Below are 72,089 nucleotides of genomic sequence, written 5' to 3'. Positions count from 1 at the left end.
AGCACATTGTTATCAGGTTAAGCATATCGAGGTTATCAGTATAAGGAAGGCAATAAGAGTTTAAGTGGAGGATAGAGTTGCTTGTATGCAAAAGAAAAGAAAAAAGGTAGTAACTCTTGGGTTTATGTTGCAATGTAAATGCAGTTTGTCTGTTTCCTTCTAAATTGGTCTGGCAGTCCAATGAAGAAGCAGCATCATCCAGGGAATAACTTTGCTTCAAAGTCATGTCACTTTTTCTATAAAATGTCAGGAATATTTTCTTTCCTTTGGCCAGTTATCTAATTTTCCTTGCTGCCCGTTTCAGGTAATATCTGTTGGAGGAGCAAATCAGTGAGCCCTGATTGGGTCTATACCGAGCTAAACTCCAAATAATCATAGCTGGGCTTTTCTTTCCCACCTTCTGTGTGGATGGGGCAGCTAGTTATCTACTGTATGACTGTGCAAACCTCAGAAAAGTTTTTGTTGACAGAAAGAGTTGATACATGGAGAAAATAAGATCAGAATGTACATTTTAAATATTTCTGAAAGCCTTGAGCATCTCAGAAACAGGAAGTCTTCGTTGCTTTCTTCAGAAATTTGTTCTGGGCTAAGTGAGCAAAGCACTTTTTAATGTCAGATATTTTAAATAACTTGGAGAAGGCATTTCTATGATACTACAAAAGTCCTTTATGTAAACTGGATTTCTAATAGTGTGCTTAATAATGCTCGTTTGAAATATTATTTCTGATCACTATTACCTTCACAACTTGTATTTGTTTTAGCAGAATATTATCTTTTGCATAACTTCACAATATATTCAATTCTTATTTACTATATAGTAGAACCTCATCATTGCTCTTTGAATAGTAATAATTGTAATATATTTGTATATGTGTGATTTATGTAGTTCCTAGACAGTCAAAACCATCTGTTTTCCTTCCTTGTCGCTGCTTGGAAAACCTTTGAAGAGTTTCTGATGCACATTTAAAAGTATTATCTCAGATGAAAGAGAATTCATTATGTCAGACCTACCTCAAAAGTTTTAAGTTTTTTCTTAAGTCACTTTCAGAGAAATGAACAATCCAGGAATAAATCTTTTAATTTACTCTACCTATTGTGGTTACTAGAACAAGGCACCTTTTTGATAACGAAACAGGAATCCTTTCATTCCTGGAATTTCCTGTTGGGAGTGTAGAGTTTTCTCAGCAATATGTAATGTTGGTTAGTTAAGCAATATGTTGTATTTTACTGCACGTTTTGTTTAAAAAGGGTGTGAGAGGCTTTGATCAACAGGAATGTGAAGTCAAAGTTAAGTATGGCATCATCTTACCACCTGTCACATGAATAAACCTGGATTCATAAGCAAAAAAAAAAAAAAGAAAAGAAAAAAAAAGAAAAACTAGCAAAGACCTAACATCTGATAAGTATGCAAAACAATGGTCGTGAACTTAAAGGACAAACACACAGGCACACCACCACCACCACAAGCCTCATCACCACATCAACAAAACTAAGATTTTAAAAAACTGAGAATAGAACATGTCTTATAGTTTATATTTTCCCATCAAATTTTCATTAAGTCTGATTATGAATTCCCAGTGAATAACTGATTTCATGCACATTTAAATATTCTTTTTACAAGAATTGGGGATTAGAAAATTGCTCACACTGGCAAAAAAAGATGTCGCAATGCCAAGCCAAAAGTCACAAAATCCTAGAAATTCTGGCTAATGTTCGACCATGAGTTTCTTACTAGCCACTTGGGATTTTAAAGCATGACTTCCTCTGGAGGGTAAATTGACCAAATTGCTTTAACAAAATATTTTATTTTGAATCATTTCAGTTTCCAAAGCATTCAGTATTAGTAAATCAGACTGGGAGTCATTTCATTTGGAACATAATGTCCCTTGGAAAGAGTTCTGTGGTTTTTCTCTAATTTAAATTTGAGGCCAGACTGATGAATGCTATGACCAGGGATTATGTCATAGAACAGAGAAATACAGTAATGGCTCACATATTAGAAATAGACCACAAGCTAGTATCTGTCACAGTGTTGCTATGTACTAGATAGTTCTTTGTAATAATTGAAAGTTGTGAAAGTTTCATATCGAACTATATCTAGTCTGCTTTCTGCGATGGTTTGAAATTAAAATAATTACTTTAATTGAGGCAATACTCAGAAAAAAATGGTTCCTTCAGCCACCCATGAATACTTCTCTTATCCAAATTTAAGTCATTCTTCTGCCACAAACTTTCTGTATGATCTCAATTTACTATTTATTTAAATGAAAATACTAATATCAGCTTTCTTCTCCATAAAACTATTCAGAAGAACAAAAAGGATAGCTGTGAAAACTTTTAAAAATGTTTTTTCTTCTTTTATGTTTTACATTGATGTAAAATTTTCACAGTGAGATGTACCTATCTTAAGTGTACAGTTCAATGAGTTTTGAAAATGTAAATAGCTAATCAAGAGAACATTTTCATTTTTTTTTCAGAAAATCCATGCTTTTTCCATTCATTCTCTTCTCCAGAGGAAATTGCTGTTCTGATTTTTAGTTTTGCCTACTCTTGAACTTTTTAAAAACGGAATCATCCAATGTGTACTCTTTTATGCCTGGCTTTTTTTTGCTCAACTTAATGTCTGTGAGATTCACACATGTTATTGTGAATATTAGTAGTATACTTTGTATTCAATTAAATATTCATTGAATAATTCAAATTAAGCATTCAATTGTAGAAATATATGCAGGTTTATTTATTCATTCATCTGTTGTTGGACAGTTGGGTCATTTTCAATAGTTTGACTATTATGAAGTGGCTGTAAACATTATTATATAAGTCTTTTTGCACATCATAGGAAAAGATTGCCATAAAATTATTGTCACTCTTCCTATTGAGATGTGGCACCTATGTTTCATACCCGTGAATCTGAACTGGCCCTGTGGCTGGTTTTGATCAATATAATTTGGCAGAACTGATGCTGTGTAACTTGTGCAAGGATATCTACAGCTTCCACCTTGGTCTTTTGGAATGATTCTTCTTGGAACCCAACCCCTGTGCTTTGAGAAGCCTGAGCTATGTGTAGAGGCCGTATGGAAGAGAACCAAGGCACTCCAGCTGATGGGCCTCACTGGGCTCCCAGCTGAGAGCCAGCACCAACCTGCAACCGTGTAAGCAATCGTCTTGTACTTTCCAACCTAGTCAAATTTCAGATGTCTGCAACTCCAGCCACATGGAGCAAAAGATTCACAGAGATGAGTCCAGTCCCCTATCAACCCAGATAATCCTGAGACAATAAATAGCTATTGTTTTAACCCACTAAGTTTTGAGATAATTTTTTACACAGAAACAATCAAATTATTTATTTTCACTTCTTCAGGATAAGTATTAGGAATAGAACTGCTGGACCATATAATATGTGTGTATTAATCTTTATAGAAAATTACCAAATTATTACCAGAGGTAGTTTTACCTTTTCATACTCCCACTAGCAAAGTAAGAGTGCCCTGGTTTCTCCATATCCTCGTCATAACTGTTTTTAAATTTTTAGCGACTGGCAGTTATTCATGCTATCCCATTGGGTTTTTAATTTTTATTTCATGATTACTAATAATGTTGAAAACTTTTCCTTGTGTTTAATTATCATTTGTAAATTTTCCTTTGTGAAATCTATTTACAAATCTTTTGTCTATTTTGTTGTAAATTGAGTTTTTGCCATTTTATATTTGTCGGAGTTAATTGTATATTGTAGATACAAGTTCTTTGATTGATAGATAAATGTATTGTCCTTTTTTTTTTTTTTTTTGAGACGGAGTCTAGCTCTGTCGCCCAGGCTGGAGTGCAGTGGCGCAATCTAGGCTCACTTCAAGCTCCGCCTCCCGGGTTCACACCATTCTCCTGCCTCAGCCTCCTGATTAGCTGGGACTACAGGCCTCCGCCACCACGCCTGGCTAATTTTTTGTATTTTTAGTAGAGACAGGGTTTCACCGTGTTAGCCAGGATGGTCTTGATCTCCTGACCTCGTGATCCGCCCGCCTCAGCCGCCCAAAGTGCTGGGATTACAGGCGTGAGCCACCGCCCCCAGCCCTTGTGATTTTTTAGTCTATAGCTTGACTTTTTATTTTCTTAAGAATGTCTTTGAGGAGGAGAAAGTTTGAATTCTGATAAAGTCAAACTTACCAATTTTTTAAATGATTAATCCTATTTTATGTTTGTCCTCTCTGAGAAATTATTGTCTACCTCCATGGTTGAAAGATATTCTTTTGTAAGTTTTCAAAAGTTTTCGTTTACCTTTTATATTCATATATATAAGCCATATTGAATTAATTTTTATGAATGATCCAAAATAGTAATTGAGATGCATTGTTTCACTTTTTAATATAACTGTCAAATTATTATAACAAGATTTTTGAAAACTTTTCTCATTAAATTTACTCAGAACCATTACCAGAATTCAATGATGGCATACATGTGCATCTATTTCTAGACTTTATTTGATTTCTATGATGTCTATGTGTCTCTTCTTACACCAAATGTCCTTATAAATCTAGCTTTATAGTAAGCCATGAAATCAGATAGTGCATCAGCTAAAGGCTGTAGCTTTGGTCAATTTGAATGCTTCCTTTCTATCTTTAGCTTTTAAAATGGCTTCCTTCCTTTAGCATCATATCATATTGAATGGAGCATCTAGGATCTCCATTTTGAAGCATATGTCTGTAGGCAGCCATAGCCCCTCCAACAAATCTTAAAGAAAAAAGCAAGCATCAAAGCCAAGCCAATCACAGCATTATAGCATTATTACAGGCATTGCAAGTATAACAGGTTAGCATATATGTGCTTGTAGAAATGAAGTGTTACCATTCTTGTAGTTTAAAATGGTCAGGGAGAACTCCAGTTAGTTTCTATTTAGTACCACCAAGTACATGTTCGGCATTTCTTTTTATAATTACTATTGTCCCCATAAGACTATACTTTTTATTTTGAGGAAATTGTACAGGCAAACCTTCTTTATTGTGCTTAGCTTTATTGCACTTCACAGGCGTTGCATTTTGTACATGTTGAAGGTCTGTGGCAACCCTGCATTGAGCAAGTTTATTGAGAACATTTTTCCAACAGCATTTGCTCACTTTGTCTCTGTGTCACATTTTGGTAAATCTTGCAGTATTTCAAAATTTTTTATTGCAATTATTTCTGTTGTGGTTCTCTGTGACCAGTGGTCATTGTTGTTACATTGTAAATGTTTTGAGATGCCACAAACTGTGTTCATAAACAAGGGTGAACTTAATCGATGAATGTGTGTGTGTGTTTTGAATGCTCCACTGACTGGTCATTCTTTTATCTGCCTCCTTCTCTTTGGGCCTCCCTATTCTCTGAGATATAATAATATTGAAATTAGGCCAATTAATAACCCTACAATGGCCTCAAAGTGTTCAAATGAGAGGAAGGGTCACATGTCTCTTATGCTAAATCTAAAGTTTGAGGCTGAGAGAGGTCAGAAGCTATGTCTCTTGCACCAAACAGTTAACCAAGTTGTGAATGCAAAAATAAAATAAAATAAAAAAAGTTCTGGAAGCAACCAGAAGCGCTATTCCAGTGAATACACAAGTGATAAGAAGGTAAAACAGGCTTATGGCTGGTACCGAGAAAGTTTTAGTGGTCTGGATAGATCAACTCAGTCACAGTATTGTCTTACCAAAGCCTAATCCAGAACCAGACTCTAATTCTCTTTGAAGAGTTGATTCAGTGAATGCTGAGATGCAGCTAAAGAAGAAAAGTTGGAAGAGAGTAGAGGGTGTTTTATGAGGTTTAGGGAAAGAAGCCTTCTCCATAACATAAAAGTCCAAGATGAAACAGCAAGTGCTGATGTAGAAGCTGCAATAAGTTATCAAGAAAATCTAAAATAATTGATAAAAATGGTTACACTAAACAACACATTTCAATATAGACAAAAAAGCCTTCTGTTGAAAGAAGATGTCATCTAGGACTTTCATAGCTAAAGAGAATCTATGCCTGGCTTCAAAGGTTCAAAACTAGGCTAATTCTTTTATTAGGGCTAATGCAGCTGGTGACTCTAAGCTAAAGCCAATGCTCACCATTTAAGAAAATCCTAAGGACCTTAAAAAGAATCCTAAATCTACTCTGCTTGTGTTTTATAAATGGAATAATGAAGTCTGGGCAACAGCATATCTGTTTATAGCATAGATTACTGAATATTTTCAGCCCACTATTGAGATCTACTGCCAGAAAAAGCATGTTTTCTTTCAAAATATTATTGCTAAGTGGCAATGCAAATAGTCACTGAAGAGTTTTGATGGAGATATACAAGAAGATTAATATTGTTTTCATGCCTGCCAACACCATATTCATTCTGAAGTCCATGGTTTAAGTAGTAATTTCAACTTTCAAGTCTTACATAAAAAATACATATTGCAAGGCTATAGCTGCCATGGTGATCCTCTGATAGATGTGAATAAAGTAAGTTAAAATCCTTCTGGAGAAGATTCACAATCTAGATGCCACAGAGCATTTGTGATTCATGGGAAGAGGTCAAAATCAACATTAACAGGAATAGTATGAAGGAAGTTGATTCCATCCCTCATGGATGACTTTGAAAGGTTCAAGATTTCACCAGAGGAAGTAACTGCAGATGTGGTAGAAACAGCAAGAGAACTAGAATTAGAAGTGGAACCTGAATATGGGACTTAATCCTGAAATCTCATGATAAAAGTTGAATGAATTAGGAGTTGCTTCTCACAGGCGAGTAAAGAAAGTGGTTCCTTGAGTGGAATCTACCCCTAGTGGAGATGCTGTGAAAGTTGATAAAATGACAACAAATGATTTAGAGTATTACATAACTGAGTTGATAAAGCAGTGGCAGGGTTTGAGAGGGTTGACTCCAATTTTGAAAGAAGCTCCACTGTAAGTAAAATGCTATCAAACAGTATGACGTGCTAAAGAAAAAATTTTTATGTAAAGAAGTCAATCAATATGGCACTTCATTATCTTATTTCAAGAAATTGCCGCAGCCACCTTAACCACCTCCCTGCTCAATCAGCAACCATCAACATCCAGGTAAGACTCCCTACCAGCAAAAAGATTGTGATTCTGGAATCTCAGATGATCCTTTACATTTTTTTTTTTTTAGCAATAAAGTATTTTTAAATTAAGATATGTGTTTGGCATGGTAGCACATTCCTATAGTCCCAGCTACTCAGTAGGCTGAGGAAGGAAGATCACTTGAGTCCAGGAGTTCTGGGCTGTAGTGCACTATGCCAGTTGGGCATCCACACTAAGTTTGGCATCAATATGGTCACCTCCTGGGAGTGTGGGACCACCAGGTTGCCTAAGGAGGGGTGAACTGACCCAGGTCAGAAACAGAGCAGGTTGAAACTCCCATGCTGATTAGTAGTGAGATCATGCCTGTGAATAGCCACTGCACTCCATCTTGGAAAACATAGTGAGACCTGGTCTTTCTTAAAAAAATAAATAAAGATATGTACATTGTTTTCCATAGAATGCTACTACACACTTATGAGACTACAGCATAGTGTGAATATAACATTTATATGCACTCAGAAACCCAAACATTTGGATGACAGCCTTTATTGCAATAATCATTTTACTGCAGTTGTCTGGAACTGAACCTGCAATGTCTTTGTGGTATACCTGCATATACATGGGGATTTGAAAAAGATGTTGCCCACAGGTTATACTTTGGAAGGAAGCTGACAAAATTTAGATGAATATGCAGTCACAATTACTTCTCAATACTCAATGGGTAAAATGCTGAATGCTGCTCAGCATTATTGGTGGCAATAAGAAGAAAGCATATAATTTCTCAGCAAAGGTGACACATAGTGCTCATTTAAGTCAATAGAGATGATTAATAGGTTTTAGGTTAGGCACCATGTGGCACTGTAGGAGTGACAAGTTGAGTAGAATATGCTGACTCTGCTGCTGTGGATACCGAGGAGGAAAACACATTAGTTAGTATTTCAAAATATTATCCTGTTACATTCCTGTTACATAAGTCTGCCCCCAAATTACAATAGCTGATTCTAATCATCCATCAACTTTGATTCCGGTGTTGACAACACATTTTACAAGATGTGATTATTTTCCTTTTGTATTCAATGGGCAATCTAACATCCGCATTTGCTGTCTTCTGCTCTTTGGGGTCTATCAATGAATCAACCAATCAAACTTGGGCCCATACTAGTTTTAAATTCCCTTCCTGGATTATAAATTTGTTACATCAATATTAACTAATGTATTATTCATTGTGCTTAGGTAAATACAAATCAAAATTACAATGAAATATATACCTACAAGGATGGCTATAATCAAAAGGCCAGATGATATGAAGTGTTTCAAGGATGTGGAGAAATTGGAACCCTCATACATTGCCGATGAAAATATAAATAATGCAACAGTTTTGGAAAACAGTTAACAGTCCTTTAAAATGTTAAACATAGAGTTTCTATATGATCCCACAATCTCACTCTTTGATATATAACCAAGAGAATTGCAAATATATGTCCACACAAAAACTTGTTTACAAATGCTCTTAGTAGCATTATTTGTAATAACCCCAAAGTAGAAACAGCCTAAATGTTCATCAACTGATGAATGGGTAAACAAGCTGGGTTATATTCATGTAATGAATATTATCTAGCATAAAAAGTACTGATTTGTGCTACAATATAGATGAACCTATACTAATTTTATTATGCATAGGGAAAAATTATGCTAAGTAAAAGAAACTAGACATTATGCTAAGTAAAAAAAATTATGTCTTGAATGATTTCCTTTATGTGAAGTGTTCAGAATAGGCAAGCAATGGGACTGAAAAATTAGTTGTTTCCAGGACCTTGGCAAGGGGAGAATAGGGAGTGACTGCTAATAGGTGTGAGTTTGGGGAATGATTAAAATGGCTTTCTATTGAAAATAAATAAGACATAAATGCTTCATGTTGGCCCAGAAATTTCTGTATGACCTGGTCCCTACCAACCTCTCTGACCTCACTCATGCCATGTTCCCCTTTTCTAAGATCCAGCCATCAGCAGCTACTCTTAGTTATGAAAACACAGCACACTCTTTCCTGCTTCTGACTTTTACCCTCCTGTGCGTTCTGCCTGGAACCCACCTCTCTAGGCTCTTTCAGGCTTGTGTCGTTTTTATCCTTCCAGTGTCAGCTTACAATGTCACCTTCTCAGTGACCATTGTTCTAAGATAAGCATTCCCAGCCAAGTTCCGTTTTGATCAAGTCATGAAGTTACTCTGCTTCTTTCTTAGAATCTACCACAGTCTCCACCAAAGTGGCAGGGGAGAAAGATACATTATATCTTTGCTTGTTTTATTTTTACCTCTCTCACTAAAATATGAGGAGACTTCCAGGAGGAGAAGTTCTTGTACTGCTCTGTTCGTCATGTATCTTGATCAGTTAGCACAATGAAGGTTTTCAGTAAATAGAAATTGAGTATTTGAATGAATAAAATGAAAATAGAGAAAGCCAGGTGCAAATGAAGAGTCTGAAGACAGCAAAACATGAATTGAGAAAGTTTCTACCAGAGAGTGAGAAAGAGAGAGGAAAAAGGAGATAGAGAAGGAGAGGGAGAGAGATGGGAAGAGGCAATACCTGAAGAGATCAGATTAGGAAAGGTTCAAGTTATTGCTGGAGGGAACAAAAGAAAGAGCTAACCAAGACCAAATAAAAAGCTTTACACAGCAGTGAATGACCTAGTAAGATCTTGTCAACAGATTTTCATCAATCTCCTTTTCTTTCAACCTTTCTGCTCCACTTCTCCAGGATGATTTATCCTCCTCCCAGAAGGGTGTAGTCCTTCAATGACAGCTTAGTTTTTGATACATCAAGGATTTTATCATGAACATTGAGACCTATCCAATCACCAGTTCCACAGCTACAGGCCAACCTTCAGAGAAGTCTTCCTGGAATGCTAAGAAAAGGCTAGAGTTTTTTAGATAAAAGTTCCTCTTTTTGGTTTGTTTTTAAAATTGGTGACAATAGGTGCTGTCTTACAGATTAATTCCAAGGTATCGTCCTCCTTTGCCACCTTGGACAGTTCCCACAAAACGTTCCAGGCCTTACGCTCTTTCAAAAATTATGCATTCATCTGAGTGCTCTGTGCAGGAAGAAAGGTGATGTAACAGTTGTCCCATATCTGTAAGAGGTATTGTCAAGGCCAGCTGATACAGGAGGGACCAATATGGACCCTTTAGTCTTCTTAGTTTGTAAAACCCCTTAGTTCACATTTGACAGTCATGGGAAGGATTGCCACCACTGATTCTATCTGGGAATAGTGATGTCTGAGATGGAGATATGTTTGGCTCTTCTCTCCTCCTCTGTGCCTAAAATATCATATGAGCCCAAAATACACAAAATCTTAAACCTAGCACATTTTAAAGACTGTAAGAAGCTAGGTGGACATTTGGTATGTGAGATGTTATTAAGTTAAAAAGTCAGTTATTTCCTAGAAATGACACATGAATTTATATTCTCATTGTTTTCTAATGCCTTAGTTTCCAGGTGGTTGAAACCAAGTTCCCCCAGTTATGTCTGATTCATCGGAACCCAGGACTGCACCACCTGGAGATCACCTGCTGCAGTAGTGTGTTTCGTCCTTGCCTCCATCCTGCCCTTTCATCACCATTCCTTGCCTCAGTGTCTAGGTCAACACTCCCTTGTGTTTAGGATTAAACAGCCCCAGAGGCTTGTCCTCCTCATTTATTCTCAAAGAAACCTCATTCATTTCATTCTTTCTCCTCTTTTTATCACCAAAAGGCCTATCCGGGGAGTGAATCCTCTCAGCTGCAAGTCTGGGGCGGGACCTCATCCTACTAGAGCCCTAGCTGATTGCTTGATAGTTCTTTGGTTTACACCACAGTTGACATCCATAACAGGAAGTGGGGTTAGGCCTTTTTCTCTGTGGATGTACATACTTAGAGGGAGCCTTTCCAAGGTGTTCACTCCACCCTTCTTTTCTCTTTCTGAGCAAAATCTTTCCCTAGAGTCCCATATCAGATATGATGTAAACCTTGAATTTTACAGTGAAATGTTTGCTTCAAATTTAACCATGATACTGATCTGCTTCAGTGTCTGACTTAAAGATTCATTTGTTACTGGTCAATGCATCTAACATTGAGTCTTACGGAAAACCCCTGATACTTAATGACAGAGGTAAGAATGAGCTGCCTGTTGATTTGCAGTATGAGGTGTTAGAGTGCCAAATATGAGATCTCCAGTAAAAACAATATTAATGCCCAATTATGCATTTCCATGACTGAGATCAGCCATTTCTCAGAGAAGTTTTACTAATCTGGCTACTTTAGCTCTGTTGATACCTGTGATACAAATCATAGTGTTTAACATTTTGGTAAATACTGAAATTGTGAATTCGCTCCAAATCCATTCAGGCATGTTTATGAATCATAGAAGCTCTCTAAACAGTATGATTGGATGTGAGCTAATATTTAGGAGATTTACCGACCTATTAAAAGTATGTAAGTATATTGGAGAAGTGGGGAAAAATAGAAACGAGAGAAAATGCATTACAATTTGTTCTAACAGAATTTTTGATCTCTTCACTCCAAGTATTGTGAGTGAATGTAAAAATATAATTCAATATCTACAAAATGCTATAATTCATCTGTTGTGTCTCCAAATGCCAGGGTTGTAAACAGATTTCTCACTTGTGCCTTTCTTTGTCATTTGATAGCCATGTTGACTGAAGTGAGTTGCTTCCCTCTGGCAATCATTGCTGATGTTGAATAAACTTGTTCTTAACCTTTGTTATGCTGCTGGGACACACAACACTGGATAATGGCATAAAAGACTAACAGGATGTGGTATAACTTGACGCACTAAATCCTCTGCTAAATCACACTTTTTGTTTTACTCAACTGTCTTCCTCTTTTCATTTGGCATTTCATCTGATTAATCTTACCTCTGTTCATGAAATATAAAGGTCTAGCTAGGTCAACACTAGAAAGATTATAATTGTTGGTATTGTACTTGCCCTTTACTCTAAATAAGTATTTTAACAGACAAGAAAGCTCTTCCTTATCTAAACATTTGTGGCAGAATAAGCTCAATGTCTTGAGTTTTCTAAACCTTTTTTTTCTTTTTCTCTCATAATTCCACACTAGCCCACTGCACCTTATCATATATAATAACAACTAATATTTCATGACAACTACTTTGTTCCAAGTGTGTTTTATGAATTGTCTTTACCTAATCCTCCCAACAGCTATTTTTGCCCATTTTTCTGGTTAAGATTATAGAGTTTAAGAGAGGTTGAGTGACTTGGCTGAAGTCACGCAGGAAATTGATGGAGCTGGAATTCAAAACCAGGCCATCTGACAGCAGAGCCCATACAGGTAACCACTGCCTGCTATTCTTCATTGCTTCTCCTAAGGTTGGCTTTGCATGTCCACAGCTTCACCTACCAAGAAGAGGGATGGGAATTTGATCTTTTTCCAATGACAAGCAGACATGTCAGAGAAGCCACTGTGCACTTTCCAGCATCCTGCCACCCATCTGGTTCTCTGTGCCAAGCTCGTCCGCCATCTCCTTTCTCTGTATACCATTCAATCATTCCTCAAAACTTTTTTTGAGTTTCTACTAATACCAAGCAATGCTAAAGACACTGAAGATATAGCTATAAGCCAAAGATTTTCTCTTGATGAGTAATTATTTTATTAGAGCTGACAATTGACAAATAAGAAAAAAAAGATTGTGTGTGTGGATGTATATAGGTTTACATATGTATTTTATATAGAGTGATCTGAGAAAGACTCTAACACAATGATATTTGAGCAAAACCCTTAAAGAAGTAAAGGAAAAATTATGCAGCTCTGGAAAAAAAATATTCCAGGCATAGAGAAAAACAGGTTCAAATATTCCAAGGCAGGAGTTTGCTTGGTATATTTAAGTAGCAATGTGGCTGAGCGGTATTAACAAGTAGTCAGGGACTGTAATATTGGAGGGTTGTGCCTTACAGGGTGTGATGAGAACTTTCGGTTTTCTTTAAGTGACATAAAATGCCATTTGGGGGATTTTTAACGAAAGAGTAAAATGATTTTTCTTTCTCTTTGAAAGTTTTTCATATGCTGTGTGAAAAAATAGAAAAAAGGAAAGCAGAGAAAGATAAAGAGAGGACAGAGTAGCCCGAGTGTAGTGGTGCACACCTGTAATTCCATCACTTTTGGAGACTGAGGCGGGCTGATCGCCTGAGGTCAGGAGTTTGAGACCAGCCTAGCAACATGGTGAAACCCCACATCTACTAAAAATACAAAAATTAGCTGGATGTGGTGGCGCATGCCTGTAGTCCCAGCTACTCAGGAGGCTGAGGCATGAGAATCACTTGAACCTGGGTGGCGAAGGTTGCAGTGGGCTGAGATCGCATCACTGCACTCCAGCCTGGGTGACAGAGAGAGACTCTGTCTCAAAAAGAAAAAAAAAAAAAGAGAGAGAGAGAGCAGAGAACTGTTAAAACAATTCAATTGCAAGATGATGTTGCCTCAGTCTAGAATGAAACCATAGGGCTGGTGAGAAGTTTTACAGTTGGGGGTGTCTTTGAATGGTATAGCTGACAGGACTTACTGGTGAATTGGGTGTGAAGCACAACATACATGCTTTGGTAAGGATGACTCTGAGATTAGCCTCAGTGGAAGCATGAATTTGCCATCACTGAGATAGGGAAACTCAAGGGAAAGAAGCTTAGATGAGAAATGGCTGGGAATTTAAATTTTATTTTGGACATGTTAATGTTAGACATTTCTATTAGATTACCCAATTAAAGATATAAACAGTTGGATATAGGAATGTGTAATTCAGCAGAGAAGTTTGGGCTTACATTATATAAACATGAGAGTCACTGTCACATGGATAGTATTTAGAAAGAATTGGGTTAGGTCACTAGGGGAAATGAATATAGTAAAAAGGAAGGAGATCATCCTCCTAATAGTTTCCTATTCCTTTTGCATATCAGAATCCCCATGGAGCTTTAAAATACATACATATACCAGAGCTCCACCACAGACCCATTGTATCAAACTCTTCAAGATCAGGGCCCAGGAATCAATTTCAATCAGCTTCCTTAGTTGATTGATTATGCACAGACTGACATGTATTAGGTAATTGGTATTATAAGTCATTCTATTGGGTTATAATAGGAATTAATTTGTAATGTTGAGAATACAGTTCTTTTCATAACCACAGCCATATACCGAAACCCAGGGTATAGTTTTCCCTTTCCTGGATTAATTCAGTAGCCTTCTAACTTTTCTGGCTGCAACTATTTTTACACCTATTTTTTTGCACAATTAACACACATAATCTTCAATGTTATCTCATTGTTTTCAGACAACTATTCTTAACATGTCTTGCCAGACCCTGCCTGGCTTTGGCCATCCTGTCTCTCATTCTCATCAGGTACCAGGCTCCTCCTAGCTGTCGGCACTGCTGCCACAAACTGGCCTTTCTTCAGTCTCAGGTACACATCTACTTCCTTCTGTGCCCAAGTTTTGCACTTGCTGTATCCTCTGTTTAGCTGTTCCTTCTTTCATCTAATTAACTCTTAGCCATTTTTTACCTCAACTCAATCATCGCTTCCTTAGAGAAGTATTCTCTGACTTTTCTGAGTGAGTCAAATACCACTATGGAAGTAGGTTATGAAATAGATTTAGAGAGTTATGAGCAGAACTTTTTAAAAAGGGAAATAGAATGGAATAGAAAATGTGAGTGGGTTACAGCTAATAAGGATAAGTATTATCTCGTAAACTTTTGTTTCTCTGTGTGCTAGTAGGACAACATACCCAACTTGTAACACTTTTACAGTGTAATATATATATATATATATATATATATATATATATATATAGAGAGAGAGAGAGAGAGAGAGAGAGAGAAAGAGAGAGAGAGAGAGAGAGAGAGAGGGATTATTAGTTATTGTCTGACTCTCTCATTAGACTGGAAGCCCCATGAGGGCAGAGGAGTGTGTCTGCTTGCTTTTCGTTTTATTCATAGTTTCTGATTAAATTGCTGGCTGTCATTTAAGCACTCAAAGCATTTTTTTGAGGAAAGGAGGAAAGAAAGAAGACAGGTACGGGAATTGACATTTGGAACAAGGTAATTTTATAATGTCACATTTTGTAGCATGACCACACCTAACTTTGCCCATGAAAATTCTGTAGGGTTGCTAACATTATATTTGAACACAGTGATGTTTTCCATGATGCTTATTCACTTTTAATAATTCTGTTAAATAAACAAATGCTTTTATTTATAAGTTTTAAGTGAAGTGCTAAGCTCAGGAAATCTGATATTATTCTAAATTGGATTATTTCTTGACAAGAGCTTTAGAAGTCCAAGCCTTCCTGAGAACAATGGTAGAAAGAGCCTTATTTTTTTTTTCTTCTGAAAATGTATGGGAAATTTAGAAATTATGTCAGAACTAACAAATTGGCATCTTATCTCTGATTGAGGATACTTTTTTCCCCTATGAAGCTCTTTTAATCACAGTTTCCAGGCTTTTTTACTCCATCAATCATTAGTTTTCTGTTTCAAGTGTCAGAACCCTAACATAATACTAGTCTCATGAGAAAAGGTAATTAATTAGCTATTTAATTGACTATTGCAGCTTTACAGTTTGTCTCATATGAAGCTGAACAAATTATAAAACCGTAATAGTCAGTTAAATAGCTAATTAGCTTATTAGCTATTTAACTAGGAACCAAGCATTGTCAGTCACCAAACCCTGTTTTCTTGGCTTTACCTCTAGTGCTGGCTCCATTCTCAGGTTCCATGTAGCTGCAGGATGTGACTTCAGTCCCCATATTGTGTTGAATTCACTCTAGTGAATTTACCGGTAAAATGCTTCTTTTTTCCAATAAGCTCCCAATATATCCCTGAGTCAATCACTGTGATCAGGGGAATGTGATAGTCTGATTGGCTAGACCCAAGTCATGTGCCTGGAGCAAATTCAACTTTTCAGAAAGCACGTAGACTGAGAGTGGAAGAAAATGTTGTTCCTTAGAGGGAAAACAAGGTATGGCCACCAGAAGGAAAGTGCATCAAAGACAATAGTAACAGTAACTTCTCATGTGCTATGCCTTTCTTAAATTATGTTTCTGCATCCATTTAGGATATTGGTGTAGCTGTGTAAATCCTGCTTCCCACACTATGTTTTTATTATCTGATTTTACTAAAAGTTTTGTGCATAGCCTCCCACTCCAAGTATACTGTAATTTCTTTGTAAGTGAGCATTAGGCTATATATTGGGTGATACTTTTAACTGTGATGAGACCTTGATTTCTTCAGTGTTAAAGTAGGATCTCCCGTTCAGTCCCTAACTTATACCTGTTTTCTTGGGAATTGTATACTATTTTAGATTTCATTATAAATAAAATGTAGTTGCCTTGAACATGGAATCAAATGATATTTCTGGGAACAGGGATGGAATTTAGCCTCAGAGAGTAGAGAGAAAGTCCTAAAGAATAGTAAGAGTAGAGAGATGTTAAATCCTCAGAAAGGATAAGTAACTCAAGTTATAGATTCTTGTTATTATCACATATGCTGTTTTTTAAAAAAAAGTTAAAATCATGATTCTGATATGTAGTGAGAAAGTGTCAAAGATTTAATCAACCCACTATTGAGGAGACTAGAGGGATGATGAAAGCTGGTTCAAAGGAAGAGAGGAGATGTGTCTGTGTGTATGTGTGAGCATGTGGATATAAGATATATAGAGATAATAATCAGTGGATAAAAGAATACTGGAACAAAATTGCAAAGCTAGATAAAAACTGATTCACATCCTACAGGATAATAAAATTGTAACATTTGAAGTTATCTTTTCTATGGCACAGAAGTAATTTGAATCACCAGTGGATGAAAACAATTTATAATGATCAGTCCTCTATAACTTAACACCTAACTTTACAGAGGCTGAACATGATCAGTAATAAATAGAAAATCAAACAGAGTTATACCCCCTAGAGAGAGATTTAATTTATGTGGGCCTGTTAGATAATACTTTAATATGGCTCTATAAAGTTATGCAGTACCTTATTTCCAAATTTAAGAATTTTTTTTCTTAACACTATAAATTAAATGACATCTAAATGCCTTGTTGAAATGAGGAAGATAATGAAGGACTATTTCAGCACAGCAGAAATATTCCAGGAATGAAGACACTTGTGTGTCACAGGGCAGGGTAAGTTGAGGAGGAAGTAATCAGTTCTCCATGACCATGTATTGGGCCTAACCAAATTGAAAATACAACTTAGCAATGGGCCAGCTGCTGGAAGACTGGGAGCAGAGTCCTCTTAGGAAATTGACTCTAAACGTGTTTGCCTAGCCAATTGAGATGGCCCATTACTGGGGGCCAGGGTCGGGGGTAGGGGGGCTTGCAAAGGCTTTAAGCTTACATTCATGACATATACCCCTTAATTTGTCATCTTTGTCATCTATTTCCCAGGGGCTTCCAAAATAAAAGTGTGATTAACTAATAATAGGTGAATGGAAGAAAATATTCAAGGCCAGGGAGAGAGATGAAGTCCCAGTAATTTTTAAGTTCCATGACCAGGACACCTATTATTGCATCCACAGATAACATCAATCTATTCTTTGTATGTCATAATTTAATAGCTTAGAAACTGACATCTGTTTCTTTCTAGTTGAAAAAGGAGTTATGTTCTCACTCTATGTGTGGCGGTATCCATATCCTGCCTTGGTACTTTCTACACTTTCCATTCCTGTTGAAGCTTTGGCTAACTTCCTTGTGAGGCTGGGAATTTTCCCCAGGACTTCTATGGATTCAACAGCAGATACATAACTCTTTGTTGTGGTGGTGGCAGTTATGATAACCATCACCACACTTCCGTTGCAAAATTTACTTTCATACCTCCATCCTTACAATACATTTTTTTTTTTTTTTTTTTGAGACGGAGTCTCACTCTGTCACCAGGCTGGAGTGCAGTGGCAGGATCTCAGCTCACTGCAACCTCCGACTCCCTGGTTCAAGCGATTTTCCTGCCTCAGCCTCCCAAGTAGCTGGGATTACAGGCATGCGCCACCATGCTCAGCTAATTTTTTTTTTTTTTCGTATTTTTTTAATAGAGGCGGGGCTTCACCACATTGACCAGGATAGTCTCGATCTCTTGACTTCGTGGTCCACCCATCTCGGCCTCCCAAAGTGCTGTAATTACAGGTGTGAGCCACCGTGCCCGGCCACAATACATTCTTAAAGTCTTAAAAGATCTATGAGGGCCACAGCCATATCTGATGTTAGATTAAATGGACTTTGGGTAGGGAAATTCTAAGAAAGATCTTTACTGCCTCTTTGAAAATATGGTAAATGCAAAGCTGGCTCTTCTGTTTATCATATTGATAGTCCTCACAGAAATAAATTTGGCTCTCAAATTGTGGAAACATGATTTTTGTTAATTTTGTTTAAAACTTCTGTGTTTTGGGAGGGGAACAACACACAGTGGGGCCTGTCGGGGGGTGGGAGGCAAGGGGAGGAAGAGCATTAGGACAAATACCTAATGCATGCGGGGCTTAAAACCTAGATGATGAGTTGATAGGTGCAGCAAACCACCATGGCACACGTATACCTATGTAACAAGCCTGCACATTCTGCATATCTATCCTGGAACTTAAAATAAAAAAAAATTAAATCCTGTGTTTTTAAGCAATAGAATATTGTAAAGTGAAAAATAAGTAAGGGAACACACAAAAACGGGAATTTCTATAGCAAGTCTGACATCCTGGAACATGAAGATCTTTTCCTGTTATCTGTCTCACGCCTTATTTACCTTGGTTTCTCATGGTCATTTTGCCATCTTAATCATGTAACAAGACAGTATTAACTTGAAAGAAAATATACTGTTTGGTGTTCCCTTTAAAAGCACAGATTAATAAACAGTACATAAAATTTTCTAGGGATTACCCCAGATCTCCTCTTCTTTTGATGTTCCTATAAAAACAAAATTATCTGTTTTAATGGCAGTTGAATGTGTGGAAGAGGTGAAATAGGCAAAAGCACCAGAGATGAACTCTTAGAAATACTAATTGTATGCTCCTTTTGAGCTCATAAAGAGAAAATGAAATAACTTCTCCAAGAGTAATATTTTCCAGAACGCTATTCTGGGAATTACTATAAAGAAAGGCATTATTCCTTAAGGAACTTATTTCCTGTAGGTTCAGTTAATATAAAACACAATGCAAAGCCACACCGGTTTATTCTATCTCCCTAATTTCTTGCTCCACCCAGGCCAAGAAATGTGTGAAGCCTGTTTGCCTTTGAAATGCTGATCATTTTTATTCCAATACTAGATAGGTCATAGCTAACTGGCCATGTGCTTTTAGGGGTGAAACCCTGGGTATTATAGTGAAACCAAGAGCAGTGGCCACAGAAGTCAATAGGCAGGGCTGGTCCATGATTAATCTGTGAGCGAGGGGAATTTTCCTCTTCACCTACCTACCTTTTCCAAATGTCTCCATTTTCCTTCTAGCATTTCCTCATACCAAATTTTATTTTTTCTCAGAAAAAGACCCAACCTCAGTCATGAATACCTTACTGCAAAATTTTACGTCTGTCTGGGTGATAGAGCCACTGTATTTGGTGTTTTAATGAAAGTGTGTAATAGAGAATCAAGGACAGTTATCTCCACAGAAGAATTTTAGGCGCAATGTGATTCCTCATTCCTTAAATGAGGAAGCTGAGGGGGAAAAGAGCTGAATTTGCAACAATCTGCTAACAGAAAATTCACATTGCCTATGCCATGAGGGTCCCTAGGCTGCTTGTGTAGAGTGTTTTGAAACTTCAATTGCACTGCCTTGTGTCTTAACCATTTTTCAGCCTTATTCTCAGATATATCAGTATCATTGTGATTATTAATAAAATTATATTGCATCACTTTTGTGACCATTTTTTGTTTATTTAAACCACTTTATTGAGATATTATTGACATGTGAAGAGCTATACATATTTAAGTATACAACTCAGTGAGTTTGGGGATGAGTATAGACATGTAAAACCAACATACCACCAGGGCCAAAAACATCACTATCATCTCCCAAAGTTTCCTCCAGCCCCCTTTTTATTGTTATCATTTTGAGGGGGTTGGGGGTGGGAGTAACAACACTTAACATAGATCTATGCTCTTAGGAAACTTTAAGTATACAATACAGTATTATTAGCAACAGGCACTAGGTTATATAGTAGATCTCGAGAACTTAAAACTTTGTATGCTTTTATTGTTTCCTCCTTTACCTCTCCTCCAAGGACCTGGCAACCAAAATTCTACTCTCTGCTTCTACGATTTTGACTATTTTAGGTTCCACATGTTAAGTGTGACCATACAATATTTGTCTTTCTGTGTCTGACTTACTTCATTTCCTATAATATCCTGTATGTCTATCTGCATTGTTACAAATAGCAGGATTTCCTCTTTTTAAAGGCTGAATAATATTTCACTTTATATATATATATTTGTGTGTGTGTGTGTGTGGAGGGTGTGGGGTGTGGGTGTGTGTATACATATTACATGTTTTCTTCCTCTATTGATCTGTTGATGAACATTTAGGTTGTTTCAATATCTTGGCTATTGTGAATAATGCTGTAGTGAACATAAGAGTGCAAATATTTCTTCAAGATGCAATTTTAAATTTCTTAGAATAAGTCCCAGAGTGCAACTATTGGGTCATATGGTAGTTCAATTTTTAGCATTTTGGGGAAATTCCATACTGTTTTCCATAATGGTTGTACCAATTTTCATTCATTTCAAAAATTTGCCAGGGTTCCCTCTCCTCCAAATCCTCACCAACACTTACTTTCTTTCATATTTTAAATTATAGCCATCCTAACAGGTGTGAGGTGATATCTCATTGTGGTTTTGATTTTCATTTCCCTGATGATTTGTGATGTTGAACAACTTTCCATATACCTTTTGGTCATTTGTATGTCTTTTGATATATCCAAAAATTTGTTGCCAAAGCCAATGAAAATAGCTTTGACCCTGGTTTCTTTTAGGGGTTTTGTGGTTTTATGGCCTTACATTTAAGCATTTAATCCATTTTGATGGATTTTCATATATCGTGTAAGATAAGTGTCTTATTTCCTTCTTTTGCATGTGGATATCCAGTTTTTCCAACACAATCTATTGAAGAGGTTATTCATTCCCTATTTTGTGTTCATGGCACCCTTGTCAAAAATTAGTTAACTTCATATGTTTAAGTTTATTTCTGGGTTCTTTATTCTGTTTCATTAATCTCTGTGTCTATTTTAATGTCAGTACCATATTGCTTTAGTTACTATAACTTTGTAGTATAATTTCAAATCAGGAAGTGTGGTGCCTCCAGTGTTGTTCCTGTTCAAGACTGTTTGGGGTCTTTTGTGGTTTCATATTGCTATATGTTGAATATTTGTATCTCCCTAAATATTGGACCCTAATTACCAGTGCCATAGTTTTGGGAAATAGGGCCTTCATAATGTGATTAATGTCCTCATGAAAGAGGCCCTAGAAAGCTGCCTTGCCCCATCCACCATGTGAGAACTCAGTGAAAAGACACCATCTAAGCCAGAGAGCAGGCCCTCAGAAAGACATTGAATCTATCAGTGCATTGATCGTGGACTTCCCAGTCTCCAGAACTGTGAGAAATACACTTCTATTGTTTATGAGCCGTCCATCTTATGGTTTGTTAAAACAGCTCAAATCGAGTAAGATACACAAATTTTAGGATTGTTTTTCCCACTTCTTTGACAAATGCCATTGGAATTTTGGTAGAGATTTCATTGAGTCTGTAGATCATTTTAAGTGGTACAGATATTTTAACATTAATTCTTCTAATCTATGGGGATAGATTTTCATTTATTAATGTCTTCTTCGATTTATTTTATCACTGTTTTATAATATTTATGGCACAGATCTTTCACCTCCCTGGTTTTATTCCTAAGTATATTATTATTTTTGACACTATTCTTTCCATATTTTGTTGTTAGTGTATTAAAATGCAACTGCTTTTGTATGTTGATTTTGTAACTTGCAACTACATTAAATTCATTTATTAGTTCTAACAGTTTTTTGGTGGAGTATTTAGGGGTGTCTTTATATAAGATCACAGCATCTCCAAACAGAGATAAATAATATCTTTTCTGCTTTAGATGCATTTTATTTCCTTTTCTTGCCTACTTGCTCTGATCAGGGTTTTAAGTAACTATGTTGAACAGTAGTAGCAAGAGTGGGCATTCTTGTTTTCATCCTCATCTTGGAGCAAAAGCTTTCAGCTTTTTACTACTGGGAATATGTTGCCTGTGGGCTTGTCATACCTGGCTTTTATGTTGTGGAACATTTCTTCCATACCTAATTTGAGAGTGTTTGTTTGTTTTTTAGACAGAGTCTCACTCTGTCACCCAGGATGGAGTGCAATGGTGTGATCTCGGCTCACTGCAATCTCCACCTCCCGGGTTCAAGTGATTCTCCTGCCTCAGCCTCGTGAGTAGCTGGGATTACAGGTGTGTGCCACCTTGCCAAGCTAATTTTTATTTAGTAGAGACAGGGTTTCACCATGTTGGTCAGGCTGGTCTCGAACTCCTGACCTTGTGATCAGCCCGCCTTGGCCTCCCAAAGTGCTGGGATTATAGGTGTGAGCCATCGTGCCTGGCCAATTTGAGAGTTTTTGTAATGAAAGAATATTGAATTTTCTGAAATTCTTTTTCTGCATCCATTAAGATGATCATATAATTTTTATCTTTCATTCTATTAATTTGGAGAATCACGTTTATTGATTTTCATGTGTAGAACTATCCTTGCATTTTAGGGAAAAATCCAGTTTGATCATAATGTATGATTATTTTACTGTGTTGATGAGTTCAGTTTGCTAATATTTTATTGAGATTTTTTGCATTTATGTTTATTAGAAATATTGGCCTGAATTTTTTTTCTGATAGTGTTCTTTTTTGCTTTGGTATCCAAGTAATGCTGGCCTCATAAAACAATTTGAGAATTATTTTATCCTCTTCAATTTTTTGTAGAGTTTTGAGAAGGATTAGGATTACTCTTTTTTAAAGGTTGGTAGAATTTACCAGTGAAGGCATCTGGTTCTGGGCTTCTCTTTGTTGAGAGATTTATGATTAGTGATTCAAACTTTTTAGTTGTTATTGGCCTATTCAGATTATCTATTTCTTTATAATTTAGTCTTTGTATGTTTCTTGGAATTCATCCATTTTTTTTCTAGGTTATTCAATTTTTGGTGTATAATTGTTCATAGCAGTCCATTATGATTCTGTATATTTTTGTGATATCAGTTGCAATGTCTCTATTTATAATTTTATTTATTTGAGTACTCTCTCATTTTTCTTAGCTAGCTAAAAATTTGTCAATTTAATTTACCTTCTCAAAACACCAACTCTTAGTTTTATTGGTCTTGTCTATTAATAAAACTACAAGACTATTTTCTAGTCTTCGTTTCATTTATTTCTGCTCTAATCTTTGCTACTTCATTTGTCTAATTTTAGCTTTGTTTTCTTTTACTAATTTCTTGAAGTGTAACTTTAGATTGTTTTTTGAGATCTTTGTTTTTTCTTAATGCAGGTGTTTGCATTAAGAATTTTCATCTTCGATTTGCTTTTGCTGCATATTATAAGTTTTGGCATGTTCTGTTTCCATTTTTATTTACTTCAAGATATTTTTATTTTCCTGCTTTTTCATTCTTTTACCCATTTATTATTCAAGGCTTTGTTGCTTAATTTTTACATACTTGTGAATTTGTAAAATCTTCTTCACGTTACTGATTTCTAGTTTCATTCCACTATGGTCAGAAAATAGACTTAATAGTATTTCAATATTTTTAAACTTGTTAAAACTTTGTGTGTGTGTGTGTGTGTGTGTGTGTGTGTGTGTGTGTGTTTTATAATGCTCTGGTCTGCTGGATAGTGCCCATAAGTCCCATAGTCTTTCTTATTATTTATTTATTTGTTTGTTTGTTTGTTTGTTTATTGTTCTTTTGGCTGGGTAATTTCAAATGATCTGTTTTTGAGTTAACTGATTCTTTCTTCTGCTTTATACAGTCTGCTATTGAAACTCTCTATGATACTTTTCACTTTAGTCATACTTCAGCTCCAGAGTTTCTGTTTGGCTCTTTGTGGGGGGTTCTTTCTCCTTGTTGAGCTTCTAATTTTGTTCAAATATTGCTTTCCTGATTATTTTTAGTTGTCTGTCTGTGTTTTATTGGAACTCATTGAGCTAGTATAAAATGGTTATTTTGAATTCTTTGTTAGACAATTTATAGATCTCCATATTTTAGAACCAGTTACTTGTTTTTCTATTTTGTTCCTTTGATGCTGTTGTGTTTCCCTGATTCTAGCACAAGGGGCCTAGCTTTTGGCCTATCCTGGTTTTTGATATGCCTTCATCGTTAAGTTTAATCATTTCTAGCTTTTGGTTTAAGGTGAGAGATATGCAACACTGTCTTTTCCTTGAACAATTTGGAAGCCTTTATAGGGTTATTAATTGGCCCAATTTTAATATTGCTGTGTCTCAGGGAATAGAGAGGCCAAAGGAGATGTAGAGATGGTGAAGGGCCAGTCATTGCAGCAGTTTGAATAGCCATGACATTTATCAATTAACTGTCTTATTTGAGTGCAGTTAGTGAAGCCCAAAAGTAATTACAATAGTAACATCAAGGATTACCAATCACAGATTATCATAACAGATATAATAATAATGAAAAAGTTTTAAATGTTGCAAGTTACCAAAATGTGACACAGAGACACAAAATGAACACACGTTGTGGTAAAAATGGTGCCCATAGACTTGTTCAATACTGGGTTGCCACAAATCCTCAATTTGTAAACAATACTGTATCTACAAACCAATTAAGTAAAGTGCAACAAAAAAAAGCCTGCCTGTATTCTGCTCCAGGGTGGGAATTTCCATCTCACTAGTTACTGGTAGATGACATATAATCTGTTATTGCCTTTAATTTTTATCTGTACCAAAGAGGTAAAACACCAATACATATTAAATACTACACACAATTTTTATAAATATGATAGAATTTACTTTTCCATATTACCTCAGCTGACTAATCTGGGGAAAAAATTATTGTACGTGGAAATGAACTTTGGCTAAACAAAACCCTGTAATACAAAATTTTTGTTTTAGCTTTTTTTTTCTTAAAAGGAAACAATTAATTTTTTCGTGTCTAGTATAATTACTGGATTATTTTCTGATTCCAGTTTTAGCAATTTTAACTGCAAAATGTGAATAAAAGTAAAGATGCCTCATCTTGATTATGACAAAAGATTTATAAATGACCAAATTTCTGAATTTACATTATGTTTTTCACCTATTGATCATCAGTTAAAAAAAACCACAGAAATTTGTGGCAAAAAAAAAAACACAGAAATTTGAAGGAAAATTAATTTGTTTTAAAAAGGAAGTAAGAAATGAAAGATAATCTCAAGTTTATAAAATATATTACTAACTCATTGGTAATTGAGAACTTGTTATTTGTTTTTTCTGAGATTCTCAGTTGGAAATACTTTGTTTTCTTGAAATAATCAGTGTCTCAGAAATACAACAGCAATTCCTTTAACATAAAAAATATGGCTTCAATTTTCTAATTATGGATGTACACCTGCATACCTACTTAATGGAGAAAAATTACTAAGTGCAGAAAAGATTAAGAGATTATTTAAGTTCTTTTAAGGTTAGTCCAAGAAAAAAACTTTAGCAGATATTTTCTTCTTTCTTCAACATTCTGTTCAATGTATAACTGACACATTTTATGTATTTACAAGATGATGAGTGAACATAGTTATGATAAATAACTCTGATGTAACAGGCAATGTTCAAAGTCCTTAATGTATATATAAAATGCACTTAATCCTTTCAAACACCCAAGGAAGTGGTTACCAGGTTTTTCCCCATATTACAGTTACAAGGAAATGAATGGGCAGGGAATTTGTGCAATTTGTCTGTTTCACAGCTAATATTTCAGAATTTGAGCTCCAAGCAGTATGGCTTTAACCACTACACAATTAAAAAAATTTTCTGAGATAGGTGATTGAGAGCTTTAGGAGAGCATTTTTTTAAGGTTTGTTATTCTTATGGTTAAATAGCTCAACTTTATCTTTCCTAAAAGATAGGAAATTGCTCAAGTTTCCAGTGTTTTATTTCACTAATGGCAAGAATTGTTGTGCCACTAACATGATATACTTAAAGTTAATGAAATCTACATCTATTTATCTATCTGTTCACTATTCCAAGTCAATGTATTTCACCTCCAAAATCATGTCAATGGAAATTAATACTGTACCTTAGGAGCTTGCAAGAAGTGGAAATAGGCATCTTAGTTGGCTCTTAGTTGCTGAGATAAGGATTATAGTTTTCTGCTGACCCAGTTTGGACACTTTATCATGTTTTAATAAATAAAATACTTTTCCTTCAGCATTAATAGGAAGCTGTCCAGGCTTTTACTCTCCTTATAACTTAAGAAAAAATAAGATATTTGCTATAATGACTTCCAGATCAAACCAAAATAACGGCTTACGCAAATATTTAGGATAAATAGACCTTCCAAAAATTTACAGTAGTAGCCAAAGGGATAAAATATTTCAAGAATCTGCTTTGTAGAATGACCTATAGCTATGCCCAAGACTTTCATAATAAACATTAGTTGCTTATGTAATGAAGTGTAAAAACAGATTTTTCCCACCTTTAATATATCTGTTCTTATAATTCAATTTATAATAGCCCTATATTTATTTTTCAGAACATTAAGAAAGCAATGATGTTCTACCAACATAATCCAGTCCTTTCTTGTTTTAATGAGTGCCTCCCCCAGCCAAATACTCATCTTATGAGCTGAATGGCAGCTCTATATGCCCAAACATTAAACTTATGGAAACTCCAGTTTTAAATGAATAGAGTCATTGCTAAAATAAAAGTATTGGTTTCTAAATTCCATTTTGAACTAACATATTTACTGTATCCTGCAGCTTTGATTGGCAGTATCTAATATGCCTTTAAAATCCAGAGTTGCTTCTGTATCCTAAGTACAAATGAAACAGCAGGAATGGGCAGGCAGTGTAGTGTTGCTCTAACCATGCTTGCCTTGGGGAACTGTGCCTTACAACTGTGCCTTGGGGAATTGTGCCTTGGGGAACTTGCTTTGGGGAACTGTGCCTTGGGGAGCTGGGCTCAACTCTATTTTGTTGCCATTACTACTACTATAATGCAGATGTCTGAAGGTGGCATTAAATCTCTGGATGCATCCACTTGGTCATTCCAGAACATTTCATCAAGTGAAAATGTCATCCACTTGGCCCAGTCTTTAGTACATTTGTCCTCTCTGCCTGGTTTGAGTCCCTTCTACCTTCTGATAACAGAATCCTGGCTTTCCTTCGGAAACCATCTCCCCTTCCTTCCAGTCTGGGTGGTTCAGATAGGTTGACTCTACCCTAAAGCTCCAGAAGTGAGCTGACATCCCAAAGTAGTATTGACCATTCCTTTCAACCCTGAGCCACCCTGATAACTCAGAGGTGCACAAGTGATCTAATAAGCCTGGCCAAGTCAGAAAAATCCCCTGAGACCACTTTGGCAGGAAATGGCTGGAAAAATCATCCCTTGCTTCCTGCTGGGTTATAGCTTGGAGCTTTGCCAGTGCTTTGCATAAAGTAAAGCCAGCACAGAGAAAGGCAGTTAGACCTGCAGTGAGACTGGTTATTAAAGAGAATTTTTGGACTCTAGGATCCAGGTTTATCTCATCTACACAGCAGTCAAATAAAGTAATGCTACTCTCTATTTCAAAGGGTTGTTATGATGAATGTGTCAATATTTATAAAACACCGATATATTTCATAAGGAAATGAAATAATTCCCATTTTCAGTAAGCCAATTTGAGTTGGTTTTTTTAACTGTCTGTACTGACTGCTTGAGTTATCTTTCTAACCAGAAGGTCATTTCAACTTGAATTTAATTCCTCTCTTCATTTGATTCAGCATTTGTATTGATCATTTTCCCAGCATTGTAACATAGGAATGAAATTAGGTGCCATAGATACAAAGACAATTAATATAGAATCTGCTACCTTCTAACTCTCAACACAATACAGGAGATGAATGTACAAATAGAAGATTTTAGAAGGGCCTGGTAAATACCATGACAAACTATGCACAAAGTGTTAAGAGTAAGGATGGGTATCTCATACAACTCTTATGGGTTAATGAGTGGGTTTCTGAGAGGTGTTACAGAGGTTTTCCTACAAGAAGTGGTTACTTATGTGAGTTTTAAAGGATGGAGAGTTTTCCAAGTAGATGGGACAACACTGAGGAATGGAAAACGCTCCAGTAGGAGACAACCAAGTAATCAAAGGCATGAAGATTGGAAAGTCCATGGAAGTCCTAGAAGCAGCAAGTGACTCAGGTAGATGGAGTTCATCCTGTGGGCAGGGAGAGGAGAGCAAGTGAGGCAGGAGGGGCGATCAGGATTCCACATAGGAGGCCATGTGCCTGTAGGATCCTGCTTCTCTGTCAGTTTGGATGTTACCATAGCTGCGCAGCTTTTACGTGTGTCTCATGGTGTTTCCATTTCCCTTGTGGACAGATTCCTTTATTGACTATCTACCACAGGGAGAGTGGGAAGGCAAGAGTAACCTACAGGTTCAATGTATGTGTAGAAAATGAGGAATGGTGGATATTAAATTCGAAAGACATTTACTAGATGCATACAACACAAAAGGGATTGTGATGAGTTTTGTAAAAGATAGTGGATAAAGCCAAAACTTAAACATGAAATTCTTCTTTGATTCTTAACTTGCACACTTCCTTCTGCAACATTGCTAGTCTTCTAATTCTGCAGTAAAGACATACTGATGATTTCAACAAACTATAATTATTTAACTTTATTGGAAATAACACCAAGCACCATCTAATATATAGATGTGAACATCATTCCAAAACTTTTAAAAATTAGCTTTTAGTATAAGCTTTATATTTGCCTTTTCTTGAGATTGTTGTTTAAACTTTTGTGGAAAGTATTGAGTAATTAAATTACATTATGCTCATATCATGTAATCCAAGAAATATAGGAATGCCAAAATTACAAAAGAATATGTCAGAAAAAATACAGGAAATAAGCAACATCTCTATGGAAACATTTTTATCATACTAGGTGATTATATTGGTCATCATGATGACTCTGGTATTATGGAAGTACAATGTAGGAAGTTGAGATGAGTTATAAACCACAGCAAACATATCACACACAGTGTATGAATACATAGTTCAACTAAGACAGTTACAAATCATCCTAAAAAACTTTGATGATCAGAAAAGGTCTTCTGTAATGTTTTAACATTTTGAAATGTATTGATACATTTTTTATGACTCATCTATGTTCTCTTTGGAAAGACAAATGTGATTTATGCAATTGCTGGGTAAATTGCCAATATGTGTCAGTCAAACCAAGTTGGTTGCTTATGTTGCTTAACACTTCTATACTGCTACTAAATTTGTGCTGCTTTACATATTAAGTGTTGAAAGAGTTTGTTAGAATCTGTAACTATGATTATATATCTGTCTATGCTCTTTTTTGATCTCTTCATTTTGCTTTATGTGTGTGTGTGAATTTTTTTTTTTCTTTAGAGACAGGGCCTTGCTCTGTCACCCAGGCTGCAGTGCGGTGGCATGTTCATAGCTCACTGCAGCTTCAGACTCAGGGGCTCAGTTGATTCTCCCACCTCAGCCTCACAAATAGTTTATATAATTTGATAATGTGTTTCTAAGTTCATAAAAGCTTAGGAATGTTTTGTCTCTTGTTGAGTTAACCCCTTTTTAGTTTTAACAGTCTTTTTTATCTCCAAGACTATTTCTTTCCTTAAGGCATAATATATTAATTAGGCCTTCATTAGTATATCAATTTTTAATAAATATAATTTATATGAATAGCATATTAATAGTTATTAAGTAATAAATATATTGATATATCCAGGTCAGGTTTCAGTATAGTAATATATCCATGTCAGCCCATTTGTATATGATATAACAGTATTAATTCTTTTAATTTCAAGCAACCTGGTGCCCAATTTGTTTTCACTTTTATTGTATTTTTATAATTGACACATAATTACTGTGCATATTGATGGGGTACATAGTAATGTTTCTATATATAATGTATAGTGAAGAGATCAGGGTAATTAGCATATCCGTCAGTTCAAATATTTATCATTTATTTGTGTGGGAACATTTGATATCCTTCTAGCTGTTTGAAACTATTTATTACTTTTAACTATAGTCATCCTACAGTGGTATAAAACACTAGAATTTGTTCCTCCTATCTAGATATAATTTAAAGTGTATCCTTTTAAGAAGCATAAACATGACATATTTATGTAGTCTGATAATCTTTGACTTTTAATTGGAGTGTTTATTCTGTTTAAATTTACTATAATTCTTAATATAGTTGTATCTAAGTCTACTATCTGCTATTATATTTGTCCTATCTTTTGAAAAATAAACTTTTAAATTTGGAATAATTTTAGACTCACAAAAAATTTGTGTGGGCACAGAGAGTTTCTATATCTGACCTTTAGCTCAGTGTCCCCTAACGTTGACATCTTACATACTTGTAGTACATTTGACAAAACTAAGAAATTAACATTGGTACATTGCTGTTAACTAAACTCTTGTCTTTATTCAGATTTCATCAATTTTCCAATAATGTCCTTTTTTCTATTCCAGGATCCAATTCAACATACCACATTGTATTTAGTCCCCATATCACTTTTGTCTCCTTTAATCTGTGACAATTTATTGATTTTGTCTTGTTTTTCATGACCTTGACAGTGTTGAAGAGTACTTATGAGTTTTGTAAAACGTCCATCAGTTCAGATTTTTATGATGTCCTTGTTGTGATTATACAAAGGTTATGCATTTTCTGGAAGAATATAAATGGAGTGGAAGTGTCCTTCCATCACATTATATGAGGGGGTGCGTAATATTCACATGCCATAATTGGTGACAATAACCTTGATCACTTGGTTAAGATTGTCTGCCAAATTTCTCCACTGTAATTTTTTTTTCCTTTTTCTTAGTCTTTTCTTTGGAAGCCGGTCACTAAGTCTAGCTACACGCACCTGGAGAGGGGAATTAAGCTTCACCTTCAGGAAGGAGGAGACTATACTCATATTATTAGCAATTCTTCTGTAAAGATGTGTCTCTTCTGCCCTTGATCCATGTGTTGGTTTATTCCTTCATTTCTGTCTTCTTTTGTATTAGTCGGGTATTTTCTATTACACCATTTTATGTCCTTTTTAGATTAAGTCCAAAATTTTGCATTTTCCTTTTAGTTGTTGCCCTACAAATTACAACATTTGTTCTTGCTACAATTTTTTTCTTAATACTTTCTCTAACAATTGAAGAGATATGTTATAGTCTAAACCCACTTATCTCCCAACCTATCTTTTGTGCTATTTTTGTCATATATTTTACATTACAGTATCTCAATAGGTCATTTTTTTAATATCACAATTTTTTTTAGTTCTAAGGCAGAATCAACTTTTCTACATTTTGCCCCCAACCTTGTTAAACGGGAAAGAATTGCATAAGTATTTGAGAAACCGCTTACCAAAAGCATCTAGCAGATCTAGCAGACGCCCATGTTAAAATATCAATAACATTCAAAAATTTGTAAAGAACTAATTTTGAATAACAAATTGGTCAATGTGAAAAACAGCTAAATGTTATACAAAATTAGAATTATCAAAGTGGTTGGGGGGTAGTGTGTACTTTCTAAAAGCATCAGATAGTCTGTTTTGAATAAGAGAAATATAAGGGAAGTGACAGCTAGAAGCAGGCACAGATTTAGATAGAACCTGCAGCCTAACTGTATAACACCTTGGGTGCCTGGGAAGAACTAAAAGTCAAGAAGAATTTTTTGAAAAACCACATAAGCCTTTTTTTTCATAAAGCTTTTATTATCATGTCATTTGTACAAATGTAACAGTAATGATAACTTCTCTTTTCCAAGGGAAAGAGAAACACTGCAGAATGGACATTAAACAAGGCATTATGCCCTACAAGCAAGACATAAAATGTCTAAGGGAAACTTCAGCATAAAAATGTTGAACACATAATGTGAGATTATTTGAATAAATAACAACTGACATACTTTTTTTAAAAAAAATAAGTATAAAAAAATAGATGTGTACATACATTCCCTTACCCTAACAGTGATCCACTAATTGCTTGCATTTCAATCCCCCCACCCTCCAGTTCCCCACCCTGTTATTTATCAAGGTGGCTGACACATTATGGCCTCCCACTAAATATTAGTTTAATGACACATTTAAAACCCATCATATTCCAATTAAATAATCAGGACTGAGCTATGTTTGATGAAACACACTCACATCTTTAAATAACAGCATGTAAAATATTAAAATACAAGCTTTCAAAAATAAATACATAAATAAGTAGAACCCTCGTAAGAAATAGTCAAACACATTAAGTCCTTTCCAGCTGTCCCTAGAAAGCTGCTGTTCTCTTTTTCATTTTCAGCTCTGGTAAGGGCAGGGACCACCCTGCAGGAAGTGTCAATGATACACTGATAAGCTTCTTACTTCTCTCCTGTCAGTTGGTGCTCCCCCTGTGATGAGAAAAGGGTTACTGTTGCAGGTGCTAAGGAAGGCTGCTCTTCTGTCACTCTGGTGGCTGAAGTTGCTTGGAGGGATGTCCCCATGCAGACTCTCTCCCAGCCCTCCACTCAGGGAAGGTCTGTCTGTACCCACTGCCCTCTATAGCAGAAAACTTGCACTCCTGAATGCTATTTTTTTTTTTTTTCAAGAAAGAAGTGGCTGTGGACTCAACTAGATTCTTGGTTTGAAAAAGCCAAAACATATTGGTCACTGATTGTCACATTGGGTTAGAAATTTCCATTCATGATCTCCCTTAAGCTGCACACAACCCTATGAAATAACTACCATTATCTACCCTATTTTGCTAAATCTCAAAGAGATTAAATAATGTTGACAGGGATCCTAGCCTTGAACTCACTGAAGGTGTCACTGCAAAGTTTCTGCTCTTCACCAAGAAGGCTTACAGGCCCAAAGTGCCCAAACCAGACATTGCATTTTTCAGGTCTGAAGCCCATTAGGGACTGAGGTAAACGTCCCAAAACAGGCAGGGGGCATTTTGGCATTGTTAGTCAAATTTACTTAGTATTCTAGAAACCCACATTTACCCTCCCAGGGGTCAGGCCTGGAAATGGAAGACACTAAAATACTGAAATATCCTCTGGCACCAGAGCAGATTAATAACCTTAATGGCAACTTTAATTGTGAAAATAATAATCACAATTTCTAGTCCTTCAGCTAACTCTTGGGGTTCCCTGATTTTATTTTTAGGGGGCAGATGCCAGTATTTCTGACCAACGGCTCCAGTCGCCTGTGTATATGGAAATTACAACTCACTTGTTCAGTATCTTTTCGATGATTTTCTGAACCATGGGGGATGCCGGGTTGAGACAAGCTTTCTTCCCATTCTTGAGTGTGGCTCTGCAGAGAGAAGGGAATTCCGTGAGACAGGAGGTCGGGCTGGGGACAGGGTTGGGGCAGCGGGAGAGTCGGGGACCCCAGCGGTGGCAGCGGAAGCGCGGGGCGGGGCTTACATGACTTCGGTTTGGGCGCAGTGGGGTCCTGGGGACTTCACATTCACACTTTGGATGTTCTTGAGGTGAATTCCCTGCAGGGTCTGCAAGCACTGGCAGCGCAGTTCAGTGACCACGGACGCTCCTAGGGAAGAAGAGACTCGCTGATTGAGCGGGGCTGTCGGCGCGGGGCGCCCACCCCAGCCGCGTCCGGCCCGGGGACCCCAGGGCGCCGGGACCCACCTGCTGCGCGCCGGCCGGCGGCCACCAGGAGCAGGAGCAGCAGCGCCACCCGCAGGAGCCGGGGATTGCTGGGGGCGGTGGAGAGCGTGGCGCGGGCCATGGGGCTCAGCAGACGGGTCGGGAAGCTGTGCGAGAAGCGGGAGAGCTGGCGGGGAGGTGCCTGCGACCCGGGCTGTGTGGCTCCCCAAGATCGGCGAACCCTTTTTATGCATGGTTGAGACTGGAAAGCCCAGAGCGGCCGGGCCAGGGAAATTCCCGGAGCTCCAGATCGATCCGGAGTCCCGAAGGAAGGCGACGGCCCCACCCCCGGGGTGGAGTCGGGTATGGGTAGGGGGAGCCCACTGGTGACGCCTACGCCTCGCCCTCCAGAGTAACTCCCGTGCACTCTGGGACTTTGGGATATTCATTTTCTGCCCCAAATTCCTGGAGAGGCAGTGAGTCCACCTCGCTGAAGTTACAGCCTGTGAGGGGGGGACCTTAGGTCCCCGATGACCCCCCGCGTACGGGGTAGGGTTGGAGGAAAGAGCTGGGGGGACCCGTGAGAACCAGGACAGGAAAGGCACGACTTCTTTAGAGGAAGAGAGCTTTGTCTCCTTAGTTATCAGATTTGCTGGGGACCCGGAGATAGGCGAGTTTTCCCTCAGCTATCCCCTCTCTATATAGTCTATCCTCTATGTTAACCTCCCGGTCTCTGCCTCTCTCATTTTCGGTTTAGCGTTATTTCATGTACATCTAACATCATGCTCTCTGTGAAAGTACAGCCATCGTCTCGGATTCCAGAGAAGAATGTTCTACTTGTTCCTTGTTCTGCATATTCTCTAATCACACTTAGAATATCTTGTTTACGTTTTCCATTTGGTGGCAACAGATTATCAGTGTCAAAAGTTGAATTCAGTGTTAGTGTCAGTGGAAGCCAGGGCTGTATAACATGACCTCTTCTTCTGTATCCTGCATAACGTCCTTCCTCCCTCTGAAATGTTGGAACTTCTTAAATCCCCTGGAGACCTTCTCCCAGTGGGAGGGATTCAGATTTGATCTAGAAATATGACACTGGCTGTCACTCTGAAGCTGTGGAGGGGCTGGGTCCAGCAGGCTCATGGGCTCAATGTTTCTGGTTCTGTCTTTGCGAATGACACTAGAGAGTAGGTACCTTGTGTGCAAACACCATTCCCACTGAAGGAGCAAACAGCTGCCTGCTGATGACATTTAAACACCAGATCACACATAAAATCACATTTCATTTACTATAGAATTTTCTGGTATTCAGCATTGGGGGATCTTTCTCTGGAAACATTAACAGGGCACTTTTTTTTTCTCGTCTGGAATTTCAGTCTTTTAACCTGATATCTTTGTCCCTTTTTCTAGTTTTAGATAATGTATTTTGATTCGTCATTAGGTTTTAGAGGGTTTAAGTGTGATTCTACAAGTTGGTCTCAGACCTCTTTGAGACGTGGAGTAGGATGGAGGAGAGGAGAAAGGAATGGCATCTGCCTGAAGCACAGGGCTCTACACAACCCAGCTCAAGGGATAAGAGTCCTTGCCCCTAACCAAACACAGAGCGTGCAACTGTGCTGCTTGTATTTAGTTGCAGAGTATCACTTGCAAGTTGTTAAGCCTCTCTGTGCCTAGCCCAAGGTGGTTATGAGAAATGAGTTAACATTTGTAAGAGACAACATGGATTAAGTGTCTTATTAATGGTTGTTAAATAAATAAAATGGACTATTTCCATTTTTAAAAGGCTATTGCTTTCCCGACATTGCCTGAACAAAAACTCAGCCTGCTATGAATTCTGTAAAGGAAAAAGAAGAATCTAATGGAAAGTTTTACTCTCCAGTGTTTTTCACATTTAAAATTTTCTGTATCCCTTACTGCCACCCAACTGTCCCTGTCGCTAACTGACATAAAGCAGTGTGAGTCCTTAAGAAATCAAAGCACATCCTAGAAAGAAGAATGTTCATATAAACACCACAATCCCAGTTTCCAAAATGGTCTTGTAGTTACTGGTGCTCACGGGTATCTGTGATGTCATTACAATAATCTTGGACAAGGGATAGAAAGGTGTGCTAGAATGTCCTGTTACTTTAAAATAGACACTATAGGTAATATATATGCTCCATTCTTTTTCAGTAATTTCCTCTCTCACATCTTCCTGACTACTTAAATTCCTTGAAAGAAAGGATAGATACAGAAAAAACATTGACCCAATGGAGGCCAAAATAGTGTCCCAAATGTCTACTGCAGTTTCAAGCTGTAATAAATGCTGCAAACTTATAAATGAAAAATAAAGTTCAATTGGGAATTTATAAAAAACAAAAAAGTTAAATGTTTTTAATTTAGGAAGGCTTTCAGAAAGGAAGACACATCTGTACTTTACCAGGAGATGCACATAGATGGGAGGTCATTAAAAATTTGCTTGTTTTTCTTCAGCAAACATAAGGTAAATGATAAGAGCTTACAAGATTCTGGGTAAATGTGGAACATGCTGCTTTTTTATTTAATAATTTCATGCTATGGGCAAGTTAATAAACCTCTGCACCAGAGACAAGGGGCAGAGAATTGATTTAATGCTCTTCTAAGCATTTTACAAATATTGACTCATTCAATCTTCCAAATAATACTGTGAAGTAGATATTAATTGTTATCTTTGTGGGACTTAACGGTTACAAACAAAAGAACTGAGGTACAGAGAGATTAAGTCACTTGCTTAACTTCATACATCCTTGAGGCTGGAAATCAAACCCAGAGAAAATGGCTCTTAACCATTAAACTATGGTAAAAAGGCACTGTGATATATAATTAGTACTTTAAGGGGAGGAAGGATTTTTAAAAATGTATTTGTTCTTGACCTAGTTGAATAGCTTAAATTTACATATTTTAAAATGAAAATACATCAAAACGATAATATGTCTTTGTAGTTTTGTTTCACTAACAGCATCACTCTCTCCTGTGGCATTGATGTAGCTCATTATCTTTCCTTAAGGTGCCCAATTCTGAAGAATAAAATAGGCACTTTTCCATGGAGAAAGCTGACAAACTACTTCTTTAAAAAAATGATGAAAATAAACGTCTTCAGTGTGATGTCATATGGATATCATGTACCCGCTTGATATGATGTCATAAGAATGGCATAAGCAGGATGCCTCTTTGGTACCACTTCCAAAAATTCATCACCCAAATCTAGTTATGATAAAACACATTCTTCAAACTCATACTGAAGACTCCTAAAGCTAATCAGTACTCTTCAAAACTGTCAAGGTCATGAAGACAATAAAAGACTGAAAAACCATCACAGTCCAGAGGAAACTGGAGAAGTGACAACTCATTGCAGTGTGGTAGTTTGGATAGGATCCTGGGACAGAAAGAGGATATTAATGGAAAAGCTGGTGAAACCCAACTTAGTCTGGAGTTTAGTTAAAAGTAATGTGTCATTGGTGGTTTATTAGCTTTAACAGACGTTCCGTGCTGTTGTAAAATGTTCACTTTCAGGGAAACAGGATGAAGGGCACACGGACACTGTATTATCTTTGCAATGTTTGTAAATTGAAAATTGTTCCAATTAAGTTCATTTTTTTCTAAGTTTATTTTTCTAAATCCATTAAGAATACCACCAAAATGAAATCAGGGCATGTGCATGTTTTACGTGCTAGCTTTCTAGACAGGAAATTGAATTTTGATTTAGTACATATTTGCTGAAATATGAAAATTCAAAATATCTGTTGCCACAGTTTGGGCAGTTCATCATGCTTCATAGTGTTAAATACTTTGCCTTCAGCATTATGTTTTCCAGATCTCTCATCTAGTTCTTATAACTGAAGAAAATCAGAAAGTGTTTGCTATCGTGCTCTCCAGACCCAACACAAGGAGAGCGCCAAGAGAATAATGCAAATGAAACATGTCAAGAGGCCGTGGACATTTGCAGGTTATGCAGAACTTGACTCCTGAGGAAAATGTCATCAGAATCACTTGTTTTTGTAAATGAAGTATAAAGGACAGGATTTGTTGTTGATGTTGGTGGTGGTGTTTTTCCCTAACATGCCGCTTGTATCAATGAGATCTTCATAAGCCAAAGCTTATAATGCTGTTGACTACAAAAATAAATTGTCTTGTTAGAGCAAGTGTTTCTCCAAGCCTATTTTCTTTTCAAGAGTTGAATGCCAGGATTTTATGCAGTCTTTAAACTTATTCAAGCAACAATTCTTAAAGAAATGGAAGAATCTTTAAAAATGGAAGCTTTGGTGGCCAAATTCCATTTGCCCTGAAATCATTATGGAACCTTACAAAACTGGCAGACAGTCAAATCTCGGTGCTCATATCTCCTAGGCCACCTGTTCTCCAGTCACTGCTACAACACTAGCTGCCTGCAGATGTCACCTGGAAACTCCTGGCCTCAGCTGAATCAGGTATCTTTCACTTTGTGGCCCAGTGTTTCTCTGTTGCTGCCAGGAAACATCCCTTTCACAAGAGGAACTGGGGTCAATGGATAAATGTTTCCCCCTTTTGCATGTTTTGGGCAGAAATTCTACACCATTTCTCAGAGGGTCCCCAGTAGAATTGAACTCCAGTTGCCCATGTCCTCTTTTCCTAGTTTGTTCTTCCCAGCTTTCAAGTCCTCTGCATTGGTAATATGTCCCCAAATAAATTACCTGCATGGCAGGCTCATGACTCAAACTCTGCATTTTGGAGGAGCCTAAACTTAGGCACTGCTCCATCCTGAGAAATAACCATGCTTAAATAAGGAGGGCAACCCTGCTCTGCCCCAAACTGATTTAGGAACTTCTTCCTCACAACTGCTATCCCTATTTCCCTATACTCATCTCTTCCAATGTAATGACTCTGGGTCAGAGCAGAGAAGAATGAAGATGTGTGAACATGACATTAGATTCCTGAATCAGTCCACCTCCACAATCCAAGGCCATGGTGGGTGCTGAATTCATGGTCCTCTCTATTTAGCCTCCCGGAGACTGCTTGTCTGGCAGCTTCTCTTTCTTCCGGTACATTTAAAATTAATCTATGCATATAAGGCACAGTGATAGGTTTAGTAGAAGAGACAAAGTTGGATCAAATCCAACTTCTAACACAAAATTCTTCATTTAATCTGTCTACTTTCTTTTGTAATGCCAGATCATTTATTTTTCTGTTCCTGGCATAATAATCTCATGATACGATCAATATGCAAGTACTTAAAATCATTCATGTAACACTGAGGATCATTCAATATTTTAGCTTTGGTCTGTTTTCTTGGGTGGGGGGTGGAAGAATGGGCAATTATTTGTATTTAAAAGTGTTTTTACAAATTGTTTTGCCTCTTCACTTTCTTAAGATTGTTTCCTAAACTTTCTGGAAGTAGGATTCATTAAATAAATAACATCATGATCATATATTATGAAAACAACAAAACATAGGATTGCCAAAATTGCAAAAGAATAAGGAAATGAGAAAATGTCCCTTGGAAATAATTACATAAGAAGTTTGTTTTGAAGATTAAAACATCATTATGACTTTAGTATTCTGGAAACAAAATTTAGGAAGTTAGAAGATGAATGTATAAACCACAAATGAAAATAGCATGCATAGCATAAAAATACAGATTTCATCTAAGAAAAGTTTGAATCATCATAAAAACTTGATCTTAAGTGTGCTATCCATAGCATTTTTTTTTTTTTTTTTTTATGCAGCGTCTTGCTGTTGCTCTGTTGCCCAGGCTGGAGTGCAGTGGTGCAATCTTGGCTCATTGTAAACTCCGCCTCCCAGATTCAAGGGATTCTCCTGCCTCAGCCTCCTGAGTAGCTGGGATTACAGGGGCATGCCACCACGCCCAGCTAATTTTTGTATTTTTAGTAGAGACAGGGTTTCACCATGCTGGTCAGGCTGGTCTCGAATTCCTGACCTCGTGATCCACCCACCCCAGCCTCTCAAAGTGCTGGGATTACAGGCATGAGCCATTGCGCTTGGCCAATCCATAGTATTTGTCAAGGGTATTTATTGTCCAATTTTTTGGTCAGAAATATTTTTGTTTTGATTTTTTCCTTCTGGGTTCTGTCCTTATATTCAGTAAAGACTTCTATACAATGCTGGTTTCAGAGTTGCTCTACTGGCGTGTTACTGAGCTAGTTCGTTGATTGACATTTTTGAAGTAGTTAAAGACAAAAAAACACAGGATCCAATTAGACATGGTGGAAATTATAGTGAAAATGGGGAAACAAGAGCTTGGTTGTGTGTCATTACTACTGTATGTTATACATAGAAGTAAATGTCTTCAATCAAATAATGTTTAATGTGCTCATATTAGTATCTGTGTATGACTGGAGCATGTGGGTGGACAGGCTCTTAACAGAATCCCTAATAGTTTCAAATGTGAGTCTAATTAAAATATCAAACAAGTCACTGGCAGGAAAAATAGCATAAGGCTGTTGGAATGTCTATGACTAACTTGGTGAGACCTGTGAGCCTAACAAGATCAGGAGTTGGGAAAATGGTGTCTTTAATGTTTAATCAACTTTCTGTTAGCTGGGTGCCTTATCCTCAGTACCCACCTGCGCTGTTACATTACAGCACTAACTGCGGTATTATTCCTCTTTATGTAATAAATATTCGACAAACATTTATTTAGCACCTACTCTGCCTGGCATTTTTCTGAGATCCGGAATGAAGAGATGAAAAAAGCTTGACACTTACTCCCTGTTTTAAAGTAGAAAAACAGTCAGATAAATGAATAATCACAGTGCAACTTAATAGGTATTCTGATGGACATAAGTACAAATTTCTTTATGCCTTGTTTCCTAATAGTTTCTATAGTCATCCTTAGATTGAAAAAAAGACTGATTTTCCAACACAGCTGATAGGTAAAACTGATTTTTTCCAACTCTGCTTGTTGTCCGCTCTACTTTCAGTTTTTATTGCCTCTAATTACGGACTCTGGATAATGATATAATCCCCATGTTGTGTCTGACTCAGTGAAGAAATAAATATTTGGAACATTTACATCCAAGATGTATTTACTTTTCTTCTTTCCTTTACTAGGAAGACAATTAAAACAGGCTCTCCATCACCACATGTCCTGTATGTTTTATAATCTTATAGACACACTGGTTGACAAACTGTGGGTTTTTTTAATTTCTGTAAACTTATGGGGTGCATGAGAAATTTTGTTACATGTATGTAATGCATAGTGATCACATCAGGTTATTCAGAATGTCCATCACCAGAGTACAATACATTTTTATTAAGTACAGTCATCCTATGCTGCTATCAAACATTGAATTTATTCCATTTATCCTACTGTACATTTATACCTTTTAACTCACTTTTCTTCATCCTCTCCCTTCCCTCCCTTTTACCCTTCTCAGTCTCTTATCTATTTTTCCTCTCTCTGCCTCCATGTGTTCAAATTGTTAGCTTCCACATATAAGTTAGAACATGTGATGTTTGTTTTTTAGTGTCTAGCTCATTTCACTTAAGACAATGACCTCACATTCCACCCATGTTGTTGTAAATGACATAATTTCATTCTTTTTACGGCTGAATAGTATTCCAGTGTGTATATATACATACTTGCTTTATCCATTCTTCCATTGATGGACAATTAGGTTGATTCCACATCTTTGCTATTGTGAATAGTCCTGTAATAAATACGTAAGTGCTGGTATTCATTTGATATATTATTTTCCTTTTGGTAGATACACAGAAGTGGGGTTGCTGGATCAAATGGTAATCTTATTTTTAGTGTTGTGAGACATTTCCATAGTGGCTGTACTAGTTTACATTCCCGAGAACAGTGTATAAAAGTTCTCGGCCAGGTATGGTGGCTCACGCCTGTAGTCCCCGCACTTTGGGAGGCTGAGGCAGGCGGATCATGAGGTCAGGAGATGGAGACCATCCTAGCTAACATGGTGAAATCCCGTCTCTACTAAAAATACAAAAAATTAGCCGGGCGTGGTGGCAGGCGCCTGTAGTCCCAGCTACTTGGGAGGCTGAGGCAGGAGAATGGCGGAAACCTGAGAGGCGGAGCTTGCAGTAAGCCGAGATCGCGCCACTGCACTCCAGCCTGGGCGACAGAGCAAGACTCCATCTCAAAAAAAACAAAACAAAAAAAAGTTCTCTTTTCTCTGCATCCTCACCAACATCGTCATTTTTTTGTCTTTTTTAATAATAGCCATTCTGACTGGGGTAAGATTATACCTCATCGTGGGTTTTATTTGCATTTCTCTGATGATTAGTGATGTTGAACATATTCTCACATACCTGTTGGCCATTTATGTCTTCTTTTGAGAATTTTCTGTCATCTCTTTTGCCCACTTTTTAATGGGATTATTTGTGGAGTTTTTTTCATTTTTGTCCTGTTGAGTTGTTTTAGTTGCTTGAATATTCTGGATATCGGTACCTTTTGGAAGAATAATTCACAAATATTTTCTTCCATTTGGCAGGTTGCTTCTTCTCTCTGTTGAGTATTTCTTTTGCTGTGCAGAAGCATTTATTTCAAGTAAGTTCAGTGTGTTTATTTTTATTTTTGTTGCCTGTGCTTTTGAATCTTAGTCATAAATTATTTGCCTAAACCAATATACAGGAGAGTTTTCCCTAGATTTTCTTCTGGTATTTTTATAGTTTCAGCTCTTATATTTAAGTCTTTAATTCATTTTGCATAGTTTTTTTGTATATGGTGAGAGATAGGGGTCCAGTTTCATTTTTCTGCATGTGGCCATCCAGTTTTCCTAACACTATTTATTGAACAGTGTATCCTCCCCTAAATGTATATTTTTGTCAGCTTTGTCAATGATCAATAGGCTGTAAATATGTGGCTTCATTTCTGGCTTCTCTATTCTATTCCATTGCTCAATGTGTCTATTTTTATGCCAATGCCATGCTGTTTTGGTTATTATAACGTGGTAATATATTTTGAAGTCGGATAATGTGATGCCTCCTACTTTGTTCTTTTTGCTCAGGATTTCTTAGGGTATTTAGGGTCTTTTTTCATTCCATATACGTTTTAGTAATTTTTTAAATTCTGTGAAGAATGGCATCAGTATTGCATTGAATCTGTAGATTTTTGGGGGCAACATGGTCATTTAAATAATATTAATACTTCTGATCCATAGGCATAAAATGTCTTTCCATTTGTTTCTGTCATCTTCAATTTATTTCATCAGTGTTCTATAGATTTCCTTGTCAAGAACTTTCACCTCCTTGGTTAAATTTATTCCTAGGTACTTTAATTTTGTTGTTGTTGTTGATAACTATTGTAAATGGGATTGCCATCTTTATTTCATTCTTAGCTAGATCAGTATTTCTGTATAGAAGGCTACTAATTTTTGTACATTGATTTTGAATCCTATAACTTTACTGAGTTCATTTATCACATCTAAGGCTTTTTTTATTGTAGTCATTAGGTTTTTCTACATATAAGACCATATCATCTGTAAAGAGGGACAATTTGACTTGCTCTTTTCCAATCTGGATGGCTTTTATTTATTTCTCTTGCCTGATTCCCCTGGGTAGGGCTTACATTACTATGTTGAAGAGGAGTAATGAAAATGGTAATCTTTGCCTTGTTTTAGATCTTAGAGAAAAGGCATTCCGTTTTTCTCCATTCAGCATTATGTTGGCTCTGAGTTTGTCATATATGGCTTTTGTTATTTTAAGGTATGTTTCTTCTATGCATCTTTGTAAACAGTATTTATCATGATGGGATATCTGCATTTTATCAAATGATTTTTCTGCACTCATTGAGATTATCATATCGTTTTTATACTTCATTCTGTTGAATTAATATATCACATGTATTGATTTGTGTATATCAAACCATTTTGGCATCCCTGGTATGAATCTCACCTGATTATAGTGTATTATCTTTTTGATGTACTGTTTTATTCAGTTTGCTAGTGTTTTGTTGAGGATTTGACATCTCTGTTCATCGGGTATATTGGTTTGTAGTTTTCTTTTTATGTTGTGTCCTTGTCTGGTTTTATTGTCAGAGTAATGCCGGCTTCATAGAATAGGGGGAAGTTCCTCCTCTTCAAGTATTTGGAATAGTTTCAAGTGGATTGGTATTAGTTCTCCTTTGTACATTTGGTAGAATTTGGCTGTTTATCCATCTGGTTCTGGGTTTTCCTTTTTGGGGATACTTTTTATCACTGATTCAATCTAGCTACTCATTTTTGGTCTGTTTGTATTTTCTATTCCTTCCCGATTCAGTCTTGGTAGGTTGTATGTTTCCAAGAATTTATTCATTTCCTATAGGTTTCCCTGATGGTCAGTCTATAATTATTCATAATACTCTGTGATTATCTTTTGTATTTCTATGGTATCAGTTGCAATATCTCCTTTTTCATTTCTAATTTTGTTTATTCAGATTTTCTCTTCTCTCTTCTTGGTTAATCAGTTAGGGATTTTCAATTTTGTTTATCTTTTTTAATAACCAACTCTTTTGTTGATCCTTTGTATTTTTTGTCCCTATTACCTTTAGTTCTGCTCTGATCTTTATTTGTTTTCCTCTATTATATTTGGCTTTGGTTTGTTCTTGATTTTCTGGTTCCTACAGGTGCATTGCTAGATTGTTAGTTTGTGATTATTCTCCTATTAATGTAGGCTTTTATTCCTGTAATCTTCCCTCTTAGCACTGTATATCCCACAGGTTTTAGTGTGTTGTATTTCCATTTTCTTCTTTTTAAGGAATTTTTAAATTTCCATTTTAATTCCTTCTTCTCCCAATCATCATTCAAGAGCATGTTCTTTAATTTCCATGATTTTCTATTATTTCCAGTGTTCATGTTGGTATTGATTTTTCATTTTATTTCATTTTGATTTGAGAACATTCTTAATATAATTTTGATTTTTAAAAATTTATTGAGACTTGTTTTGTGGCCTAACATATGTTCTATTCTGGATAATAGTCCATGTTTTTATAGAAAGAAGATATATTCTGCTGTCACTGGATAAAATGTTCCATTAATGTCTCTTAGGTCTATTTGGTCTAAAGTCCAGTTTAAACCCAATGTTTCCTTGTTTATTTTCATCAAGATGATCTGTTTAATGATGGGAAAGGGTGTTGACGTCCCCTACTTTATTGTATTGCAGTCTTTCTTTGTTTTGATCTAGTAATATTTGCTTTGTGTAGCTGAGTGCTCCAGTACCAGATGCATATATAGTAAGAATTGTTACATTCTCTTGCTGGATTGATCCCTTTGTCATTGTATAGTAATCTTCTTTGTTGAAACTACCATCAGAGTGAATAGGAAACCTACAGAATCGGAGAAAATTTTTGCAATCTACCCATCTGACAAAGGGCTAATATCCAGAATCCACAATGAACTTAAACAAATTTACAAGAAAAAAATCAAACAACCCCATCAAAAAGTGGACAAAGCATATGAACAGACACTTCTCAAAAGAAGACGTTTATGCAGCCAACAGACACATGAAAAAATGCTCATCATCACTGGCCATCAGAGAAATGCAAATCAAAACCACAATGAGATACCATCTCACACCAGTTAGAACGGCGATCATTAAAAAGTCAGGAAACAACAGATGCTGGAGAGGATGTGGAGAAATAGGAATGCTTTTACACTGTTGGTGGGAGTGTAAACTAGTTCAACCATTGTGGAAGACAGTGTGGCAATTCCTCAAGAATCTAGAACTAGAAACACCATTTGACCCAGCCATCCCATTACTAGGTATATACCCAAAAGATTATAAATCATGCTACTATACAGACACATGCACATGTATGTTTATTGCAGGACTATTCACACAATAGCGAAGACTTGGAACCAATCCAAATGTCCATCAATGATAGACTGGATTAAGAAAATGTGGCACATATAAACCATGGAGTACTACTATGCAGTCATAAAAAAGGATGAGTTCATGTCCTTTGTAGGGACATGGATGAAGCTGGAAACCATCATTCTCAGCAAACTATCGCAAGGACAGAAAACCAAACACTGCATGTTCTCACTCATAGGTGGGAATTGAACAATGAGAACACTTGGACACAGGGAGCGGAACATCACACACTGGGGCCTGTCGTGGGGTAGGGGGAGGGGGGAGGGATAGCATTAGGAGAAATACCTAATGTAAATGATGAGTTAATGAGTGCAGCAAACCAACACGGCACATGTATACCTATGCAACAAACCTGCACGTTGTGCACATGTACCCTAGAACTTAAAGTATAATAATAATAAAAAAAACCACACACCAATGAAAGTTCAGAATTGCCAGTGGATATACAATTAACTAAGTATTGAGTTATTCATTACCAATCATAATTAAGTGCTATTTAAGCACCCAAACAAATGGCAATTATTTACATTTGAGTTGAGTGACTATAGATAACAAACTGTCCAAACATTTTTTAAGTGTTTGTTCTTTAGGACCCTCAGAGATATAATAAAAGGGAACACATTTATATAGATAAATACTACATTATGTTTGTACAAATAAACGGAATTTAAAAATAATAATAATAATCTTCTCTGTCTTTTTTACTGTTCTTCACTTAAAGTCTCTTTTATATAAGTATAGCTACTCCTGCTTGATTTTGGTTTTCACTTGCGTGTAATATGCTTTTCTATCTCTTTACTTTCAGTCTGTATGTGGCTTTACTGGCAAGGTGAGTTTCACATAAGCAGTATATAGCCGAATCATGTTTTTTAAATTTATTCTTCCATTCTATATATTTTAACAGCAGAATTTAATCCATTTATGTTCAAGGTTGTTATTGATATATGAGGCTATGTTCCTGTCATATTGTTAACTATTTTTTGGTTGTTTTATATATTTTTTGTTCCTTTCTTTTTGTCTTATAGTTTTCTCTTGTGGATTGGTGGATTTCTGTAGTGATATCATTTGCATCCTTTCCCTTCCTCTTGTGTATGATTGCTTCACCAGTGAGCTTTATAGTTTAGTGTGTTTTCATGATGGTAAATGTCATCCTTTCACTTCTAGGTTTAGAATTCCTTTGAGTATTTCTTTCAGAGCTAGTCTAGTGGTAATGAAATCCTTCAGCATTTGTTTCTCTGTGAATGACTTTATCTCACCTTCATTTATAAAGGATAATTTTGCTAGATGTAGTATTCTTGGGTGGAAGACTTTTTCCTCCAACATTTTGAATATATCTTCCCATTCTCTTCTGATGTGGAAGTATTATGTTGAGAAATCCACTGTTAGTCTGATGGGGTTTTCTTTATAGGTAACTGAACACTTTTCTCTTGCTGTTTCTAGAATTTGTTTTTAACTTTGACTTTAGACTCCCATAGGGAAAACCTTTTTGCATTTTATCTGTCTGGGCACATTGAACCACCTGAATCTGAATGTCTAAATCTCTTGCTAGATTTGGAAATTTTCATCTATTTTTGCATTGAATAGATTTTCTAATCTTTTCTTTGTTTCTTCACCCTCAGGGATACTGATAATTTGTTTATTTTTTCATTTTATATTGTCTCAAATGTCACAAAGCCTTTGCTCTTTATTATGTTTTCTTTATTTTTATCTAACTGAATTATTTCAAAAGGCCTGTCTTCAAATTTTAACATTTTTTCTTCTGCTTGAGCTAGCCTATTATTGACACTTTTAAACGTATTTTATATTTCCTTTAATGAATTCTTAAGTTCTAAGCTTTTTATTTGGTTTGTATTAAAAATATCTACCTTTTCAGTAAACTTATCATTTGCATTCTGATTTTTAAAAATTTATTTCTATTGTCTTTCAGAATTCTCGAAAATATCACTGAGTATCCTTAAAAAATCAATATTTTGAATTCCTTATTTGGAACTTTGAAAATTTCTTTTTGATCAAGATATATGCTAGAGAATTAATGTTTTCCTTTTGAGGTGTTATATTTTCTTGCTTTTTTATGTTTCCTGTATCCTTATATTGATTTCTGGGTATGTGGTATAAAAGGAAATTTTCCTATTTTGGGATTTTCTTTAGTAGGGGATAACTTTTTTCTGAAGATGTATTTATGGTGTTTGGTGGGTCAAGTACTTTGGCTTTGATTCTGGGTGCATGGAGTACCATAGTCTGTGTGATTACTTTGGCTGTAAACATCATTAGTTGTATCTGTAATGTCCCCTACACTATACTAGGTGTACAATAGGTTATACCATCTAGATTTATGTAAGTGCATACTATGGTGTTCAAACAATGACAAAATCACCTAATGAGGCATTTCTCAGAATGTAGTCCTATTATTAAGTACTGCATTTTTGAGCATCTGCATCCAACCCAATAGCTGTTGCAGAACTTGCAACTGGTGGAGCCAGGTTAGCCCATTATTCTGACTGGAGAGGATGTGCTTTTAGCTGGGTCATAACTATCTCATAAAATTGTTTATTCCTGCATGCAAAACACTTTATATGCTTGGCATATTAAAAGTGATTAATAAATTTGAACTATTATCATGCTATATAAAGAATGATACAGATCATAACTTGTGAATTTTCTTGGCCATATTGTGAAATACCAAAGTGTGAAACAAAACAAGAAGGGAAGAAGTAAAGCTTTTATCCACAGCAATTATGTTCAAATTAATAATATATAACAACAAATCAATAGAAATTGTTATTCTTATGTTAATACTTTTGTAGTAACAAAATTAATTTTGTTAATGAAAATTTTGTAGGTATAAATTTTAGGGGTTAAGAAATGAATGGAAATTTTGTTGCTTAAAAAAAGAATTAGTAGTCTAGTAAAGGTTAAGTTCTACATTATACTTACTTACAAGGTCAATACTAATGCTAGAATTGTAACCATGTAGATGTTAACTAAATGCTAATATATACAAACATGTCAGGGTAAAACATTTAACCTCAAGAATTTTTTTTTCTTTTCTTTCTTTCTTGTTTCAAAAAATATCACAGGTTTTTTAATGGGATACATTAATTCATTTCCATCATCTATTTTTTATTCTACCAGGGATAAATATATATACTTTAAAGTAAAAAAGCAGAGTTCACAAGACTTACATTCTACAACTTTATTATTTTTAGGGTTTGAAGGCTAAAACAAACATCAGAAGAAACTTTCAGAAGATGTTTTAAGCAAGACATACTAGCACTAAGACACTAAAAGACCCTATCAAGTTCCTGAACATACTAACAAAAATTTATTGAGCAAGTATTTTGTGCTAGGCTCTGTGTGATTCCTAATATCACTAACCATTATTAAATCTGTTTATTATCATCAACATGTCTAGTCTTACAGTAGAGTGGGGTTGGAAAAATCAACAAAGATGTGTTTCAATAGAAATTTTCAAATAAGTAAAGGGAAAGTGCACTACAATGTTTAGCCAAGGATTGGGGGTAAAACATATATTATATATTGAAGCATGGCTTGCTTATTTTCACCTTCTTTCTGTTATCTTTTATCCAGCATTCTCAGAATAAAATGTGATTTTTGAAACAGAATAGAACTTAGATCAAAATTTTAATACAGTAAGAATAAGTATCCTGGATAAATAAGAATTCGAGAAAGTCAAGGCTTCAAAATCCTCCCCTTCCAGTGAAAAGCGTTAGCAGAAAGTTAACTAATTAACCAGATAAATTCATCAACTTTCAACATTTTCTGTACAATTTTATTGATTCTGGGAGCATCTGGGTCCAGGCAGATTTTTCCTCCCATCCTACAGAGTGGCTCTGCAAGAGAGAATAGAATTATCTGTGGGTGTCCTGGCCTGAATATCAGAAAGGATCTGTGAGACTGGAGGAATGAATGCAGATGGGGATGGAGGTAGAGGGCTTCCCTGATGAGGCGATAGCACAGAAGCAGTGGCTTACATTACTTCGTCTTTGCTGCAATGGGGTCCTGCTGAGACCAACTCCAAATTGTGGATGTTTCTGGGATGAAGTGCAAAGGTTGACTTCACATACATGCAGTGCAGTTCAGTGTACAAGTCACTGTCTACACTTACAGCTGGGGTAAATAGTGATCTATTAGTGGTCGTGAATATTTTTCTCAGTTCTCTCAATTGTAAATTGAAGGTAATTGTACCTCTCTCATAAAGCCATTGTGAATATGATCTGTAAAGCTTTAGTAAAGTGCCCAGCAGAATGCCCAGCAAATGTGAAGTGCCCCCTCTCTGTGACCCCTCCACTTGGAGTTGTTGTTATAATGGCACTCTCCAGCCCCAGGAGCACCAAGCCAGTCTTTCTCCCAGATACAGGTATAGCAGAAGCAGCAACAGGTGCAAGGAACAGATCTCTACATTTCCTTTTCCCTATGTTTCTCTTAGTTTGTCCATTGGTGGAGGAACCCAGAACAGTCAACAGCAGCGCCTGCAGGGCACAAAGTGATCTGGCACAGCTGCAGGGTGGCATTGAGTCTGAGGCTTATGGTGCAGAAGCCGAAGTTAAAGATGTTTCTAGAGCCTGAGGACTTCCTCTTGAGGGTGAGTTGCTGCCTACAAATCTGCAGTTAAGTGGCTTTTCATACCCCTTGATGTCCTTTATATGCTCTCCCTCGAAGTCAGTAAGGAGAGAGGTAGGGAAGGGGGAGGTGAAGGTATGTGGTGATACACACACACAAGCTTGTCAAGCTGTGCCCAACACAGGTCAAAATTCCTACTAAGTTGCATGTTATGCATCACTTCACATTCCCACTCTCCCTTTCTCAATACCTGTCTCCCTTACACATGTGTAAGGACTCTACTTAGGAAGGTAAGAACTAGACTGAAACACTACATATATTTTCTTTGTATGAGCCTGTAACAATATGTGCTGTCTTTCCTACAACACAGATTATAGGCTTTGTTTATAGGCTCCTACAGACATTTTAGGGGCGCCTGAAACCACAAATATATGGCCCTTGAAAGAGATCGTTCTCTTTCATTTCTAGTGCTAAAGACAGCAGATGTTCTTTGGGATTATATGGATAAAATAAGAGCCAATTATCATCAGAGGCTTACTTTGGATTTTAGCTTACTGAATTCTTTCTGCCTTAGAAATAAAGTTTATAATTTTATCAAGAAACTACAAACAAAACTCATTCTCTCTTTTTTTTTTTTTTTTTTTTAGTTGTCAAGCCAATTTTTCCTATTGTTGAACAATTATTCACTATGCCTACTGAAGTTATTTGGAACTGTTTTTAAGTGTGATGACCTGCAGGTCACATTTTACAGTTTACATTATAAGTAAGCAGGCTTCCAAATTAACCCACCTTGGAAAGGTTTGGTGACTTGATGTTGACATTCTATCTCTGAGTAAAACATTTTATTATGAGTTCCTCAGATTGTTGATGTACTGATTAATGTAGAACCTGATGACAATGAATAGGACCATGATTTATTTCTAAGTTACGCTGAAACAAGAAGTTTTCTGATTGTTTTGCACGTAGACATTTAGCCTGTATGTAGTAATCTAATGATTGTAACTCCTTTATTTTATCCTCCAATGAAAAAGAGGACAACTCTGGTATGAGGAGCCTTCCTCTCTTCTTCTAAACTTTCCCATAAAGCCCTTTTAGCTTGTGAAAGACTCTAGAACACCCCCAACTTTGTTGATGTGTCTTTCCAGGTCTGTCTTCCCATTTGGCTTTCAATAAACTTTTCTAAAATTATTTATGCCTCCACAGAAATAATTTCAGTAGATAAATGTATTTCTTATTTTTTTCCACCCTACTTAATTTTTTCTTATAAATTAGAGTTTAGCAGTAGAAAATATTAAACTAAAATAATTTTTCTTCCCATCTCAACACAGAAATGTCTAGTCTTAATCAAGCTTAAAAGAAGGGCACAAGCTGAGAGTCTGGCTTCTTCTGAGAGCTGAGATATGGAGTCAATTGCAAAGAGAAGCTCAGCAGGACACAGAATGAGGAGAGCAGGCTTCTTTCTAGCTCCTCCTGCAGGATGACTTTACAACCTTTTCTTGTTACTGAGATTGAGATATTGTGAATTCTCAAGTCAGATACATTTTCATTCAATCATAAAATCAAAGCCACTTCCAGAGCAAGATATAAAGGTTTTTAGCACTATTCATAGTATCTTTCATTTTCTGTTCAACCCCCTAAACACATTGTTAGAATATTTATTGGCTTCACTGGACACTTTTTTTCTTTCCATACTAACCCTATGCAGATTTCTTTCCTAGTTCATTAGTAAGATTTCCAAAAAGTTCCTAATCCTTTTGAGGAAACTACAGGAAAAGTCTCCTGAAGTAATGATGTTTTTGAGTGAGTTGACAGTAGGAAAGAGGTAGGCATGGATCACAGTATCTTTGAGTAATTGCCTTAATCAGCAAATGTGGCTTGTCACAAAAGACACATCGTCAGCAAGGGTCATAAGGAAGTAGTAACAAATTTCATGAGTCATCAAAATTGTATAAGCCTATTAGTCATCTTTTAATATAAAACAACTTTTTGCTAATTTTCATTAACTCAAAAAATATTGATTAAGCATCAGTTATGTGCCAGGCTTTACGAAGTTCGCTTCTTTGCATGACTTAGTCATTTTAACTATTTGTTTTTTAAAAGCGAGGCCTAAAAACTTTGTGCAAAGTAATGGGCTATGAGTCATACTCTACTATTACAACAATGATGACAACTGCTACTGTTAACTGCTATTACTATCATTTGCATCATTCCCTTCGATTTCCAAGATCAGAAACACTACACTCACAGTGATAAACTGTACAAAAATGGTTAAAAGATATTTTTTAAATGAGTAATTCAGTTGAAAGCAATTAGCTTATACAAAATTATGATTTAAATAAATGCTAGAAGTAGAAAAAAAGTCAGGTTTTTTGGTTCTAAAATAACTTCACAGCCTTTTTATAAATCTTACATTGTCACTGTGGCTTTGTGTATATGTGTATATTGCAGGAGGTAAGTTATTTTATCTCTTTTCCCTTTAAGTCGTCTTATAAATGCAGAGTCATTCAGGAAACAAGCAAGTTATCTATGACCTAAAGCACATCTTATGTTAGCTATTTTAAAACAAAATTATCTAGAGACACTGCAGGACCACTATTCATAAAATTAAGACATAGACTAGCTCTTTTCTGCCTCACACAGCACATTCTTAACACACTTTTCCCAAATCCTTTCAAGTATGAAGGAAATAGACTGCCACCTGCAAATGCAAATCAATCACAAAAACAATTGCTTCAGAAAATGCTTAGGGATAGTACAATTTTGTATATGTTTGTTAAAGTATCTTAATCAATAAATTAAAATATTAACCAGCAAAATATTTTCTATAAGTGCTGAAACCAAACGTGCTTTCTGTGTAACTGTTAGTTGATAAGAATTGTTCAGATGTCAATTACTCTGGCACTCAAGTTAATTGAGGTTTTACTGTCTACTGCCCACAGGTGAAGCATGGGCTGAAAGTGGGAGGAGAGTGGGGAGGGTGAAGGAGTTGAGGGGGAAGTATCTTCCTGGGTACTATTACATACAAGTACTTCAAAGTTTTGCAGGCTTCAGAATTTATACTTCAAATTATGTTGATAAATGCCATTTATTGAATCTGAAATGTATGAAAGATACACAGTTTCTCTACATACTCATTCATTTGAGGAAATTCTAGCATAATGTTGTTCTAGAGGCTGCAAACACATTAAATTGTTACCAAGTACCATTAATCCTCTTTTATTATGTAATAAGTCAACCTTATTTTCAGTGGCTTAAAATAAATATATTATTTCTGATATATCTGCATGTTAATGTGAGGTTCTTCGGTTAAGCTCACTTCAGTGAGCGCAGTCGGAAGCAACTGAAATGGTTAAAAATAAAAAATGGCCTCATTCACATGGGAGGTGGTTGGTGTTGGCTGTTGGCTGAGATTTCCCCTGGGGTACTTGGGTCCTTCTCCGCCTCTTTTTTAAGTACAATTATTTTACTTCCATGAATAAACAGAAAGAAGGCGTGGTGGGAGGGAAGGAGAAAAGATAAGAGAAGGAGAGAGAGAAGAAGAAGGAAAAGGAAAGCAGTAACAAATTAGAAAGAAAAAAAAGACAACATAAACCCCTCCGACTCCCTCCTCCTCTCTTCCTTCTCTCCTCTCTTCTGTCTTCTAGCCCTTCTCACTTCTCCTCCCCTTTTTTGATCCCTTTCCCTTACTGAAAAATCTTTAGTTTCTGTGTGAAAATGGAGTATATTTTCTGCAAAAAGATCTTAACTTAGACCTAAAGCTCCTTATCTTTGTAATTTCTAGATGATAAGGATTCTGCACAGGGTCAGATATATAACAAGATTATTAATTAATATCAATAAATATTTGATTGATGAATGTTTATATGAAGGAAAATACATCATACATTTTGGTAGTACCTATGTAACTGACAGAAAACATATACAGAATATACATTTACCAGTGCTTTGTTGTAAAGACTCATAGCTTATACTAACTGATGCAAATCCATACTAATATAAATATATATAACATTAATCCAACTGCAGTTTGAGTGTATGTATATACATACTAATAGGGTTAGTCTTTCTTTCCTTTTCTTAGCTTTCCTAAGATGAGATATTTTATATGAAACTTATTTTTAGTAATGTTCTTTCTATCATCTCTAATAAGAAAAGTATAGACTCTTAGAGCCCGATATTCCTAGGAAGTTAAACAGATATTTTCATTTGATTCAACAAAAAGTTATTTGACACTCCACAATCTAAATACTATATAGGTCTACTTACATTTTAATTTCACAGTTTATACACTTTGATTAATTCTAAATACAATCTCTTTACATCTGGAAACTTTTCTGAGTTTTTCCAGTGCCTAGAAGGAAAAGGTAAGAGCCATAGCTGGCTTACCAAACGTGCCAAAGACAATGACAGCCATCAGGAGGAGTGCTGGTGAGTTCTGAATACCCATGTCTGTACTTGATCTTGATCCTGGTCTAAATGGTGGAATCAACACTGCAGCCCACCTGCATGTGCTCTCTACAACCCCGAGAATGTCTTATTGCTCTCCTCCTACTCTCTCCCCACTAAAGAACAAAAGTTACAGTTTATCAAGTAGCTTGCTTGTCACTTATAAGCCAATAAAGACACTGAGTTTGTTTTTCAATCATTGTTTTAATTGGGGTTTTAGGGACATGATAAGATGAGTTTGCTGAATAGAGAAACGAGTCTATTATGTCCTGGGGGTGAAACTGCATAATTGAGAAGGAGTCAATGCCAGTTGTGGTTAATTGTGACTTACAAAATGGAGTCTTGAGAATATCTATGCAACTTTACCAATGACATGTTTGTACAAAGCAGGGAATTAAGACACACTTCCTCAGAGAGTATTTGCTTTTGTATTTTGTACCTATTTGCATAATCCCATTTAAACTATTAATAGAATTTGTCAAACTAAAAGTATATGTACAGCTTAGATATGCTGCAGAGAATTCAAGTTCAGACTATGACTTTTTTCCTGTCAAAAACTGCAAACTACCATTTACTTGTTGTTTCAAGACAGCTGTTTCCATGGGCTTGAAGTTTAATTAATTAAGAGTGACCTATGAGCTGTGATTTTGTTTCTTAAGCAGTTTCATAAGTGACCTTACTTATCCCATAGTGACCACATTGTAATTTTTGCATTAAAAAATCAAACAACAAAACATTTTAATTGATTTTCTAGGGCTACCATAACAAAGTATCATAGACTAGGTGGTTTAAACAACATAATTTTTTTTTATCTTAGGGTTCTGGAGCTTGGAAGTCCAAAATCAAGGTTTGACAGGTTGTTTCTTTCTGAGGACTATGAGAGAAGAAGTTGTTCCAGGTATGTCTACCTGCTTAGTAGATGGTCATCTTTATGTTTACGTGGTGTTTTCCTTGTATGCATATCTGTCTCCAAATTTTCTCTTTTGATAAAGTTACAGGCCATATTGAATTAGGGGGTCACCATAATAACCTCATTTAACTGGATTACCTCTTTAAGGATCCTGTGTCCAAATAAGATCACATTCTGGAGTATTGGGAGTTAAGATTTCAATGTATAAATTTGAGGGATGATTCAACCCAAAACAGCATTTAACTGAAGAACTGGTGATTACTGGAGAGTTAATACACTCTGAAAGCAAAACTTGCCCAAATAATAACATCTTTCTTTTGCTAATTCTCATTGAGCATCTATTACCTGCCAGGGCCCTTGCTTGACACTAAGTATTTGAAGATAATAACAATTGAGTTTTTGCTTTTGAGATGTTCACAGTCTATTTTAAGAGACAGACATGTAAACACGTTAAACTAGAAGGTGATCTGTGTTATAATAGTTGTATACCAGAGACATTATGGAGGCTATGAGGAGGGAAGATTTCCCCCATGGCAGTCAGGGGAGACCTTATAGGGCACATAACATTGAACTGGTGAAAAGGTAAAAGAAAACTCATCACTTTAAAAAAAAAAAAAAAGGCTGATATGCATTTGAGACAGAGAAATGCATAAAGTGGCACAAAGAAGATCTAAGTATGTTAAGGAAGGGGAGAAAAGCTATTTCAATTTTAAAATGAGATGTATTAATAACCTGAAAACATTTAATTGACTGATCACAACTTCGCCTTTGTGCAAATCAAAAAGCTGCAAATAAGCTATAAGTATTATTCAGAGACAACCTTGATTTCCTTGAATCTCGTTTTCCCTCCGTACCAAATAAAGGTAATAAAATGTTGTGCTATCAGTGCATACAGGCATTATGATGATAAAAAGAAAGTACATAAATATGTTTTATTATATAAAATATTTATTTACACTGAGATCCAATGTGCTATAATCATAACAATTGCTTATTGTACTGTGCTTTGTGCCAACATTGCTCTATGAATTTTTGTTTTGTTATCTGGAAACTTTACAAAAGGTATTTCTAACTTATAAACAAGACATAGAACTATCAGAATATCAGAATGGTGAATAATTTAAAATAGTCAAACATTCCTAGCAGCTCCTCACTTTAAAAGGTAGAATCTATTTTCCAACCCCCTTGATTCTGTGTTGACCGTATGACTTGCTTTGGCCAATAGGATGTGGTAAAAGTGATGTAGATGTTCCAGGTCAAAAAGGCAAGGAGCCTAGGAGCTTCTATTCCTGCCCTCTTGGAATGCTTCTGCCACCATGTGAAGACAGCCAAGCTCACCTGCTAGAGGCACTAGGCCCAGCCACCAACCAGACATATGAGTGAGAAAGGCCCACTCAGTCACCAGGAGACTAACTATACCCCATGAGTGACCCAAAGAGACACCATCAGAAGAACCAACCAACTGAGCCCAGCCCAAGTTGTAGTACCACATAGCCCAAATTAATGACCCTTAGAGATATGAACCAGAATAAAATGGTGGTTTATTTTAACTCGCTGCATTTTGGGGAGACAACAGGTAACTGACAGAGTAACTCAGCAGGCCACATAAAGTGGCTGAACACATTTTATACTTTAGTGATTTGGCTAAATATGGAAAATATTATCTTTAAAATTATCTAAATAATTTTAGTTATTTAGTTATTTGGCTAAATATGCACAATATTATCTAAAAATGCACAATATCATCTTTAGACTATCATAAAGTGGCTCATAGCATGAATGGTTGCTAGTTATTAATTAGTACCCTGAGATTGGTTATACAAATTTTACAAAGCTAATCTTATGACCAAGATACAAGCTGACACTCCTCAGCAGTCTGAAAATAATCTACTTTAATGAAAATCACCCTATATTAAATATCAGAAAACTGAATTCTAACCCATTTTCATAATAAAATAGCTTTGTGATATTTGACAACTCTGCGATGGTCTCTGAGCCTTCACAGACCCATCTATAAAATGAGAAGACTGTTTTTTGTGTGTGTGAGCTCTCAAGTTTTGAACCAAATTCCTGTCTGGCTGCCAAGGGGTTAGTCCCCAGTCTCAACATTTGATTTGTTATTTCCTCTCCATGTGATCTGGCTTCATTTTTTAGGGAATTTTTTAAAGCAACAGCAACAATTCCAACCAACTTACACTAAAAAAGGAAAGATTTATCACTTTTAATGTGAAGGACAAAAATGTCAGTAGTAGTACTAACCTCTTCACAGGTGAACATGAGGTCCTGGATGTGGTATAGTAGACTTTTCAGCTTTAGAGCCGATGGATCCAGATTCCAGGTTTTAATTTTAAGCATAGCAGAGGAATAGAAGTCAGAGACTGATGCCCTGCTGTTGGGGTGATTTATTTCTCTACTGTAAACACAACAACTCCAATTTCTTGGTTTGAGTTGGTTTCACAATTTCTGCAGAAGAAGAAAGCAAACATTCAAAACAGCCCCTTTGTGAGGTCAAGAACTTATTTGTGCACAGCAATTGACCAGTGTGGTTAGGCATTCTCCTATTATGAGCTTTCATTTATTTCTGCCTCATTTCCCATTTTTCTTCCTCTGGTATTATATAGTCCTTAATACTTTCTTTGATGTGACAATTTTGTTTCTGTCCTAAGAACCTGGGGTGCTACTGTCTTCCTGGGACAGCATTGAATACAGAGTTCCCCAGAGGGCTTTCTCAAGATAAACACTCTTATCAGGTCCCATGAAGATTCCAATAGGAAGAATGCTAACTAATGCAGTCAAATTTTAAAACCATTATATTTTGTATATTGGTAAAAAGGATTGAAACAACATGAAACTTAGTAGTAGTTATCTAGCCACTCGCTTTTTCTGCCTCTATTGATATGAGTTTTGAAAAAGAAAACATTTTACTCACCATTTCACTGCCAGCTTTAACTTTTTGATGTTAGGGCCCCTGAAGTCCAAAGTCCAATGGAGATATATTTAGCTTATTTGGCTTAATAAAATCATGCAGGGAGCATTGTCACATATAAATTGGTACTTAACCTCCTCTGATTTCTATTTCTATAAATGTGTTATTGTATGTTTTTCAAAATTGTTTGAGATTCCTGTGATTCTCATATGTCTTTAGTATATGCTATAAGTAGTAATTACAATTATTATGCAAATTTGTTTTATGTCACAGAAATAATCAAATTTTCTTGTAAATTGTGTCTTCAATCATGATTGTTCTAAGACTTTGGTCATCCACTATTGTTGTTTCACTTTGATACTTTTATGTGGCAGTTTATAATCAGCTATAGAGCTCTGAGAAGTACCTTAAATACAGGTTTCTAATGAATTTAGAGACTGTGCCATTGGAATAGAGAAAAAAAAACACTTTCAGGACTTCATAGAAAGCTAATACATTCATAAGGACTGGTGGCCAAATATCAGGCCAAACAAAAGTGATTAAAACAACCTAAATGGACTAAAGTGATTAAAACAACCTAAATAATCATTTTGTGATTTTTTTTGTTTTTGCCTAAAATGTTGCTGATCCTTTATGCTTTCTTTTTCAGAGTCAGTAAAACTTTTTTTCTTTTGAGCTATATATAGATTTTAGCAATTGAGTAAGATATAGTCCTATGAGCAAAATTTGGAGCACGTTTCTTTCTCTCTACATGATTGCTCCAGAATTTGGAAACTATTAGAGTATTCTTAAGGCAATATAGCTATCAGCATAAATACAACAAGAATCTGTTTTAGGACAAAATTTGAGACACTAGATATTTTTACAAATGCATTGACTGGAATGAGAGGCTTTCAACTATGAATACACTCCTTTAAGGAATCAAAGTTCATTTACAGAGCCAGTAATAGCCCCTTGGCAAACTGGCCTCATACGTTGTCTGTGCAATCCCTGTACAGGATTCCTGACCTGTAGTAAGTAAACAACGTCACTTTCTGAAAGGTCCTGGAGCCCCAAATTATCTTGGGGCCTTGAAAGAAGAGGAATTTCATCCAATTCATACAGATGTTTGCAGGGACAGATAAATCCATAGCTGGACTCCAGGCTTAAAAAATCTAGTCTAAGATTCCTTATGGAACGAAGATTCATAAAAGCCTATCTTAAAAGAGCCTATGTGGCAAATAATTATTCTTCCTGCATTTTATGCAAATAATCAGGCCAAGTATAATAAGACTAAACCTTATTTTGCAATACATTGTTCCTACTATGATTTTATCTTTAGTAAAATTGGGGAATTAGAGAGAGTAAAACCATGTTTCAGAGTAATATACAGTGCACCTGTTATTTGGACATAATTCTAAAATATTTCCTGTCTATGCATCTCCAAAATAATGTTTTCAATTTTTTCCTTCTTTTCCTTTTTTTCTGATTTTTCCTGATTTGAAATCACTGTGCTTCTCTTAAAGCCCTGTGAACTGAAACTAGACAACTTAAACCTCAGAAGAAAATATCAACAACCTATCTGTATACATAAATTGCTTTCATACCTGTCTACTGATGTATGGGTTTCAAAGTAGTATGGCCTATATCAGTTTTCCAGATTGTTTTCTTTTTTATGTTTGTTTGTTGTTTCTTTTTTCCTCCCTCCTCCTATTTTTTATTTGTAGGACGTGAGACTTCAAAAACTGCTGAAAATGAGCTTTCCTAACAATGATGGGCCTATTTGTCTAGGAATACATCATCCTAGCAACGAGAGATCAGACAAAACCCAAGATAAGATACTAATTTTCTTCCAAAATGCTTTCTCAGAAAAATTGTAAAAAGAGGGGAAAATGTGAATGGAAAATGAAATCTTGGGACCCCAATTTACTCTGCCAAAAGAAAAGAAAATTAAGCTGAAAGGTGAGTCATGCAAGAAGCTGCCTTTCCTTTTGTTCCTAAGCAGAAAGGTACAAATAAAAACTTAAATACCACCATGGGTAGCTACTCTATGTTTACTTTATCTTATAAAGAGCATCAGACCAATACAAAGTTGACTATTTCCCTAACTGCTACTTTTCTCTTGCAATATGTGGGGTCAGTAATGTGACCGTGTCTTCTCTCTGACCCCTCCAGGCTCTCTCGCCTTTAAACATTAAAGCCCTCAAAATCAACTTTGGAAAAATGCACGGACCTGTCCCACAGGTGAGTGACATTAACCTTGGCAAAATAAACTTCTAAATTGATGGAGACCTGTCTCAGATACTTTCATGTTTACATCTTCAGTGGGGATATTTTAAACACAGCTCAACCTGGATATCATGTTAAGTGGAAGGTGTGGACTGATAATGGTTTTAAACTTGAGAGTGCACTAGAGTCATCTTGAGGGCTTCTTACAACACTGACTTTTTGGCTCAACCCCATGATCTCTGATTGAATAGATCTGAGGTGAGACCTGAGAATTTGCAGTTCTATGAAGTTCCCAGTTGATGCTGTTCTTGGGACTACTCTTTGGATTCTCTGGAAGGGACTTATTCTAATCTTATTTTAATTTTATTCTAACCTAAAACAGAGTCTGTATATATTATAAATATATCCTTAATTAAAAGAAAAGAAAGAGAAAAAGAAAGTGAATATGAGAATTTTTGGCATTAATTATACCTGTCCATAATCTCTTTGATAATAGTCATCACCCATGTAGCCTCAGGATCCAAACAAATTAATTTCCCATCTTTCAGTCCGACTCTGAAAAGAAGAAAGTGTCCTAGCTAAATAACAACTATATTTAATTTAACAATGCTTTACATTTATTCATTCAAATTTTTGAAACATGAAATGCATATGCTGAAAATGAATACTTAGATTTCTCAAACTATGTTTATAATATGTTTAGAGTATGACTTTTAGGCACATGATTGTGCACAGCTATATTTTTAATCAATTAAATAATAATGTCTTTTTTAGAATCTTTTCAGATATCAACCAGTCAGCACACGTTATTTGACTTATGTACAAGAGATAGTGCTACGACTTTAGAAAATCTGGGTAACAGGGAGAACCCAAAAATTGGGGTTCAGCCTGGGAGACCTCATGGGTTCTTGGCTTCATGCAGGAAGGAATTTGAGAGCAACCTGACAGAGTAAAATGGACCCAAATTTATTAAGAAAATGAAGGAATAAAAGGGTGACTACTCTATAGGCAGAGCAGCCCCGAGTGCTGCTAGTTGGCTACTTTTATGGTTATTTATTGATCATATGCTAAACAAGGGATGGATTATTCATGAGTTTTCCAGGACAGGGCCCAGGAATTTAGAACTCAGGGTTCCACCCCTATTCAGACTATACAGGGTAACTTCCAGGCATTTCCATGGCAGTTGTAAACTGTCATGGTGCTGGTGGTAGTGTATAATGAGCAGTGAGGACAAAGCTTTCTTTGCCATCTTGGTTTTGGTGAATTTTGACCAGCTTCTTTACCACAACCTCTTTTACCAGTAGGATCTTTGTGACCTGTACCTTGTGAAAGCAGTCCTGCCAAACTCTTATCTCATCCCCACCTCAGAGATTAAATACACCCCCTTAATCTTAAGGGATTGGAAAAGGACAGAGGTTTCACCATCTATAACGATTTCATTCTGAACAGGGACTGTCACGCCTATCTGCTCTGGAGATATAGAAATCTCTCACTACCTGATGTAATAATTTATAGAGACTTGGTCTTTCCCACAGTGGCACAGGCTAGAACCCTTGGGAAAATACCCTTGGGCATATTTTTCTGGAACAGTTTTAGTCAGGAAAACATAAACTTTAACTATTTGAACCCCCTTGAACATAACAAATAATTATTTAACAGGAAAATCCAATAGCACCTAGTGATAATTAAATGTTTAAGTCCAGTTGAACAATGCTTATAAGAAGTGTGGATGCCATTTGGAATCTAGTAAATAGACTGGAAAACCGGTCTTCTGATGTATGAAATACAAAGCAAAACAGATTTTCAATAAAAGACATTTTTATGAGAACAGAAGAAAAACAAAGATTCATGGTGACACAATCTATCCATATGTTAGTCTCAAAACATCTTTAGTTATAGAGGCGGAAGGTGGTGGCAGTCTGACACATTTTTCTCACCTGTCTCACAAGGAATAAGCTTTAGCTTACAGAGCCTCAAGAAAAGGTAGTAATAATTTTATTTAGTTTAGTTGGAAAAAGAGAAGATAAATTTGAAGACATTAGTTTGGGGACTTGTCAGTTTAAATTGCATAAAAAATGATAAAATCTCACAAACAACAAACAAGACTAGAATCTAACAACAGGTGTATTCTAGTTTTTTTGAAATATAATTTTTCTCTCTTTAGACTCCCATTTTTACCAAACACAAATCATGGCAGGACTGATTTGTTTGCAAAATAAGTTTTAGTTTTATTGTTATACTTGGCCTGATTATTTGTATAAAGTGCAAGAAGAATAATTATTTGCCATGTAGGCTTTGTTTGATTTGGTTTTGATGGAACTTTGTTCCATAAGGAATCCCAGATTAGACATTTTAAAGCCTTGAGTCCAGCCACAGATTTACCTGTGCCTTCAAATAATTGTATTTGTAAGAGTTGGGTGAATTCCTCTCTTCCTGAGGTCACAGAATAACTTGAGGTTCCTGGGCCTGTCAGAATGAGATATTTTTTATTTACCACAAATCAGGAACCCATACAGTAACTGCATAGACAAGGTATGAGGCCAGCTTCCCAAGGGGCTTTTATAGGTTCTGTAAGTCAACTTTGATTCCTTAAAGCAGTGTATTCATATTTGAAAGCATGCCATTCCAGTCAACACCTCAAATAAAATAACCAGTGTCTCCAACTGTGTCCTGCTACAAAAGAAACAGATTCTTATTGCACTTATACAGATAACTATATTGCGGTAAGTTACGAATACTCACAAATCGTTTCCAAATTCTGGAGAAATCAGGTAGGGAAAAAGAAATGTGCTCCAAAGTTTGCTCAGAGGAGTATACACCTTACTTAATTGCTAAAAGCTATGAATAGGTCGAAAGAAAAATGTTCTTGACTCTGAAAAATAAAGCAGAAAGGATCATCAATGTTTAAAGCAAAAAAATTATTAAAAGATTATTTTGGTCTTTTATCAGTTTTGTCCATGCTATTAACTCTTGTTTTGCCTGATATTGGACCAACAGTCCTTATGAATATATTAGCTTTCTGTGAGAGTCCTGGCAGGTTTTATTCCTCTCTACTTTAATGGAACACTGTCCAAAGTTATCACTGACCTTCACTTAAGAGTACTCATCAGAATCCTATAGCTGATTACCAACCACCTTTTGAAGAGGATCAAAACAAGACAAAAATTGTCTGTGGATGAAAAAAGTCTTAGGACATCCACAGTTAAAGACACAATTGACAAGGAAATATGATTTACTCTGTGGCACACAATAATTGTATATAGTATTTATAATTATTACTGATAATGTACACTAAGTTATATCAGAATTATTGGAGTTTTGCATAATTTTAGAACATATACCAGTAACACATTTAGACAAATACAGCCTAAAGGAAGCCAAATATCATTCTATATCTGGCAATGCTTCCTGTATGATTTTAATATACCATATAAGCCAAATATGCCATTTTTGGACTTTAGGGGACCTGATATCTAAAAGGATTAATCAGGCCAGAAAAAGATTTAATGTAGTATTTGATTTTGCAAAGTTTGTCAAATATCAATGGTTTAAGATACTTGATATTATAAAATAGGACTCCAGGACATTGTAAGTCATTTATTTAGCCATAATGATAACTCAGATATTTGAAAAAGGCAAAAATCTTTACTCCTTGATAAAGAGGAGACTTACTTTCCAAAGTCTGTGTCTCTCTTCTCTCCCTTATTTTTTATATAATTATTCAAAAGGCAAACAAAAATATTTCATTGTCTCTCATTATTCAAAAATCTTGTTCAAAAAGGAAAATCAAATTTCACTTTTGCATTAGTTCATTATTAATGCTAAAGCTAAGTTTTAATAAAACCTTTATCAACTTATCTATTACCCAATTTTCATTTGTTTGACCATAAGGTAAGATTTTCATAAACCTTTTGTAATCTTTTATAATTTTGTATGAAACAGCAGATCAATGTTTCAAAAACCCCTGTTATTCTGACACAGGGGCCAATATTCTCATCCTGCATCGGGGTGCTTTTATTTTAATATTCAGTTTATGGAAAAAATAAATAATACTCATAATTTTGGTCAACTTACTTACACACAGAATTCTTTACAAGGTTAATGTTTCACAAACCTTCTACAACTTGCTTAAACCTTCAGTTTTATCCTATTTCTTAAATCCTCTAAATTAGACTAAATGACTTTCTTTTTTAAAAAAATACATTCTCATGCCTTTCTACCAAGAACATGTAATTTTTATTTTTTAATGTTGCCAAGACCAGCTCACCTGGAGATACCCTAACCCAGTGGTGCTAGAGGAATGAAAGACACATACACAGAAACATAGAAGTATGGAGTGGGAAATCAGGGATCTCACAGCCTTCAGAGCTGAGAGCCTCGAACAGAGATTAACCCACGTATTTATTGACAGCAAGCCAGTGATAAGCATTATTTCTATAGATTATAGATTAACTAAAAGTATTCCTTATGGGAAACAAAGGGATGGGCTGAAATAAAGGGATGGTTTTGGCTAGTTATCTGCAGCAGGAGCATGTCCTTAAGGCACAGATCGCTCATGCTATTGTTTGTGGTTTAAGAACGACTTTAAGTGGTTGTCTGCCCTGGGTGGGCCAGGTGTTCCTTGCCCTCATTCCAGTAAACCCACAACCTTCCAGCGTGGGCATCATGGCCATCACGGACATGTCACAGTGCTGCAGAGATTTGTTTATGGCCAGTTTATGGCCAGATTTTGAGGGCCTATTCCCAACATAATGTAATCAATTTTAATTGTGGACCAGGGGCAGAGCCTAGGACACACGACAGAGCTGCAAAGTCATGCTCTTTCCAGCATAGCTAGGTGTCATGGGAAATTCTGTATGTCCCCAGGCCTTATCTACAATCTAATGGCTCCAAAGCAGGTAAGTTGAACAATTATCAAAAGTCATCAAAGAAAATTTATGACTTTAAAGCATTTAGCAATCCTAGTGTCTGACCCATATAATTTAGATCAAATGTCCAAATCTTGAAGACATTTTTATTTTATTTTACTGGTAATCTTTAAATTGTCTTTATTTTAAAAAGATTATTCGAGGCATGTGAACTAAAAGGCATGAAAGGTTTTTTCTTACAAAATATTTAAGTGCTTATTTTCTTTAAGCCAAGGATTAAAGCTCTTTTACATAAACATCACACACAAAACATATATAAATACACAGACTGAAGAAGAACCAGTAGTTACAAGATTTTTCGTTTGCCAGTATTTAAGTTTCTCTTTAAAGCATGCAGTTTCTAGGGCCAAAGAAGCAAGCACAGCTGGAAGGCAAAATAGACTCCCAAAAATTAAGATCCCATTTTTGTACTCAATCCTGGATTCCCAAAAACAGGCGAACACTGTGCGACCAGACAGTGCAATGCTTTTACCATGGATTTCACTGCAGTGGCATTCCTCCGAGGCTGGTGGTCAGCCCAAAGCCAATTAGCTCATTCTGCAATCAGCCCATCCCCCATTCCATACCTTTTAAATGTCCAATAGCATGCTTTTTTATTTCAATGTGAGAAGAAAGAAGTATTGGCCTGCAGTATTAACCACTCACTGTAAGCAACTGCCATTAGCCATCCCTAAAAGCATATCCTAGCTGTTACACACCAAGGCTAAAAGTTTTCCAAAAATGCAAAGTAATCTCTGACACCCCTAAAAGTCAAAAGGTCAGGTAACAATGTAAAATAGAGCAAAGCCTTAGATTTTTGAGAGAAACCTATCTGCTTACTATTCCTAGAGTTCCATGAGGAAAAAACAGAGGTTTTCCCCAAAACTGGGTCTGTGGCTCCTCCTTGGTTTTTCCCAAGAAGTCCCAGGCTGTCAGAAATTACCTTAGATCCTCTCATGTGGGCATCAGCAGTGGAAAGAAGAAAGACTGGAGAAACGATTCTGATGATTGAGAGGAAACAAAAATGATTGTTCTCAAAAGAACAAGATGTAAGAAAAGAATAAGCATACAGGCTGTTAAAATATATGTATAGCTTGGATATAGATTTTTAACAAAGCTGACTTTGAACCATAGGAACATTTTTTTTTTTCCAAATCTTTAAAAAAAAAAATTTCACCAGCATCTCCAGGATTGTATCATCTTAGCACACTCTGAGCCAGGGGTGAACATTCCAGGTTTATGAAAATAACAGGATTCAATTATAAAAATTAATAATAATACAATGATAAATCCTTAGCAAATTACCAATACAAGGATAGCCACAAAATATCATACATGATGAAATCTTGAAAGTAATCCTTTTAAAGGCCAAAACAAGAAAAGAATGTATATTATTATTGCAGACATCTCAGCAAAGCTAAAGTGATAAATAAAAGGCATAAGTTTTCCAAAAAAGGAAACTAAACTGTCATTATCCTCAGGTGATATGACTACTCTAGTTAAATGTTGGTTACAAAACTACTACAAAATTTTATGTTTAAACACTAATAGTTGGAAAGTTATATTTTATAAAGATACCCTTTACAATAACATCAAACAATATAGAGTGGCAAGAAATCATTTTTTATAATAAAAAATATGGAAAGACTTTATGGAGAAAATTATGAAACTTTAAAGACATTAAATAAGGCCTCAACAAATTGGCAGTTAGTTTATATTCTTAAAATGGAAAACTCAGCAGGATAAAGATGTCAATAATTTAAAAATTAATCTATAACTTCAAAGAAATTCCATTCAAAATTATAATTTAATTCAGCACAAATTTGCAAGCTATTTCTTAGATTTATATGGAAGAGCAGAAGTCTAAGAAAAGACAGGCTACTCTTGAACAACATGAAAGAATTTTCCACCCCAGATATTAAAAATTATTATAAAGTATTAATAATGAAGACCGTGTATATGTATAGACAAATTGATCAATGGGACAGAAAAGAGACATTAGAAACATTCCTTCACTTGCAGGACTTCAGTTGCAGAACTCAATTTATGGCAGAAATAGCATTGTCGATCAGTAGGGAAATGATATTTTATTAAATAGGGCTGTAACAATTAATGAGTCATGTGGAAAAATAAAATAAAATTGGGTAATTCCCTCACATAATACAAAAATAGATTCCATAAACAGTCATGTCTTAAACACAAAGAAAAAATTATAAAAACTTTAGAAGATAATATAGAAGAATATTTTTATGAACTGTAAAGGGAAGTTTTTTTTTCTTTTTGAAAGAAGACACCAAAGTTGCTAATCAGAAGAGAGCATATTGCTAAACTCAAGTAGAATAAAAATACAAACTTATGTTCACTGGAGACACTATTAAAAGAAAGACTATATGAGTTGTAAATTAGAAAACTAGTTTTCTACTTATAAAATTGACAAGGTTCTAACATCCAGAATATATAAAGAACACCTGTGTGCCAATGGGAAGGAGATAATAAACAAATAAGAAAAGTAAAAAAAAGAATACAAATTTTACAAAATAGGGAACACAAATGCTCCTAAGCATATAAAAATATTCAATCTAATTAATAATAAAGAGATGAAAATTAAAAGAATAGCATGGTACCATTACATACTCATCAGACTGACAATACTAGGTAGTGACCAGTATGTGCAACAACAGATAATTTTATGCAGGAAGTAGTGTCAATTGGTACAACTTCTTTGTGATACCACATGGCATTAACTGGTAAGATTTATGACATGCAAAGCCTAAACACAGCAAGTAATTCCTAGAGAAACTCTTATATAACATGAACCAGGAAACACATAAAGAATGTCAGCAATAGTCAAAATCTGAAAAGAACTCAAGTGTGCTCCAACAAAGGATTGGATAAATGAATTTTGCATTTACTTACTTCATATTCCTACAATGGAATTACTAAAATTAAATGAACAGCTTAACATATCGAAATCATGGGTTGCAAAACATAATGTTAAATAATAGAATCAAGTCACAGAACAATACATTCAGCATTATTCCATTGATCTGAAGTTTAAGAGCAGGCAAAATACATAATTGTTTAAGGATTCATACCTAGATGGTAAAACTACAAAGAAAAGCAAGAAACAACACAATTCAAAATAGTGATTAATTCTTGGAAAGGGATGGGTCTATGATTTGAGAGATGTATTTGTTTGTTATGTCTGCCATAATAGTATACCACACACTGGGTGGCTTAAACAACAGAAGTATATTTTCTCACAGTTCTGAAGGCTGAACATCCAAGGTTAAGGTCCTGGAAGGTTTGGTTTCTCCTAAGACCTCCCTTCCTGGCTTGCAGATGGCTATCTTCTCACTGTCTTCACATGGTTATCCCACTGTCTGTGTGTTGTCTGTGCTCTAATCTTCTCTTTTTAGGAAGACACCAGTCATATTGAATTCAGGACCATGCTAATGAACTCCACTTAACCTGATTACCTCTGTAAAGACTTCATTTCCACATACAGTCTTATTCTGAGGTACTAGGGATTAGGGATTCAACATATGAATTTAGGAAATGCACAGTTCAGCCTATAACAAGAGGTTCATACACGGAGGCTTCTGATGTATTAGTTAGTTCTAAAATTTAGCCTGCATAACAAGAGAGTGGGTGTTTTCTATATTACTGCTCTCCAAACTATATATATGTAATCATATCCTCTTTTGTATTTGTGGCAGGCAGAATCCTAAAACAAGCCCATCAAGCTTCCCACCCACTTCCCTAGGAGTGTGAATATGATGAGATATTACAAACATCATTATGTTATCTTACACAGCAAAAAGGATTTTGCAGATGTAATTAAGGTTATTAATGAGTAGACTAAATAAATCAAGAGTGATTATTCAAGTGAGCCTAATGTAATGACTTGAACCCTAAAAGCAGAGAGTTTTCTCTGGCAGGTAGCAGAAGAGGAAGTAAGAGAGATTTGAAGGGTGAGCTCAGCTCAATGCAAGGCAGGTTGTTCATTGCTTATATGGAAGGAGCCACATGGAAGGAAGTGAGAACAGCCTCTGGGAGTGCTGAGTCACCCCAAGCCAACAGCCAGGAAGAATATCAGGACCTCAGTCCTACGCTGTAAAGAACTGAATTCTACCAACAACCTGAATTGGGAGTGGATTCATCCCTAGAGCCTTCAAATGAGAGCTTGGCCCTACTGACACCTCGATTTTATCTTTATGAAATCCCAAGCAGAGAACCTGGTCAAGTCACCTAGACAGCTAATCTACAAAACTGTGAAATATTACGTGGGTTAATTTTAAACCACTAAGTTGTGGTAATTTGTTACCTAGCAATGAACAATTGAAACAGTCTGTATTACATAGTTTACAGTAAAAATAGTTTAATAAAATGCAGAATTGTTTCCTGTAGACTCTAAGCTCTATACTTGTAGGCTTATGCCTCAGTAAATTTGTCTCCAGGGCCATCAGGCCATATTGAATTTATTGAATTATCCATGTATTCTTACTGATGAATGTGTATCTTTTCTTATTGTACATGTTCACTTACTACAAGGTTAACTCCAGTCAGAAGAATTCACCCCCTATGTTTCCATTTGAAAGCCCCCCTCCACTTTTTTTTTTTTTTTTTTTTTGGAGAGAGTACAGGATGTTTTCAGGAATGGAAGCAAAAAGACTGGGCAATTATTTTCCCACATTGTGCAGGAATCATGTCTACAGGCTAGGTTTCCTACACTCTCAGCTTGGCATTCTTTGTAAAGAAATGCCAGCTTTGAAAATCACAGTTCTAGAGGCTTCCACACTCCCCGCCATCTTCGCTACTTACATGATTTATTTTCTGCTGTACAAAGCACCTTCAGGTATCAACTGAACATTTTTAATAAATTGGGAAGAAATAAAGTCAGAATATATCTGAATACACTCACATCACAATTCTTGACTCTCAGAGGAATCAGTTGTGTGAGAAAGGAATAGAAAAGCCCTGAGTGAGAACAAAGGTAGCCATAACACTTACTTGAAATTTGAAATCAATGTAGCAGGACACTCAACTGGATTTACAAATTCAGAAATATTGAGGGAGAAGGTTACACAAACCTAATTATATGCTATTATCCTGATCAACAAATACTTACTGAGCATCTATTATATTTGAAAAACGGATAGATATACTAAACCAATAATTAATTGCTTAAAAGTATTAATATGCATGGTAAATAACTTTCTTAATGGCAAAAATTAACTTGATCCTTTCTATGAAAAGTTGTAAAAATAAAGATTATATGTAAATTTTATCAATTGAACGTAGCAATTTCTATCTGCCTACCATCATTAAAGCAAACACCCTAAACCTACTTTCAGTAATCTTCCTACTATCGCCTATAACAAGAAAAGCACAACTCTTGCAGCCAGATATTTATTTTCTTTTTCTTTTCTTTTCTTTTCTTTTTTTTTTTTTTTGAGACAGAGTTTCCCTCTTGTTGCCCAGTCTGGAGTGCAATGGCGAGATGTAGACTCACTGCATCCTCCGCCTCCTAGGTTCAAGCGATTCTCCTGCCTCAGCCTCCGGAGTAGCTGGGATTACAGGCATGCGCAACCATGCCTGACTAATTTTTGTATTTTTAGTAAAGACGGGGTTTCACCATGTTGGTCAGGCTGCTCTCAAACTCCTAAACTCAGGTGATCCACCCGCCTCGGCCTCCCAAATTGCTGGGATTACAAGCGTGAGCCACCGCGCCCGGCCGCGCAGCCAGATATTTCTAGGAAGGTAAACATACATATATATATATATTTTTTTAGACGGAGTTTTTCTCTTGTTGCCCAAGCTGGAGTGCAATGGCACGATCTCAGCTTACCCAACTAACAGTGAACTATGAGCTTTAATTTTATTTTTTAAACAGTTTCATAAATGAACTTAATTATTCCATAGTGAGTACAATTTTTTTGGCATTAACAAATCAGACAGTCAAATATGTGAACTAGTTTTCTAGTGCTACCATAACAAAGTACCACAGAGTGAGTGGCTTAAATTACAGAACTTTTTTATCTTACAGGTCTGGAAGCTGGAATTTCAAAATCAAGGTTTGACAGTTGTTTCTTTCTTAGGACTGTGAGAGAAGGAGTTGATCCAGGCATCTCTACTTGCTTAGTAGGTGGTCATCTTTATGTTTACATAATGTTCTTCTTGTATGCATGTCTGTCTCCAAATTTCCTCTTTTAATAGGAGCACCCATCATATTGAATTAGCAGTTTACCCTAATAACCTCAATTTCACTGGATTTCCCTCTTTAAGGACCTCCTTCCATATAAGGTCACATTCTGATGTACTGGGGGTTAGGATCTCAGCGTATAAATTTGAGTGGGACATAATTCAGCCCATAACAGCATTTAACTGAAGAATTGGTGATAACTAGAGGGTTGATACAGTCTAAAGGTAAAAC

General features: G+C 36.0%; 1 protein-coding gene across 1 annotated transcript; it reads right to left on the bottom strand.

Moving 5' to 3' along the window:
• Window positions 1–31,960: 31,960 nt before the first annotated feature.
• On the bottom strand, window positions 31,961–34,074 carry CXCL3 (C-X-C motif chemokine ligand 3). The gene is made up of 4 exons (XM_034958671.4): window positions 33,895–34,074; window positions 33,673–33,796; window positions 33,476–33,559; window positions 31,961–32,652 (listed from the first exon to the last, which is right to left on the bottom strand). Exons 1-4 carry the CDS (start codon window positions 33,992–33,994, stop codon window positions 32,637–32,639), a joined length of 324 nt encoding a protein of 107 aa, XP_034814562.1. The 5' UTR covers window positions 33,995–34,074; the 3' UTR covers window positions 31,961–32,636.
• Window positions 34,075–72,089: the final 38,015 nt, after the last annotated feature.

This window comes from Pan paniscus, chromosome 3 (genome assembly GCF_029289425.2).
Source record: "Pan paniscus chromosome 3, NHGRI_mPanPan1-v2.0_pri, whole genome shotgun sequence".
Classification (NCBI taxonomy): Eukaryota; Metazoa; Chordata; class Mammalia; order Primates; family Hominidae; genus Pan; species Pan paniscus.
The sequence above is the reverse complement of the archived record's forward strand: the minus strand, read 5'-3'. Positions and strand labels throughout refer to the sequence as shown.

Bases quoted from the DNA above. Each gene is read 5' to 3' on its own strand.
- CXCL3 (XM_034958671.4), bottom strand. From the start codon at position 33,994: ATGGCCCGCGCCACGCTCTCCACCGCCCCCAGCAATCCCCGGCTCCTG. The intron at 33,797-33,894 runs GTGGGTCCCGGC...CTTCTTCCCTAG, and splicing joins CGCCGGCCGGCGCGCAGCAG to GAGCGTCCGTGGTCACTGAA. The intron at 33,560-33,672 runs GTAAGCCCCGCC...TTCTCTCTGCAG, and splicing joins TGCGCCCAAACCGAAGTCAT to AGCCACACTCAAGAATGGGA.